The sequence below is a fragment of the Rhododendron vialii genome, chromosome 2a (genome assembly GCF_030253575.1).
Source record: "Rhododendron vialii isolate Sample 1 chromosome 2a, ASM3025357v1".
In the NCBI taxonomy this organism is placed as follows: Eukaryota; Viridiplantae; Streptophyta; class Magnoliopsida; order Ericales; family Ericaceae; genus Rhododendron; species Rhododendron vialii.
Genome location: NC_080558.1, coordinates 30,012,157 through 30,084,245, shown reverse-complemented (window position 1 = coordinate 30,084,245; position 72,089 = coordinate 30,012,157). Strand labels below are relative to the sequence as shown.

The 72,089-nt window shown below is 41.4% G+C and overlaps 3 protein-coding genes and 2 long non-coding RNA genes across 8 annotated transcripts; all 5 read left to right on the top strand.

Moving 5' to 3' along the window:
• The first annotated feature begins 2,641 nt into the window (after positions 1-2,641).
• Positions 2,642-3,187, top strand: LOC131317404 (uncharacterized). Its single transcript, XM_058346960.1, has one exon. It carries the CDS (start codon positions 2,642-2,644, stop codon positions 3,185-3,187), a length of 546 nt encoding a protein of 181 aa, XP_058202943.1.
• A 4,171-nt stretch (positions 3,188-7,358) lies between these two features.
• Positions 7,359-12,794, top strand: LOC131316050 (uncharacterized). The gene is made up of 3 exons (XR_009196985.1): positions 7,359-7,807; positions 9,932-10,077; positions 12,501-12,794. It is a non-coding gene; the product is annotated as an uncharacterized LOC131316050 (long non-coding RNA).
• Positions 12,795-30,323: 17,529 nt separating this feature from the next.
• On the top strand, positions 30,324-34,491 carry LOC131317403 (uncharacterized). The gene is made up of 4 exons (XM_058346959.1): positions 30,324-30,409; positions 30,671-30,746; positions 32,699-34,125; positions 34,203-34,491. Exons 3-4 carry the CDS (start codon positions 33,014-33,016, stop codon positions 34,489-34,491), a joined length of 1,401 nt encoding a protein of 466 aa, XP_058202942.1. The 5' UTR covers positions 30,324-30,409; positions 30,671-30,746; positions 32,699-33,013.
• LOC131316599 (uncharacterized) lies at positions 34,179-36,597 on the top strand. Of its 4 annotated transcripts, none has more exons than XM_058346022.1 (4): positions 34,179-35,092; positions 35,182-35,466; positions 35,545-35,644; positions 35,730-36,597. In XM_058346022.1, exons 2-4 carry the CDS (start codon positions 35,267-35,269, stop codon positions 35,907-35,909), a joined length of 480 nt encoding a protein of 159 aa, XP_058202005.1. In that variant the 5' UTR covers positions 34,179-35,092; positions 35,182-35,266; the 3' UTR covers positions 35,910-36,597. The 4 variants fall into 3 exon arrangements, 2 of the variants coding, with proteins under 2 accessions (XP_058202005.1, XP_058202004.1); XR_009197191.1 differs by having other exon boundaries at positions 35,545-36,597; XM_058346021.1 differs by lacking the exons at positions 35,545-35,644; positions 35,730-36,597 and having other exon boundaries at positions 35,182-35,523.
• Positions 36,598-48,486: 11,889 nt separating this feature from the next.
• LOC131316600 (uncharacterized) lies at positions 48,487-51,051 on the top strand. The gene is made up of 8 exons (XR_009197193.1): positions 48,487-48,642; positions 48,729-48,932; positions 49,026-49,115; positions 49,219-49,320; positions 49,433-49,747; positions 49,851-49,996; positions 50,084-50,152; positions 50,293-51,051. It is a non-coding gene; the product is annotated as an uncharacterized LOC131316600 (long non-coding RNA).
• The last annotated feature ends 21,038 nt before the right edge of the window (positions 51,052-72,089 follow it).

Here is a 72,089-nt window from a genome sequence, read left to right as displayed (position 1 = left end):
ATGATGGGTTCAACCATCGCAAGGACGAGTAGCCATGCTGCAGGAACTTCATTTCATATCAACGGGGTTAACCGCACGGCAGCCAGCCTTTACCCAATTCCACTTCCTCCGCCAGAGCTCCCAGTGAGTATGGCAGAAGAGTTGTTACAGCTAAGGATGCAGGTGCAAGAGCTTCAACCACATCAGGAGGCCCCTCCCGTCTCTAGATCTAGGGAGCGGCGCCGAAGGAGGAATGAGGTCAATCCATCTCAAACAGCCGACACTGCTAGGGCCTCTGCCTTCACAAGGCTCGGTCCACTGTGTCGTCTGGACGCTAGTGGACACATTCATCTGGAGTCCAGACACCGAGCGAATTCTCATAACGAGCTGTTCGGCAATGGCCATGCATGTCGAACACTGCCTCCAGAGACGACCGCCATAGCTTCGAGCGCTCACACGAGATCTCAGGGAGGGCGGACACCGACCATGGTGGCACCTCGGACCAACAACAGGAGGAATGACGCAGGAAACTCCCATGACCATCCTGCTAGGTCTCATGACCGCCGGGATGATCGCTACGTAGCCAGGTCTGGGGACTAACGACATGAGGACTGAGGAAAAGAGCAGCTACCCATTCACAACAACATTCGCTAGGGCATTCCGCACGCTATTCCTAACTGCGTTCACCAAGGCACTCTGCCCATAATTCCCGTCGGCAATCGCCGACGCATTTTGTGGGACCGTCTCAAGTACAAAAGGAAGACAGCCAGGGGCTACTCCCAGAGGAAAGGTGCGAAGTCAGCGGCAGCGGTCGAGCCTTGACTATGGTGAACACCAGAACCGGGGAGAGAATCACCTACCAGGTGTCCTAACAGCAAATGGATTCCCCAAGGCAAGAAAATGTAAAAGCAGTATCGGGATCCAAGAGACGACACTCACTTGAGCCGAGTGTCGACTGTAGGGAGGTATTCCCGAACAGATACATCTAGTTGCCGAACACGTGGTGTATAAGAACACGTGGGAAATTGAACATGATTGATAGCCGGTCAGTGCATTGAACAGCGGTAAGGGCCAATGACATGAGAAGTCATGGGTATAAACTGACTGTTCGGCAGATAGAGACATTCCGATTACTTTGGACCAAGTTACAAGTGAAGTAGCTGGTCCAAGCCGACTGTTCGGTTATGATACAGCCGAACAAATGAAGTAAGAACCAAGTACGTGATATGAGAGATGATGGGTTAAAAGCAATGCAATTAATATCCGAATAAATGGCACGTGGGACCATAGTTTGAATATAGACAGGACAGTCATCGTGCTAGATAATGTTCGACAAAATGGACCAGTGACATGAGAAGTAACTGGTCCAAGCCGTCTGTTCGGCCATGAGACGGCCGAACAAAGAAAGAGCTCCAATTAAAAGTAAGAGCAGAGGGAATACTTTGGAAGATTCCAGAATAGTCATGTCCCGTAAAGGAATAAGATCCCGGGAATATAGGATCTGGTTAAGATACCCAATGAGAATGGGATGTTCGGCCCGTAATGGAAAAGAATCCTAAAAGGTCTATTTTCCATAAACTGATAAAGGAAACGAGAATCCTTGATATCCTGGGTTTCCTATACGAGTTAGGAATCCTATGGCAACAGAGATGCTTGGGCAACAAGCATACGAAAATCTATAAATATGAGGTAAACCTAGAGGCAAAAGGTACGCAATACGTTGCATTATTCGATATTTTCCTATTGATAGTTAGGGTTTCTTTAGTACGAGATACTAACAAAGGCATCGGAGGGCCTTTGCCACGAGAGGCAAAGGTGCACTCACATCTTGTCTATTTTGCAGATCAGGGGTTCCGACGATGAATTAGGGTTCTGGTCAAGTTGCACGAGAAGCTGTTACAATCTAGTGCTAGTCAAAGCACTAATTGAATTTGTCCATCTACATCGACGGTTAGGGACCCCGAATTTTGTTCTTCGACAAGCGTTCAAGGGACGTTGTTTCCCGAGATGTCTGGATCGGTCCTTAGATCTTTCCAAAGAATTGATGCTCCGTCCGCCATGCGACATGTCGGATCTGATGCAAATCATTGCCGGTTATATCAAACTTGAGGAATATATCGAGGGCTCCAGTGTTGCAGAAGTTGTCAACCTAACCAAACCAGTTGCAAAGGAGGTGAAGAAGCAAGTTAACACTATTGCCAAAAGGGAGAGCGCCGGAGTTGGCAAAAATAAGGGAGGCAGCAAGACATGGGACTGACCGCCGAGCGATGGACGGAACCACCTCACCATCACCACCTATTTCAGAGAACCCATCTTCCGTATGCTCCGAGAATGTGGACGGATACTTGGATTCAAATGGCTAACAGGAGTAGCGAAAAAGTTAGGGATCGCTGATGGGAATGAGCCGAATGTATATTATTCACTCCACAATGAATAGGGCCATTATACGACGGCATGCCAGCCGTTTAAACTCTATCTTGAAGAGCTTGTCCAACAGGGTAGGATGGATTGGTGGATCGATTGGACTAAGTCGCCAGACGTAGGGGTTCAGTCGATGGCCCGCGTCCTAGATGGTGTGGTACAATGCATACATGGTCCGATGGATCAAGGCCGGGCCAATGAACGCCACATAGAGCTATATTAGCCTTCTCTTTCCGAGGTCATGATGATACAACCATCTTCGAAGCGTAAGATAGATGCTTGTCATACGTGGGAGATCATGTTCACCGAGCAAGATATGGAGGGGGTCTCTTTTCCCCACAATGATGCTTTGGTCCTCTCAATACCGTTCCAATGGAAGATGGTCCGTCGAGTGTTGATAGATCAAGGTAGTTCGGTAGAGATTCTGTATTACTCGGCGTTCAAGGCCCTTGTCCTCACCCAATATCAATTAACCCCGGTGAATGCCCCCCTAGTTGGCTTTACTGGGATTCCGATCTATCAGATTGGCAAGATCGTACTCCCGGTCTATGTCAGTTCGATGCAGCTGAATGTGGAGTTTATTGTGGTCAACTTGCTGAGCCCTTACAATGCCATTATGGGTCGCAATTGGTTGCACGGCATGAAGGCTATTGCATCAACACTCTACCAATGCGTTCGGTTTATCAGCGAGTCTGGACAACAAGAAACCATTAGGGGCGATCAAATGGCTTCCAAAAAATGTTTTGTTAATTCTGTCAGCGAAAATGGCAAGGCAAAGGAAGTTTAGTGGATTGAAGTCTTTGAGTTGTCATAGGGGAGCAAGCCCAACAAAGCAATGAAGGAAGCACTACAGGGACCAGATGAGATCGGCAGACCGGCTTGTGACAGAGCCATGGAGGATCTGGTTCGAATACCAATTGATGAGGATGGAACTCGGTATTTTTTGGTCAGCTCAGAACTCGATGAAATCGAGCGTGATTAGTTGGTCCAATTCCTCAAGGATAATATAGAAGTCTTTGCCTGGATCCCGTATAAAATGTCAGGCGTGAGCCCTGATATGATTAAGCACTCTTTGAACGTTGATCCAGGAAGGAGGCCTATCGTGCAAAAGCCTCACCGAGCCTTGGCGATGCACGCGGATGCTGTGAATGAGGAGGTTGAACACCACATTGACGCCGGAGCAATTTGTGAGGTTCAGTATCCAACTTGGTTGGCAAATTCGGTGGTAGTCCAAAAGAAAAATGGCAAATGGCGAGTGTGAATCGATTTCACCGACCTAAATGACGCATGCCCCAAGGATTGTTTCCCCTGTCCATGGATTAACCAATTATTAAACGCCACTGCTGGAAACGTGCGATTGAGCTTCATTGATGCATACTGGAGGTATCACCAAATTGCTATGGATGAGGGGGATCAGGAGAAGACAGCCTTCATCACGTCCAACGGCACCTACTGTTACCTGGTGATGCCTTTTGGTCTGAAGAATGTCGGGGCTACGTTTCAGCGTATGATAGCCCTGCTATTCAAAGGCTTACTCAGCCGGGTACTGGAGGCTTATATCGACGATATGGTTGCCAAGTGCAAGGATGCAGCCGACCATCTTCTCCACCTCGGCAAAATTTTCGACGTGCTGAAGAAGTTTGGCTTGAAGCTTAATGCCGAAAAATGTGCATTTGGTGTTGGGTCTAGCACGTTCCTTGGACACTTGGTCATACATCGAGGAATTGAAGCCGACCCAAGTCAGATCAAAGCCATCCAGGAACTTAAGGCCAAGCCACGGTGAAGGAGGTCCAGTATCTCGCTGGCATGGCTGCTGCCCTTAACCATTTCATCAGCAAGTCCTCAGATGTCCGTCGTCCATTTTTTCAATCATTCAAGGGAAAATAGCCGAAGAAGCTTTATTTGGACGGCGGAGTGCGATTACGCTCTGATTAAACTGAAGGTGTGCTTATCCCGAGCCCCCTTGCTTGTTATGCCAAAGGAAGAAGAAGAGCTCTACCTCTACCTCGTCGTATCCGAGCATGCCATGAGTGTAGCGTTGGTTCGGCAAGAAGGCATCGAGCATGGCACCGACCAACAACCAATTTATTACATCAGCAAGATGCTGCTACCCATCGAGACCCGCTATATGTGAATCGAGAAATTGGCTCTTACGTTGGTCACGGCGAAGAGGAAGCTCTTGCCATATTTCCAAAGTTTCACTATTGTGGTTATCACCGAGTACCCGTTGAAGGGTATCCTCCAGAAGGCAGACTTGTCAAACAGGCTCTGCAAATGGTCCCTAGAGTTGGCTAAATTTGATATTCAATATTAGCCCTGAATGGCGATCAAAGGACAGGTGTTGGATAACTTTGTCGCCGAGTTCTCTCCCGGCTTAGTCCTGAATGAAAATGGGGAAGAGTCCGTGCAAATTGATGATTCAGCCATGCTAGCTCCTGAACCACGATCGAGCCACCCAACGCATGCCAAATTTATCACTAAGCGCCCCATCCCTTCTCACCGAGCAAAAATTTTCACTGGCCATGCCTGGCATGTTCACGTCGATGGAGCGTCTAACAATTGAGGGGCCGGCGCCGGGATAGTGTTGGTATCACCGAGGGAAACAATGCATGAGCATGCCCTCAGCATTGGCTTCCATGCTACCAACAATGAGGCTGAGTACGAAGCTTTAATTGCCGAGCTCAGATTGGCATGGCATATGTGCGCCGAAGAAGTTCAGGTTCATAACGACTCTCAGCTCGTCGTAAACCTGCTCAATGATGATTATAAAGCCAAGGATGCATGCATGAACAAGTACATGAGCCAAGTCATTGCCTTGACCGGTTCGTTTAGGAATGTGTTCTTTGATCATGTTGATCGTGATCTCAACTTGTACGCCGATGCCCTAGCTGGCCTCGGAGCTTTCTGTGCCACGCATGACGGCAGTTGAACAATAGTCCTTGGCGAAATCCCTTCGCCGAGCATCGAGCCAAATCTACGAAAGGTCATGGACATTCATCTGGCACCTAGTTGGATGGACCCCCTTGTCTCCTATTTGAAGCATGCCAGCCTTCCCACCGATCGCAAGGTGGCACATAAGATTTGTTGCCAATCCGCCTCATATTTTCTCAACCCTCTGGTATTCTATATCGCCGATCTTACACTGGTCCTGATCTCTGTGTGGTTCACGAGCAAGAGGTACCAGACATCCTCAAAGAACTCCATGGAGGGAGTGCTGGCTGCCATACTGGCGGCCGATCCTTGGCCGACCATGCTCGTTCCCAAGGTTACTGGTGGAAGAAGATGGTGCACTCAGCTACCGAGTTTGCCAAGCAATGCGAGCTGGGCCAAAAGCACTCTCCGCTTCTCCACCAGCTGACCCTGCCCCTAAACCTAGTTTCCAGCCCTTGGCCTTCCGCCCAATGGGGGGTTGACATTATCGGAAAGCTGCCTAAAGCCCCCGGCGGTTTCACGCACATCATTACTGCCATAGACTATTATACCAAGTGGGTGGAGGCCAAGGTGCTCATAACCATCAAGACCGCCGATGTAGAGTGTTTCCTCTGGAAGCAAATCTTTACTCGGTTCGGTGTGCCATATGCCATTGTGTCTGACAATAGCACCCAATTTGTGGCCGACGCTATCAAGTCCCTGTACAAACAATGCAATATCCAGATGAAAACGGCCTCCGTATCTTATCCTCAGGGGAATGGGCAAGCTGAAGCTGCCAACAAGGCTATTTCCACCGGACTAAAGCGCCGACTCTCCAATTAGCGCAGCAAATGGACAGCCGAGTTGCCCGATGTGTTGTGGGACTGTCGCACCACTCCATGGCATGGCATCGGTCGGACCCCTTATTGTATGGCGTTCGGCATTGAAGCAGTGCTCCCGGTGGTGGTCACTCGCCCTACAGCTCGAACTGCTACTTTCGACGTCCCGGCGAATAATGCCATGTTGGCCGCTGAAGCCGATCATATTGACGAGCTCCGAGATAACAACCACATTAAGTATGCAGCTTATCAGCAGCAGTTGGCCCGGAGCTATAAACAAGAACATACGAACCCGGTCTTTCAATGTTGACGACCTTGTCCTTCGGCAAGTGGTCCAGAAGCTTGAGTTGAAGAAATTCATGCCCAATTGGGAGGACCCATTTCGGGTTGTTAAAAAGGTGGGCTACGGTTCTTATGAGCTCTCCAAGATGGATGGCATGGCTATACCGAACCATTGGAATGCACAGCTGCTTAGGAAGTTTTATGCTCAAGTCTTTAAACCTTTTTTTTTCTTTTTTTTAAATGGTTGGCTATTTGTGTAAAGCCTTCAGCAAATTTTTTTTTTTTTTTCAAATAAAGTTCTTGTTTTGCAATTCTTTGTTTAACAATTGGCTTGTTACCCTTGATGGGATTCTTGTGCTCACTCAAGTCCTCGTTAAGACCTGAAGGGTACCAAGGCATGCTCTTTCAGTTCCTGAAGAGGGCATGCCCAGCTTTTGCCTATTCTTTGCTCCGGTAGAACCCTACCCAGCTGTAGGTTACTGCCGAAGCAGGGGCTAGATACGGCACAAGCTGGGCTAGAACAATATCAAACCATGTGCATGAAGTGCAATACATGGGCCAACATGCATGAAGTGTAAAACTATGAAATTGAATGGAAATTGAACTTTCATTTAAAAACTCCTACAAACATAGGGGCTCGACAGTGGGAAACTATTTTATGTTGGTCCCAAATACAAAAAAGAGAAATACAAAAAGGCGATCTAAGCATCGACGGAAGGCCGGCTGTTGAGGAGGAAGCATGTTGCCTGGCAACTTCATTAGGGGTACCACCGGAGGTTCCTTTCGGTGATCAACCTGGCACTACAACAAACATGAGTTTTAATAGCTTAATATTATAGCGTTCTTTAAAAAATGTTGTAAGTAGAGTTGCATTTAGAGGTAAGATAGCGTTCAAGGTACTGTAGCGAAGCGGAAGGACTTTCACAGCGTTCCGGTAAACTCAATTATAGCGTTCTCCATTATTTTGTGGGAAATATAAAAGATGCCAAAATCAGTTTGGGCCGAAATCCCTTCTCTCTCTTCCTGATTTCAATTTCAAACCCTAACTCTCTCGCTCTCTCTTTCTCTGAACTTAGCTTCTATAATTTCAACTGCAACACGCATGGCGTAGCAAAAGACGGACTACTAATCGATCTATCTATACAAGCAGATGGACAACCGCTGAAGTTCCAATCGATTTGGGAAGAAATGGTGCCCTGAGCTTATCCTCAAACAACCTCACAAATCAATCCCTTCCGATGTCACAACCACTACCGCCTCCTCCCTCTCCACCTCCACGGTGCCGTTGCCGGAAAATCTACACCGTTTTCTCGGAGAGCCGTTTTCTTTGGGGTTGAAGAGGCGATAACCCACTTTGTATTGAGTTCCATCCAAAGGTTTGGTCATTCTCATCTATTTTTCCAAAAATCTAATCTAAATGGGTTTGTTCTTCTCTCTCTCTCCTTCAATGTCGATTTGCCATCAAACATCAGATTGAACCATGCCATCAAACAGCAGATTGAACCATTGCACGAACTCAGTCACAAACCTAGTTTTAGAGTGAGAAGCTTTCGAATATGCACAAACCCAGCCACTTCGACCGCAAATATCTTAAATATTTGCCTGACATATATGTACGGTTAAGCAATTTTAGGGTTGGATTTTGGGGGTTTGTGATTCTGCATTGTGCATTAGAAATTAGGGGTTTTTTTGGTCTATGTGATTTCGGGGGTTTGTGATTTTGGGATTTGGGGCTTTTGTGTTGATTCATTCCAACCTACTCACTATTTGTCTCAAAATTCACTATTCGGAGTTGGTAGTATATTTTGTTCTCTTCACTGAATTTATTCGATTTAGCATATGGGTTGGCCTTGTTTAGATTCTGGTGATCTACTCACTACAAGAAAAATCAAAATTGGTGACGAAAAAGTGGCGACGAAATTTAATTTTGTCACTAAATGAGTATACTTGGCGACGAAAAAATAAATTCGTCACCGTTTTGACATCTTCCGTGACGAAATAATTTTGTCATCAATTATACCTGTTTAGCGACGAAAAAAATATTTTCGTCCCCAAAAGTACCCATTTGGCGAAGAAATACATTTTTCGTCACCAAAAGCTTAAAAAAGGTGACGAAATTATTTTTTGTCGCCAAAGATAATCATTTGGTGACAAAAAATATATTTCGTTGCTAAATGAGACCAATTTAGTAACGAAATATTTTTTTCGTCACCAAATGCTTAACTTTGGTGACGAAAAATAATTTCGTCACCATTTTAACGCTTTCAGGGACGAAAAATATATTTCGTCATCAAATGGGTACCTTTCGTGACGAAATTTATAAATTGCGCTTCGTCACTAAATGTATTTCGGACATAACTCTTTACTAAAAACTCCGATTGAGATAATTCAAATTGTGTTTGAACAATAACTCAATTGCCTACAACTTTCATGTTTATCAAAATTACTAATTTTAATGTTTAAAGGTTCAAAATTGCATTCAAAATATATTTTAATGTAAAACATATATGTTATATATTAGATATTTCAAATATTTACTGAAAAGTGTGTGTGGTGCATTTGGTTAGAGCTTGCGCGAAAAACTCAAGAGACTCGGGTTCGAAACCTAGCAGGAGCAAGAAAGAAGGATTTTTTTCCCATATGAAAACGTCTTTTGCAACGAAAATTTTTGTCACCGATGAAACTCATTAGTGACGAATTTTTTCGTCGCCAAAAGGAATAATTTATGACAAAAAATTTCGTCATCAAAAAGCACAATAAGCGAGGAAAAAAATTTCGTCACAAATTATTCACTTTTTGATGACGAAATATTTTGTCATCAAAAGACACTATAGGTGACGAAAAATAGATTTCGTCACCAGGTAGGAATCCTCGACAACCTTTAGTCGACAAATTTTTTTTCGTCACCTATATTATTTGTGACGAAAAACAAGCAATTTGTGACGATTTTCATTCGTCACCCAATGTAATTTTTCTTGTAGTGACTATTCTCTCAATGATATTGATGCTATTTGTAATCTAGAGCTCTATAAAGAATTTTGGGAGCTAATTTCTAGGGTTGTTCATTGGCATCTTTAGTGGTTATTGTTCCATTACTTGATAAGGAAAGTGATTATGTCCTTGATAGCATATTTAGCTAAACCGCATGCTCAGTGTGTTTGAACCAGGGATTTGTCCCTAAAGTGATTTGTCTTTGATCAGTTTAAACATGCGACCTACTTTGAATTTGTGGCTACTTATTCCTATTTGTTCTCTATATATTTTCAGTTTTAATCAGGTGATAGAGGCACCAATATTGCCTCTAGAATTTAGCATTCCCTAGTCTTTCAACTTTTGCAACGAGTTAGAGGAAAGTGAACTAATATTCTCACGCTTGTCATTGTAGTTCCCTTTGGCCATTCTCAACGACTATAACAATTCATACTGTGTGGTTTTGTCCTCTATGTAACTCATCATATCCGTAGCCTAATACCAGTATATTATTGCTGTGGTTTTGTTAGCTTTTGTTAGCCAAATCTCCAAAGCTACAAAGCATGAGAATTAAGCTGAAGTCAATGGACGTTGCTGAAGAATCGAGGATTCTAAAAAAGTTGATAGGATATCGACGTGCATCAGTTTGTGCAGTAATCACTTTCCCAAAATAAAGGTATATGAACATCAAGTTCATCATCTTACCTTACCTCCTGGAGTTACTTTTGTTTTGGCTGTCTTTTATGGACTCTTATTTTTAGCTGGATGTTCCTTTGTCTTGGTGTTCAAACTCGTTCAAACTCTGGGTATTGGTACTTTTTGGAACCATGGCTTCTCATGAAAACTATTAGCGTAATGTAATGTCGGTCTTTCCCGAGGTTTAATTATATGCCTGTAGGGTTTATTGCAGATTCTACTTTTCAATTGGGAAAAACTTTTCTTAGGTGGTCAAACTTGGAATGAAAAAAGAATGATAGGGCTTATTTCCTTTATATATTAGAGATTGGAACATTAGAATAGATAGATGGGAGTTTGGATATTTTATTTTCGTAAAGGATTAATTGCACAACCACATTCTGTCTCAACACAATCAAAATTTCTAAATTTCTCTAGCCTGCTCAAGATGAAAGTAAGTTGAGAATGCGCTTGCAAGACGTAAGAGGTATGGCAAAATTCTTGTTTTGATATTGGTTGCATTGTTACCTAAATCGATTGATTTCAACCGCTTAGGGCTACGCTACTCTTATTAAAATTTCCATTGCACAAATTCTATTTCACACATATTACTGCATACATTTATGAGCCAACCAGTGTTTGGAGATGGACCTAAGGACATGTGTTTGCTGCATATTTCATCTTAACTCCCATGTCTAGGGCATATGGGAGACACGGGAAAATGTGCGTATTTCTTAATTTATCTATATTACTTTCTCCGATTGTCTGAATGCTAGGTTTGTGGAAAAATTCGAATTTACTATGGTGTTTTCCTAATCTCCACCTGGGCCCCTAGGTGTAGCAACTGAGGAACTTTAGAACCAACACAGGTAGAGTTCTGGTCAAGGAAAAGGCTGAGACATGGAGCTGGATCAGTCAGCAAAATCTGTGATCAGTGGTATCTTCTTTTCAAGTAGCACATGTGTTTTTATACTTGTTTGATACTGGTGCTTCTCAGTCTTTTATAACTGCTTCCTTTTCGTTTTATCAATTTAGGAAAGGAAGTTAGATACTTTAGAGGTGCCACCTAGTATCGAGTCACCTTTGGGTAGTAGAACCTTCGGAGATTGGATATGCCCCTCTTGCTCTTGGAGCTGTGTGGTCTTCGACTGGTACTTGACCAAATTAAGGATCATGGTTGCGTTCTAGGCTCACTTTCTAGCTAAGTTCGTGGAATTTTGGTGGGTTAGCCCATTGTTTAGCTACACTAGCCGAGGAAGTAGTAGTATTTGCACTTGGGAAGCTAGGTTTGCATTGCCCTTATCCCCTCTAGTTCTATCAGACTCAAGCCCTGGCCATTCAGAATCAACAAGGCATCTCTGACTTCTAATTTGTCACTCAAGGCCTCCACTCTCATCATTTTCATTATGCTAAACAAGACCCAGCACATACTTTATCGAGTCCTACTCTCAACTTTTTCGTCTGTTAGTAGGCTATATTCTAAATCAACAAGTACACGTTACTTTGCCTAAAATCCTATATGCCAATTTTTTGTGTAGAAGGAGCTTGGAACTCTAAATTTCAATAAAACCACCCACAGTGATAAGTGGATCATTTATAACAAAACAATAGAACAATTGTACTAGGTTGCATGTGAACAAAGAGGGATCGGTAGTACTCTGTTTGAAGTCACGGTTCTGAAGGAGATCGTTGTAGGCTCTACAAAGCCTCTTTCAGCTTGCAAGCCAAACGTTCGACTCATTGTTGTGGATACTATGGGGAGTTGAATTTTTATGTAAACTTTCTTGGGTGGTGTGCCAAAAAGGAATTATTCATATCAGTTTGAAATAGACGTCAACTTCAGTAGAGACCAAACCCCAAAGCCTAAACATCTCGCAACAGTTACAAAACTCTCCTTGTAAGTGTGAATCCCTTATTTATATATGTATTACCACTGCAACAACTATCACTTTTTATAGCTCAAGTTTATAGCGTCTTTTGGGAAGGCTATAAAGGGTAGCAATTATAGCGTTTTTCTATGTTCAAGCAAAGGAACCACACAGAAGGATTATATACAAGCGGAATTGGAAGCAAATAGTATGGATACAAGCGGCGGGCTCCAATGGGAGTTCTAAGTTAATTCACTTCAATAAGTGTCCTTGTAGTGATTAGGGAAGATGTTACTTGACATTACAATCATAGTATTGCTTGATCATAAGAAGTACAACTAAACATTAAACTGGTGCACTATGGCTCATAGTAGAAGGTATCGTGTGGCTTGGTAGTCTTCTTAGGATGGCTAACCATTGAATAAATGTCCATCTAGGAACTTGTTTCTGGTGCCCTTGTTTGCTCAGTATATATTTATTTTGTTCATTCAATACATACAAGTTTTCAGCTAAAATTGCAATTTGATGAAGAATGGCTGAGAGAGTGTTTTTGCAGAAAATGGATGAACTTTGGAGAGCCTTAAAATTATAATAAAAGACGCTTCAAATGAGGAAGAAAGGCTAAAGCTGCAGGCAGCCTGATACCATCAAGTCATTGCATTAGAAAGATTTTGTGAAGGAAAAGAAAAATTCAAGGTACGTACGTGCATTTTGGTGTTAGTAACTTGCTGATGATGAATTGCTGCTGCTGTGTCTATATTAATTCTTCTACCATTGGGGGTATCAACTAAGATGTCTGTGGGTGGGTGTGATTCTGGAATGGTTTTGCTGTGTACTATCAAGTATACTACGAATTTTGTTGATGTTGTTTCCATAATTCAGAATGGTTTTGGTTCTAAGTGTGCCTCCGTCCACTACAACAAATCTCACTTTTCATAGCTTAAGTTTATAGCGTTTTTTTGCGAATGCTATAGAAGGTTGGCAATTATAGCGTTTTCCTTAAGTTCAAACAAAGGAACCACACAGAAGGATATTATATAGCGTTTCATTTATCCATCTATAGCATTCTGCCCAAATATAAGAGGTGCAAAAATAGCTTCGCGCCCCATATCGCACACCGTTTCAAAATTTTCACTCGATTTCGTAGTGGCGCCCAAATCCAGATCTCCCAATCGTAGAAATCGATTGGCGCCCAAATCCAGATCTCCCAATCGTACTCCACGAACTCGTGCAAGATTTCTTGAGCTGTTTGAGATTTCTCAAGCTGGTGTTGGCTGCTATTCTAGGGTTTTAATCTTGAGTTACAGGTTAGTTCCTTGTTCTTCAGTTCTCCTAATATGTGATGATTAACCTCTCGTTTCGTTCTCATCTTCGACTTCATTGTATTTTTTGCTCTCTCGTCTGTAGTTGGAGAAGAATCAAAGATATTATTTTTTTGATCGGCGAGAATCGAAGACATATTCAACAAACAAATCCTAGAATCATTTGTTGATTTTGTCAAGTACTAGTATGTGCTAAAGTATGAATCCTTTTCATCTGAAGTTTGACTCAGCCAATAAACGTATCCTAGAATAGTAGTTTCATTTAGTCAATATTACAGTAAAGTACGTTGTGTAATGGGTTCCTGAGTGTAAAATTTAAGCTGATCAAATACTAAAGGAAGAAGTAGCCGGAGGAGAATGAGATTAACAAGTCAGTAATCGTGGTTATTTTTACTAACATTGTTTGGTATGGTATGTGCTTAGTTGTTGAATCCTTACTCTGCTAATTTTTTGATCTTCATAAATGGTTGAATATATGACAGCAATTTTGCAGAAACTCAGAGTTTTAATATAGCTATTGGGTTGCTTTCTTCGGCCAATTGTGTTTTTTCATGTTTCCTTCATCTGATTAATATTTATGCCGCATAATATAATTTGTTTTCCTTTTTTGAACTTTCTAAGTTTAGAATTCGGCAACAATTGATGGAACACCAACTACACCCATTGTTTCTCTCTCGGTAAAAAGTTGTTTACATAAGCATTTGCAAAAAAACCATTACTATTTTACATTGTTGCATCCAATTATGAGGTGTAATCTCTGAGAATTGAAATTTTGAAGTGCTTTGAAACGGTGAAGTTCCGTGAATTGAATCTTTTTATTCCTTTGTCACATTTTTTAACTGTGATCTCTTATGCACTCATTATAAAAGTATCGCATGTACGGGTGAATTGGTTTCTACAGTTTTGTTAAAGTAGTATCCACAATCTGCTCTTTTTTCCAATCTATTGATATGCCTTGCATGCACGTATCATTTATGCTAGTAATATGCTTGATTGCTGATATAAATTTGTACATAGTTTTCTCACATAAATAGTTAGGTTCCACAATCACGCACGGAATGGTATGTCTTTCGCCAATTGGTCATGGTATGGCTGCTTCTGAGATTGTTCTTGGTTCTGTATCTTCTACTTATTTCCTGATTGGCATGCATAGCGGGGTCCTAGATCATATGCTTTGACAACTTTAATCATTGTTTTGTTCTAGGCTTGGTTCTGTTCGTTTCTATTTTCAGGTTTGCCTATTTTTGAGGTGGCCTCATTATCATCTGAATAGTTCTATACTTACAGGTATGTGTTCGCCGTTGGGAGCAAAAGAGCAAAGAAGTAAGCTTCAAATAAAAAACATCTCCGCAAGTGAAAAATTGGGGTACTTGAATGAGATGGCTGCCTAATTTCGGATTACATTTTCTGGAAAGGGAGATTACATTAGTATTTTTTTTATGCGTATATGATTAGTCTGACTCTTAAATGTAATTTGTGTTGGAAAATTATTCTCCAACCTATTGTAATGAATCTTCATCCATTGGTTGAATTATTTATATTAAATTGAAATCGTATTGCGTTTGGATGTATTTGGTGTTGAATGGAATACAACGTTTATGTTTCTTGACATAAAATTTCAATGATCTTGTTTGAATGCTAGTATATTGGTATTTGTAGTATTTTAAAAAAATTTGCTAAAATTGTCTAAGATAGCGTTCACTAAATGCTATTGTTTACCTTCAATAGCATTCATTGCATGCTGTAAAAAGTAATAGGATAGCAAGCAAAAAATGCTATGAAAAGTACACAATACAACAACGGGAAAAAAACGGGCAAAGAACGCTATAAAAAGTTTTTAACATTAATAACGGGCAAAGAACGCTATAGAAAGTTTTCAACAGCGGGCAAAGAACGCTATAGAAAGTTAAGACTTTTAATAACATGGGCTAATACAGCGTTCTTCGGAACGCTGTCTATTACCTACTATAGCGTTTTTCAAACGCTATGAAAAGCCTTTTTTGTTGTAGTGTGGGGGACCTCGGCATAGTCAAGACCAACCGGTACCCAAGCAGGAAGGAGCTGATATGGGTCTCCTCAATTCCCTTCATCTTCCTTTCTTTGAAGGCCTTTTTAACCAAGCCTTCCACCTGCTGCTGATAATACTCACTGGCCTCATTGTAACCAGCGTCGATGGCCTCCTCCAGCAGCTTCGACAGCTCCTCCTCCGAACACTTTTTTTCTTCCAGCAACCGATCTCGCTCGGCCTTGAGGTCCTTGACCTCGGTCAACAGCCGGTCCCTTCCTCCAGCACGACGGCCGCGTCGGCAAATTTTGCCTCCAATTTCTCAATTTCCTCGGCGGCCATCTTTGCCTCTTTTCTCTTGATCCTTAGCTATGTTGCTGAAGGCACAGCTAACACACTGCCCAACCTACAATAAAAGGGGGGTTAATGTCTGTAAAAGAAATTCTAAAGGAAACTCAGTAACGGAGTGAGATGTACCTTGACGATGAAGAGACAGAACTCGGCCATGTTGTTGGCCTTCCCCTCCTGCAAGTTTTCCATGTCGTTGGGGAGTGCCACCCCTTTTAGTAGGATCATGGCCAAAAGAGGGTTTTTCTGCCAAACTGTCGTGGGTGGTTATCACATGCCCATTCGGGGCACTAGAAGTCCGGCACGAAGAGGTCTAGAGACTCATCTAGTCTGGAGGTGTTGACCTCGGCATGGCTTCCCCCAATGAACTCCAAATCATCCTCAGCAACTTTGGTCTTTTTCTCGGCCCTTAGATCCTCCTCCTCACCGGCCAAGTGGCTCGGCCTTCGGCGGCTGGAGCAAAGTGGCTCGGTGGTGATAGTTGCAAGGGGCTGTTCTTGCTGTTCCAGCTGCTCAACCGGGATCTGCTCCGGCTGCTCCTGTTGGATAGGCATATTGGAGGTGGAGAGATCTTGGGCCAGGTATTGCATCTGAAGCGCTTCCTCGGCGATGGTGGCCAGATCCAGTGTTTTCCTCACCATCTTGCTTTTGTCCTTGAGTTGAGCGAAGCCGGAGTAGGTGGGTTTGTAGCCAAGCAGGGTCGGTGAGTCCCAGTCGGCACACGGAAGGAGGGCGATCAAGTTCGGCCACCTATCGGTGAGGAGGAATCCCTTGGTTGGTTCGAAGCAATCTACATATGAAGGAAAAGTCAGTATGGCGCATATGGAAGAAAACACTAGTTCAGTGTAATGTTGGGTAAAAGCATGAAATACCAGGTTTATAGCCATAGCCAAGGTACCCTTGCACTCGAGGGATCCTGTAGGGCCTCTCTACCTCCGTGCCCATCCTGGTTAGGAAGGGATGATCAAGAAGACATATTGGAGGTGGAGAGATCTTGGGCCAGGTATTGCATCTGAAGCGCTTCCTCGGCGATGGTGGCCAGATCCACTATTTTCCTCACCATCTTGCTTTTGTCCTTGAGTTGAGCGAAGCCGGAGTAGGTGGGTTTGTAGCCAAGCAGGGTCGGTGCGTCCCAGTCGGCACACCGAAGGAGGGCGATCAAGTTCGGTCACTTACCGGTGAGGAGGAGTCCCTTGGTTGGTTCGAAGCAATCTACATATGAAGGAAAAGTCAGTATGGTGCATATGGAAGAAAACACTAGTTCGGTGTAATGTTGGGTAAAAGCATGAAATACCAGGTTTATAGCCATAGCCAAGGTAGCCTTGCACTCGAGGGATTCTGTAGGGCCTCTCTACCTCCGTGCCCGTCCTGGTTAGGAAGGGATGATCAAGAAGAGGGTTTAGAGGGCCCCATTCAAAATTCCCAGACACCCTCACCAAGACGTTTTTCCACTTCTCGGTGTCGTAAAGGCTGTCCACAAGATGGTCGAAGTGCTACCGAGTGGTCTGATAATATTTGTCGTATGTTGGGTTCCTTGACACTATGTACATCAGCATCAAGTCACCCAAATTGAAAGGCAGTTGGTTCAACTCGGCTAACCTCATTGCCGAGCATAGGATGCGCCAGGTGTTTATTGAGACCAGGATCGGTGCAAGGTTGTACAAATGCAGGAAGTAACGGAGGAAGGGGCTCATTGGGAATCTTACCCCTCCCTCGGTGATGGCGTATAGGAGAAGTATGATGAAGTCTTCACCGAAGGTGATCTTGTCGCTAGTCACCCTCTCCATTAGTACGTCCTCCGGGATCTCGTACTTAACCCAAAACTTGATGGTGAAGCCCCCTAGTGCATTGCCGTAAAGGTGATTGTATGGCATTGGCCCAAGGCCAGTCGGTGACGGGGGAATGAGGTTGATATCCCTTTGCAGTTTCGGCTGGGTTCATGCCCCTCCTACATTTGTCGCGTTCGGCGATCCCCCTGCCAATGTAGATGTGTTGGCTTTGGCCCCAGTTGCCGCGTGCTCGTCATGACCCTCTTCCTGTTAAGAGTCTTCCTCGGTGGCTGCATTGGGAAAATTACCCGGACCGTAGAGGATGTCCCTGGAAGCCCTGTCATCCACTTGAAGGGGAATATGATGCCGAGGATGACAGGAAGCCCGGTGGGGTTGGGGAAGTTGCTGGAGCCTTCGTCGATGCCCATGTTGCTCATCCTGTAACCCCTGTTGAAGCTCTGGATGGTTTCATAAAGACTTGGGTATGCATCAGTGTAACATCCTTTTTAATTGAGGTGCTTAAACATTATATTTAATAACTTAAAGGACTAAAGTGCATTTTTTTAAAAAAATTGTGCATGAGTGCCGTGTGTGTGCTGATGTGTTGTGTGTGTGTGTGTTTCTTTAAAACAAAGAAAAAAAAAAAAAGAACAAACCCATCAGGAGGTTTTCAACGTTAGAGAGAGAGAGAGAGAGAGCAACGGTGGAGGGAGAAGAAGTAGAAGAAGGAAGGAAAAGGGAATTAGGATTAGAACTTGAATTGGAGACCTTATTTGGTAATTCATGCTTTCCTATACTTAAATCTATGATTTTATTGTTCAATTTCATACTTGGCATATTGCTAGCTCTGAATTGAAGCCATGAGAGAGGGTTTTTGAGGTTGGAATTGGGTTTAATTTCAGAAAATTCGTGGTATATTATGAATATGCATAACTGTGTTGAACCAAGTTGAAACTGTCCTGTTTTTGACGAATTTATTCAAGGTACCTAAAAATCTTCTAAATTCTTGAAAACAATCCTGAAGGTTCATCTTTGAGTCTATTGCATCGTGTTAAATTGTCAGAAAATAACTCGAAGTGTTTTGGCCTACAAAAATCGTGAACCGAACTGGTGTCTGATTCGTGTCTGTGCAGACAGCACATACACGTGTTGGAAAAACGGGTATAACTTCTTGCTCGGGTATCGGTTTTACGCACCGTTTCTTTGATTCCGAAACTAGACTCGTATATCTTTCTGAATATGTATGGCTTGTGCCGTGACTCTTTCTAGATTATAGCAGTTTTTGAATTAAAGTTCAAGTTTTGGTACTTCTGAAATTCTGGACAGCTTTTGGCTTGTGTTCTTCATAAAATTCCTCAAGTTTAAGCATGCTGTGTGGACATGGGTTCTCACGAGTCTTAAACATTGATCAATTGGTGATGTTTTGGTGTTGGAATTATTGGAAAAGATTGAGTATGTGATTTTTAATGAGCATTAGATCGCAGACTGTTCTGCTGGAACTGTGATTTCTGTTTTAGATGTGCAATTTCAATTGAGCATATCTTAGTCATTCGGAGTCCAATTTGGGCAAATTTTATATCTAGATTGATGTGCTAGAAGTCTTCTTGCTAGTGGTAGTGGTCTTGTAGTATTCTTTGAAACCTATAGAGAAGTATGGCCAAAATACGGTAGACTATCTGGCTGAATTTTGGTATTTCCAACACAAAATTAGTAGCTTGAATTACTATGTTTATAATTGCAGAAAATAAGAGTTGGACACCGTGTTTGACTAAATTAGATGTTATATTGTTGATCTGAGGCAGGATATTTGCTAATATATTTGCTAAGCCTTTCAAGTATTATACACTAAAATGTTTGGCTTGTGGATAGGTGACGAGTCGGTGAATCAAGGAGCACCGAAACCATAGTTGTACTTTCTTTTGGAGTACAAGGTGAGTGTTTGATTCATAGATGTTGTTCTACATTGAATTAAACTTGAATGTTGGCTTAGTGCCCGGTGATTGGCTTTATGCCAAAAGGCTTTTATGCCTTAAATTATTGGCTGTGTGCCCGGTGATTGGCTTTATGCCATATGGCTTTATGCCTTAAACTATTGGCTGTATGCCCGGTGATTGGCTTAATGCCAAAAGGCTTTATGCCTTAAATTATTGGATGTGTGCCCGGTGTTGCTTTTAATTGCTTGGTTCACTGTTTGACTGGTTGAGATATATCTTTTAGCTGTACCTTTAATATGGAATTGCATCCATGTCTCATAAACACTCCTGGATTCCATTTTGGAATCCAGTTTTGCAGGCGTTGTAGATATCCACTGCTGATCGTCGTGGGGTTGTACACTCGCTTAGGGTAGCATGTCGGGAAGGCTGGACTAGTTTGGCGAAATTTTGTAGATAGGGATGTAGTGCAGCCTATGTTTATATTTGGTTTATTGTATAGTTTAATGCTTTCTTAAGACTTCCGCTGTGTTTGTAAGAACGTTAAGTTTTGCGTAATCAATAAAATGGCTGTTGGTTAATTTAATTGCTAGAATTTGAGTTATAGGAATGGGCTGGTGGTTGATGTTGCACCTTCACGTCGGGTTGGGCTCATTTGAGTGCTAGCCCGGGGTGGGGTGTGACAGCTTGGTATCAGAGCCTAGGCTTATCTAGATTCTGAGAGTCGTTGAGCGAGTGGCGATCTAGCAGTGGATTTAGGAGTCGATCATATTTTGTCGAGTAGTTTAGTGTTGGTTTATCTAACATGATAAAATAGTATATGTTGTTGTTGTTGTCAAATTGAATTGCAACAGGTACGGAAAATGGAAGAAGAAGCCTCTTCCCATCCTGAGCAAGCAGATCCGACTGCTAGGGCTGCACCGGTAGGAGTTCAGGTAGGGGCTAGGGATATAGATATACTATTGGTGGGTTTAGCACAGTATGCTGAACGACAAGCTGCACCTCTGGTTAATCCCCCGGTTAATCAGGATGTTGGATTACTAGAGAAATTCAAGAAGCTGTATCCAACGAAGTTTGAGGGTACTTTTAAACCTCAAGAGGCGGAGGATTGGTTGAAATCGGTTGAGAGGGTTCTAACAGCTATGGGAGTAACTGATGAACATAAGGTGACTTTAGTGACCTTCACCTTGAAAGGGCAAGCTTTAATATGGTGGGAGGGAAGTCAGAGGTTGCTGTCAGCCCCATTACCAGGCATTCAGCCACTAGTGCCACAAGTCATTACATGGGCGAGGTTTGTGAAGGCCTTTAATGATCGTTACTGTCCTGAGATGTATCGTTTCCAGCAGGAAGCAGATTTTATTAATCTTAAACAGGGGAGTATGTCGGTGGCCGAATATGAAGCCAAGTTTAATGCTCTTTCAGCCTATGCTACGGATATGGTGGATACTGAAGAAAAGAAGGGTAGACGGTTCAGAGGTGGGTTGGAGAAAAATGTTCGAACCAGAATGACGACTTATAAAGAAAAAGACTATGCGGATTTGATTGAAACAACGAAGAAGATTGGCAAGGATGTTGAAGAAATGTTTAGCAAACGAGAACAATCAAAGAAGAGTAAATTCGAGGCGAGGCAGGTGAGTCTGGGGGGTAAATCAAGCGGTTTTTATAGAGGTGGAGGAGGATTTCAAAATTTGAAAGGTCAGAGTGAGGTTAAACAACAAGGTAGTCAAACCAGAATGACGACTTATAAAGAAAAAGACTATGCGGATTTGATTGAAACAACGAAGAAGATTGGCAAGGATGTTGAAGAAATGTTTAGCAAACGAGAACAATCAAAGAAGAGTAAATTCGAGGCGAGGCAGGTGAGTCTGGGGGGTAAATCAAGCGGTTTTTATAGAGGTGGAGGAGGATTTCAACATTTGAAAGGTCAGAGTGAGGTTAAACAACAAGGTAGTCAAAGCTATGAGGCAAGTAAGCCAAGTTTTGGCAGGGGGAGTAGTTCAAGTGGATGTGGGACTCCTTTTCAGTGTTATCGGTGTGGGTCGCCCGATCATCGCATGAGAGATTGTCCAGAATCGGGAAAAGGGTTTAAATGTTTTAGATGTGGAAAAATGGGGCATATTGCAACTCATTGCACGAAACCACAAGCTTCAGGTGCATCTTCTAGTGGCAGTGTTCCGGTTGGACGTGGAACGAATGTTGGTAGGCCTGTTGGTCGGGGTGGTGGAGCGGGTGGAACTATAGCACCAGGGAGAGTGTTCGCCATGACACGACAAAATGTCCAGGCAACTCCGAATGTGGTGACAGGTACTTTAATGATTTGTGGTGTTAATGCATAAATTTTAATTGATCCTGGTTTTACTCATTCTTTTGTGTCAAACTTGTTTAGTGTGCATTTGAATAAGCAATATGTGTTATTAGACACTGCTTTAGCGATATCTACTCCCGTTGGAGAAGTGGTGATAGTTGGGGTATCTTTTCCCAAGTGTGTGGTGAATATGTGTGATAGAAATCTAGAAGTTGATTTGATTCCTCTAGTAATGTCTGATTTTGATGTTATTCTAGGAATGGATTTTTTATCCACACATCATGCATCTTTAGATTGCTTTAATAAAGAAGTTGTCTTTAAAATACCGGGTGAGCCGAAAATTAAATTCTGTGGTGATAGACAAACTTCTGTAACTAGTATGTTATCTGCTCTTAAAGCTGTTAGTATGTTGAGGAAAGGATGCCAGGGGTATTTGGCCTATGTTGTTGACACGGAGAAGAAACCGTTAGAGTTATCGGATATACCGATTATGAGGGAGTTTCCGGATGTCTTTCCAGATGAATTACCGAGAATTGTGCTTGATAGGGAGGTAGAATTTACTATTGACGTGATACCGGGAACGAATCCTATTTCTATTCCACTGTATCGAATGGCACCGGCTGAGTTGCTAGAATTAAAAATTCAATTGAAAGATTTACTTGACAAAGGGTTTATTCGATCAAGTATCTCACCATGGGGTGCACCAGTTTTATTTGTGAAGAAGAAAGATGTTGCTATGCGTATGTGCATTGATTTCAAGCAGTTGAATAAGGTGACAATACGGAATAAGTATCCGTTGCCAAGAATTGATGATTTGTTTGATCAGTTGCAAGGAGCGACCGTCTTTTCAAAAATTTATTTGAGATCGGGATACCATCAAGTTAAGGTGAAGGACAGTGATGTCTCCAAAACGGCTTTTCGAACGAGGTATGGCCATTATGAGTTTCTGGTTATGCCTTTCGGAGTGACTAATGCTCCAGCGGTATTTATGGATCTTATGAATAGGGTGTTTGAGCCGTATCTGGATTTGTTCGTCATTGTGTTTATTGACGATATTTTGATCTATTCTCGAACTAAGGAAGATCATGAGCAACATTTGAGAATTGTATTGCAGACTTTACGAGATAAGCAATTGTATGGTAAATTGAGCAAATGCGAATTTTGGCTTGAAAGTGTTGCATTTCTGGGTCATATGATCTCTCGGGATGGCATTTGTGTGGATCCGAAGAAGGTGGAGGCAGTAGTGAATTGGGAAAGGCCGACTAATGTTTCTGAAATTCGAAGTTTCCTTGGTTTAGCAGGATATTATCGGAGATTTATTCAGGGCTTTTCTTCTATTGCCTTGCCTATGACCAAATTGACTAGAAAAGATGTAAGTTTGTGTGGTCTAATGAATGTGAAGACAGTTTTCAGGAATTAAAGAATCGGTTGGTGTCTGCGCCGGTATTGACTATTCCGATGGGTACAGAGGACATGGTGATTTACACTGATGCTTCTCATCAAGGTTTGGGTTGTGTTCTTATGCAACAAGATAAGGTTATTGCTTTTGCTTCGAGGCAGTTGAAAAATCATGAACATAATTACCCTACGCACGATTTGGAGCTAGCGGCTGTCGTTTTTGCACTTAAGTTGTGGAGGCATTACTTGTATGGCGTGACTTGTGAAATCTATTCCGATCATCAAAGTCTTATGTATTTGTTTATGCAGAAGGAGTTGAATTTGAGGCACAGAAGGTGGATGGAACTAATTAAAGATTATGATTTCTCTATTCACTACCATCCAGGGAAAGCGAATGTGGTTGCTGATGCTTTGAGTCGGAAAACAGCTGCGAGAATGGCTTGTATCCAATGTTCGAGGGTTGTAAATTTTACTGAGCTGAAGCAAATGGGTATGGAGTTCTTTTTCAATAGCAATGATGTTTTGTTGGCACAATTCAGTGTTCGGCCCTTATTTGTGGACCGTATTCGGGATGGACAATATGACGATCCATATATGGAGGAAATCAGAAAGAAGGTAGTAAAAGGTAAGAGTTTTGGATTCAATATTCGAGAGGATGGTATGCTTTTGTATGGACATAGAATGTGTGTTCCAGATGATGCAGCTCTAAAAAGAGAAATTTTGGAGCAGGCGCACAGTTTAGCTTATGCTATGCATCCAGGAAGTAAGAAGTTGTATTGTGACTTGAGAGAGTTTTATTGGTGGGTTGGCATGAAGAGGGAGATTGCAGAATTTGTGGCTAGTTGCTTGACATATCAGCGAGTGAAAGTTGAGCATCAAAGACTGGCGGGTCTGTTGCAGAATCTTCCTATACCGGAGTGGAAATGGGAACATGTAACAATGGATTTTGTGACAGGGCTACCGCGTTCTAAGGAAGGTTATGATTCGATTTGGGTTATTGTGGATCGATTGACAAAGACGGCTCATTTCCTACCTGTCAAGACCACATACTCTACAGATAAGTACGCTCAAATTTACGTCAATAGGATTGTTAGATTGCATGGAGCGCCTTTATCTATTGTTAGTGACAGGGATTCGAAGTTTACTTCTAGATTTTGGGTGAGTTTGCAACGAGCTATGGGTACTTCACTGAAATTTAGTACAGCTTTTCATCCTCAAACTGATGGGCAGTCTGAACGGACTATTCAAACTTTGGAAGATATGCTGAGGGCATGTGTTCTTGATTTTAAGGGCAGCTGGGATGAATATTTGCCGTTGATTGAGTTTGCCTACAATAATAGTTATCACAGCAGCATTGGCATGCCACCGTATGAGGCTTTATATGGTAGGAGGTGCAGAACACCAATTTGTTGGAACGATGTTGGTGAGAGACAGATGTTGGCTCAGCAAATGGAGCAATTAGGCGAGGATCGGAGGCTAGGTCCTGAAATGGTTAAACAAACCGTTGATGGAGTTCAAATTATAAGGGAGCGTTTAAAAATTGCCCAAGATCGTCAAAAGAGCTATGCTGACAAACGAAGAAGAGATTTGGAATTTGAGGTGGGTGATCGTGTATTCATTCGTGTATCGCCTTGGAAATGGGTGGTTTGATTTAAAGGAAAGAAGAAATTGGTGCCGAGGTACATTGGGCCGTATGAGATTACCGGAAGGGTAGGGGCAACAGCTTATCGGTTGGCTTTGCCGATGGAATTGGCACGGTTGCATGATGTATTCCATGTTTCGATGTTGAGGAAGTATGTGCCAGATTCGACACACCTGCTGAATGATACGGAACCAATGGAACTAAAGGAGAACTTGACCTATGTGGAGGAATCGATTCTGATTTTGGAGCGAGGGGAACATGTCCTTCGTTCAAAAGTAATACCGTAGGTGAAAGTTCAATGGCGTAATCATTCAGAGCGGGAAGCTACGTGGGAGACGGAGGAGTCTATGCGAAAGAGCTATCCGCATTTGTTTGAACTTGGTAAGTAATTTCGGGGACGAAATTTCCTAAGAGGGGGAGGGTGTAACATCCTTTTTAATTGAGGTGCTTAAATATTATATTTAATAACTTAAAGGACTAAAGTGCATTTTTTTTTAAAAATTGTGCATGAGTGCCGTGTGTGTGCTGATGTGTTGTGTGTGTGTTTCTTTAAAACAAAGAAAAAATAAAAAAAATAAAAAAGAACAAACCCATCAAGAGGTTTTCAACGTTAGAGAGAGAGAGAGAGAGAGAGAGAGAGAGAGAGAGCAACGGTGAAGGGAGAAGAAGGAGAAGAAGGAAGGAAAAGGGAATTAGGATTAGAACTTGAATTGAAGACCTTATTTGGTAATTCATGCTTTCCTATACTTAAATCTATGATTTTATTGTTCAATTTCATACTTGGCATATTGCTAGCTTTGAATTGAAGCCATGAGAGAGGGTTTTTGAGGTTGGAATTGGGTTTAATTTCAGAAAATTCGTGGTATATTATGAATATGCATAACTGTGTTGAACCAAGTTGAAACTGTTCTGTTTTTGACGAATTTATTTAAGGTACCTAAAAATCTTTTAAATTCTTGAAAACAATCCTGAAGGTTCATCTGTGAGTCTATTGCATCGTGTTAAATTTTCAGAAAATAACTCGAAGTGTTTTGGCCTACAAAAATCGTGAACCGAACTGGTGTCTGATTCGCGTCTGCGCAGACAGCACAGACACGTGTTGGGAAAATGGGTATAACTTCTTGCTCGGGTATCGGTTTTACGCACCGTTTCTTGATTCCGAAACTAGACTCGTATATCTTTCTGAATATGTACGGCTTGTGCCGTGACTCTTTCTAGATTATAGAAGTTTTTGAATTAAAGTTCAAGTTTTGGTACTTCTGAAATTCTGGACAGCTTTTGGCTTGTGTTCTTCATAAAATTCCTCAAGTTTAAGCATGCTGGGTGGACATGGGTTCTCACGAGTCTTAAACATTGATCAATTGGTGATGTTTTGGTGTTGGAATTATTGGAAAAGATTGAGTATGTGATTTTTAATGAGCATTCGATCGCAGACTGTTCTGCTGGAACTGTGATTTCTGTTTTAGATGTGCAATTTCAATTGGGCATATCTTAGTCATTCGGAGTCCAATTTGGGCAAATTTTATATCTAGATTGATGTGCTAGAAGTCTTCTTGCTAGTGGTAGTGGTCTTGTAGTATTCTTTGAAACCTATAGAGAAGTATGGCCAAAATACGGTAGACTATCTGGCTGAATTTTGGTATTTCCAACACAGAATTAGTAGCTAGAATTGCTGTGTTTATAATTGCAGAAAATAAGAGTTGGACACCGTGTTTGACTAAATTAGATGTTATATTGTTGATCTGAGGCTGGATATTTGTTAAGCCTTTCAAGTATTATACACTAAAATGTTTGGCTTGTGGATAGGTGACGAGTCGGTGAATCAATGAGCACCGAAACCATAGTTGTACTTTCTTTTGGAGTACAAGGTGAGTATTTGATTCATAAATATTGTTCTATATTGAATTAAACTTGAATGTTGGCTTAGTGCCGGGTGATTGGCTTTATGCCAAAAGGCTTTTATGCCTTAAATTATTGGCTGTGTGCCCGGTGATTGGCTTTATGCCTTAAACTATTGGCCGTGTGCCCGGTGATTGGCTTAATGCCAAAAGGCTTTATGCCTTAAATTATTGGCTGTGTTCCCGGTGTTGCTTTTAATTGCTTGGTTCACTGTTTGACTGGTTGAGATATATCTTTTAGCTGTACCTTTAATATGGAATTGCATCCATGTCTCATAAACACTCCTGGATTCCATTTTGGAATCCAGTTTTGCAAGTGTTGTAGATATCCACTGCTGATCGTCGTGGGGTTGTACGCTTGCTTAGGGTAGCATGTCGGGAAGGCTGGACTAGTTTGGCAAAATTTTGTAGATAGGGATGTAGCGCATCCTATGTTTATATTTGGTTTATTGTATAGTTTAATGCTTTCTTAAGACTTCCGCTGTGTTTGTAAGAACGTTAAATTTTGCGTAATCAATAAAATGGCTGTTGGTTAATTTAATTGCTAGAATTTGAGTTATAGGAATGAGCTGGTGGTTGATGTTGCACCCTCACGTCGGTTTGGGCTCATTTGAGTGCTTGCCCGGGGTGGGGTGTGACAATCAGGATCTACCTTCGGCGAGCTGGTGCTTGAGTCCACCATGCTGAAGACCTAAACAAAATGAAGAATGAAGTCAAAATTCCTTCTTCAACACAGTTGATCATGTGACCTGGCCTCCGCTGGGGGATATCCAGTAAGATCTTCCTTGGCGGAGGGTAAGGGGCCTCATCAAGGAGGGTTTTCTAAGTTTGAAATCGAGGATCTACTGGCGGTCCACGGAGGACTGCCATTGCCGGCAATCCAGAAGGTGGACCATGGCCAAAGACGGCCGCGGGGACTCAAGTGGTACTGTTCAATTCTAAGGTCTCTGTGCAGAAGAAGAGCTAAAGGGCATGGTGTGCATCAAGGCAAGTAAAAAACTAAATAGCTGGGAGAACGGAGTTACCTGAATACTAGAGTTGATCGACGGTGAATGGCGGAGCGACGGAGGTGAGAGCTATGGAGGCAGCAGTTGCAGAGCAAGAGAGCAAGAGAGAGCAAAAGTATTTTTTTGCCCCATCCCCCTCCCTTATATAATGGACGAAGTGGGGGGGGGGGACCCTAAGGGTCGCGCACCAAAACTGAAGCGACACAACCCCGTCCACTCTCGGACCGCCACATGGAAAGCCTTTGTTGATCCGTACTCGTAGCGCTCCCCCTTCTACCATGTGGCACTTTACACCGCTTCAGATTCAAACCTGACCATTCGATCTCTGAGCCAAACAATCCCATCAACCCCCTCTGCAGCGAATGCCATCATTACTCCGGATTCAAAACGCCTCTATGTTCCTCATAGGCCCGACGAATACCTGTCTGCGTGTCCACCATGAGTGTTACCTTCTGGAAAGACTGGTTCGTCTAAGATATTACCGAGATGGTCTGAAGGAAACACTGATCAACTCTTCCCATCCGTCCAAAGGAGGAAAAAGTTGAGGGGCTATTGTGGTGGGCATGGCACGGCGGTGTGAACCAGATGGCCATGTCACAATGACTAAGACCTGTGGACTCAAGGGTTGTAAGGACCGGTCATGCACGGTGCTCTATGCGTTTGCTGGACCAACACTGCCAAACCAGGACCGTACGATGGAGGATCCATGGATCTGGGTACAGGTTGGTTATGACTTCCTGTTTGGCGGCACCCTGCCGGATCAGATGGTAATTCTACCAAAGTCCGAGTACAACCGGGCTGATCTAATCAGCAGAACCATCAACTGCCGAGCCACTCCTGCTCCCTGACTTGAAGAGGAAGTCAGGAAGAGACGGGTAGGCATGCGGGTGGCGTGGCACCGATTCCGCTATTGCAGGAACGGATCATGGAGATTGAAGCAAATCTTAGATTGCAAAGCCTGATTTAGCGCCACGATTGACGAGCCAACCATTGAGCGAGTGATGTGTGCACGTGGGCCGGTCTCCACATTTTTTCTTTGCCTATAAAAGGAGTAATCGATTTACAGAGGAAGGTAATCAATTCTTCTCCTCTAAAACCCTAAACTTAAAACTAATAAGCTTCTCTTCTCTCTCGCTGACTTAACCGTCGGAGTGCCTATCTCGGACTCCCCACGATCCGGGTTTGGGCACTAACACAGGTGCTATATGTGCAGATCATCATCACACCCAAGACACTCTAATCTAGCCATTATTCCATCCAAGGTTCGGCTGGAGAAAGCACCCCACCACAGAAAAACTTGAAGAAAAACTCTTGAAATAACATACCAAAATGAAATTATAAAGATTCAACCTTTTATTTTTCATTCAGTTAGTCCCTTGTGTTTTTTTTCTCTTAAGAATGCACTGCCAATTATGACAATTCCTACTCAAAAAATCTATCCTGCGCAGGGATAGCTCCAAAGACCCATTCACATAAGCACATGTTGGGACAGAATGTTAAGATGATGAGATTCAAAGACTTTGCAGCGTATCTAAAGACACTATCTTTAGAATGTAATTTGCCCCCACTTGGTAGATTTTACTGTTGGGTTCAGGCAAAACTATCCCTAGAATTCAACAAAGCCTTAGGTTGAAGAACTGCAACCAACTACAACCAGCAACGTTGAAGGACTTCCAAAAAATCCACCTTATAACAGAACTATTATGAGAGAGAGAGAGAGAGAATGAATTTGTGGAGTAGTTTGGAACGTTGGGTACAAGAGCTTTATATATAAACATAAGTGCCCTTTGGGAAACACTACAACTCTTGGAAGAGTAATCACACCTTTCATTTAAGCAACACACCCCTAGAACAATTAGTTTCTTTCACGCCCTTTGTTTGAAAAACACACCCTTTGAACATTTAGTTCTCTTTACACCCATTTGTTTAAAAGACATCCATTTGTTCAATTAAAATCGAACCATTAATCAGGCGCTCCAACTCCAACAGTTTTAGACTATTGATTTTTTAAAGAACCAGAACCACGCGGTATGTGCGAAGTGCATAATCAAACATGAGAAGAAATGTCTCAACAGTACATGATAGCTCTCAAAAGCTCCCCATCCAAATTTGGTTCATAAAACACAATTCAAAATTTGTGGAACAACTGTCACCGCAAGCTTTTTACCACATTGAGGACCTTTGCTTTCCACATTTCTCCATCTACCTAACAGATTGCATCCTAGTTTCTGAATAGTCAACTTTCAATGAAAAATAATAAACAAAAAAATAAAACAATTGCAGAAGTTACCCTTAATGAAAATTGTTCTCAAGGCAGTATAGAGCTTATTGTTATCACTTGAGCATTTAGTTATTCGTAGCATTTACGTATTAGCACCCAAAAATCAATAGCAAATTTCATTCTCATATCCCAACCAAGTACTGAGAGAGAGAGAGAGAGAGAGAGTGAGTGAGTGAGTAGGGGAGGAATGGAAGACATCTCATTTTTTTTTTTTGGGAATAGAATCTATTTGATTTTTGGAATGATCTCATCCTTAAGATCGACATGGTATTGATCCTAGCACACTACAAGAAATATAAGCTTTCCCGCCACTCAAATCCCGGCATTTGCAAAAAACCCTGGGAATGATTAAAAACACACGCCAGCAGCCGGAGAAATCAACGGGCAAAGTGGGTCCCCCAATTTCATCCGCGGCTCACACATGAAACGGCTGTCGTTTTGACAAAAGCCCTAGCCCAATTTCATCCCCCGCTCAAAATTCCCTCCCCCAAAATTTCGGCAAAAGCCCTAGCTGCTCCCTCCTCCAGTCCTCCTCGACTCTCTCGTTGCTCCCTATCAGGTAAATGTTCTCTCTCTCTCTCTCTCTCTCTCTCTCTCTCTCTCTCTCTCTCTCTCTCTCTCTCCATCTATTCCAATCAATTTCCTACTCTTTCTCTGCGACTACGCGCCAGCGTCGGAGTCAGCGAACGATTTCTCACGCCTCTCTCGCTGCTCTATCCTGTACACTCTCTCTCCCTTTCTCTTTCTCTCTTTCTCTCTCTCTCTCTCTCTCTCCATCTATTTTGATCGATTACCTCTCACTCTTTCTCTGCGAATGCAGGACGTGCACCGACGTCGGAGTCGGAGACGGCGATAAGAGGCTTATTAAATTGATTTTGTTTCATCAATTAGTTCTGGTACTCTCTCTCTCTCTCTCTCTCTCTCTCCTGTTGTTTGCATATATGCGTGTATGTATATGTAGATTTCCGATACTGAAATCCAAATTTGTTGATTAGTTTATCAAATTTGTTACTTTTGATGCCGCCACAATAAGATTGTTTAGTATTTCTCTATTCTGAAACTTGTGCCCGTTTGGCTTATGCCGTAGTTTTTTTAATGGAGTTAACTTTATATTTTTTTATAGTTTTATCTCCTTTATGAAACTAGAGAGATTAACCTCACCAATAGAAAGGAAGAACAGATACACTGAACAGATACACATTGGGGACCATCATTTAAGTAGTTGGAAAGATGAATAGAAGTGGAATGAGTGCTCCCAAAGTTGTATCAAATAACTAAATGGTTAGGACTAGATAGAGCAACAGAGAAAGATCAATTTGCTGAATTAGTTACGATGAAAAGGCACGTTGTGTTTGTGTGTGTCGTGCTGTGGCTTCTTGTTGGTTCTGTGATATTTCTCTTTAGAAGTTGTGGGGGACGGAGTTCCTTCGGTGAACCTCTACCGACATGAATCCCTCAAATGGTAAGACTTTTTTGTCTCGGCTTCAAATCATTTTGTCCTCTTATAAAATTCCGGTACACTACTTGTAATGGGATTTCACTCAACAAGTTAGCCTCTATATTGTAAAATTTATAGTTTTTTTGGTGATTAGATACACATATAGTACCCCAATGCAATTGATTCTGTTGGTTTGAACACTGTGAATATGGTAAGGAAAATATTTTGCTCTATGAATATCTGAATATTTGCTTTTCATTTTTTGTCATTCTAAAAACAAGTACTTATTTGAAAAATAAGATAACTATTCAAGCAGCAAATCAACAACGATTTCAATCCCATGGTTACTTGGCCGTAATATAGAGACACATACAAGGCATACGAAAAATATTTAGGGTGTCCAAAAAACAAGTTTATGGTCAACTCTATTTGATGTCCGCAAATTATGCAATTCATTTCTTTACTAAGAAAGTAGCTCATCTAACATCTAAATTGAGATCAATCACCTTAACCTGTCTTTTTCTCTCCTAGCATAAAAAAATGCTTCAAGTTTATTGACTTTAATTTTGTGGGAAGCTTCAGAGTCTCAGAGTTTGTACTTTGTAATAATGATTACTAAACCAACACTTGGTTCCACAGGCTCAGCTTGATCAGCCCTTTCCTCATTGTTACACCTGCTCCATTGAGCATGACTTCCTTGTAATGAATCTTCTCCCTCGCACCAGTAATGAGTCGTAACTCTGCTTTAAACTACAAGTTTGTTTCATTTTGTCTATTGGTTATGCTATTAAGCTACAGGCATATGTGAGTAATCTTGCTAACATGAAGTGAAAATTTTGATTAACACAAAATGTTATCTGCCAGAAATCATATGGGATGTTGCAATACAATGTTCTGACTCCCACAAGTGACAGAAGCTGGGTACGATTAGTCTAGCATAGAGCACATTATTTCTTGCCTATCAAGAAATGATTACGTGAATAGGACGTGGGGATGAAGTTAGAAGCCTAATAAGTGACTAGTTGAACATTGAGCACTAACACCATATATTTATTGAACCAGGAGGTTATCCTAGCCCTGCCATTATAAACCCCTTTGCCTTGACCATGAGTTGGAGTTGATCATTAAACTGAGGCAAGTTTAATGGCCTCATAAAGGATGTAACTACAATAAGGTGGCTTAGATCGTTAAAACTCTTTTGAAGGTCTAGCAGGGGGCTGAACTAAAGCCCTGATTTCCTAAGAGAACTGTTGAGCTCCTTGGCATCACTAAAAAGTGTTTTATACTCCTTCAGCAATGGTATAGTTTTGGTGGTGATTATAATGGTCTCTAATCTCTATTATTGCCTTCTTTGTCAAAGTTTGTATCTAATATGGTATTTCATGCATTTGCTTTATTTGTTTTTTCCAGAATTGTGTAAATGGAAACAAATATGGATAAGAGTTGGATAAATTTGCCTAGGCTCGATCCAAGATACCTACAAGGGGTTATAGATTTCACGGAATTTGCTTGTAAGAACATTCTTGATCGGCAAACAAAAATTGCATGTCCGTGTAAGAACTGTCATAATTTGGCTAGAAAAAACATAGATTTAGTAAAGGAACATCTTGTCATGAATGGATTACTCCAAGTTATACCGTTTGGATTTTCCATGGGGAAAAATCACACCCTACAAATTGTGGTGTTGAAAATAGTGGATGTGGCAATTTTAATGGGCAAGATGAGATGCAAGAAATGGTGCATGATGCATTTGGAATTCCGCCAATTCAAGCCCATGATATTGATCTTGATGCACCTCTGGGTGATGGACATAATCTTGATCCACCTTTGGGTGATGGACATACTCTTGATGAAGAAACTACCAAGTTTTTTAAGCTTTTGAAGGAAGCTGAGAGAGAGTTATACCCAGGGTGTCAAAAGTTCGCATTGCTCTCATTCATTGTTGCATTGATGCACATTAAGTGCCTATGTGGTCGGAGTAACAAGTCTTTTACCATGTTGCTTAAGCTGTTGAAGAAAGCCTTGCCTGAAGGTGAAATATTGCCTAATTCTTTTACTGCGCACAGACAACTGTTGGGTGGTTTGGGCCTTGAGTATCATAAAGTTCACGCATGCCCTAGAGATTGCATGTTGTATTGGGGTGAAGATGCAAAGCGAGTTGATTGTAAAGTCTGCAATGTTCCTGGATATAAGCCAGAGGAGCAAACAGATGGATCAAAAAAACGAGGCAAAATTCCGCAAAAGATTGTTAGGTACTTTCCATTGATACCTAAGCTAAAAAGATTTTACTCGTCCAAAAAGACGGCTGGCTTAATGAGATGGCATGCAGAGAACCCAGCTCCTATTGGCATTTCGAGGCATCCCGTTGACTCCGATATATGGAAACTCTATGATAACCTCCATCCGGATTTTGCTCAAGATCCTCGCAATGTCAGGCTTGGGTTAGCATCTGATGGCTTTAACCCATATCGTACAATGACTACCACTTATAGCATTTGGCCCGTGGTGATGATGACATACAATTTACCACCTTGGTTGTGCATGAAACAACCTTATATGATGTTGACACTGCTTATTGATGGACCAAAGTCACCTGGAAATAATATTGATGTATATTTAAGGCTTATAGTAGACGAGATGAAGAAGTTGTGGGATGTAGGTGTTAACACTTATGATGCATTTGGCAATGAGATGTTCAAAATGCGTGCATTAATGTTGTGGACAATTAATGATTTGCCTACATTAGCTATGTTGTCAGGCTGGAGTACAAAGGGTTATCTTGCTTGTCCAGTTTGTCTTGATGAAACTTGTTCACGTTGGTTAGTTCACGGGAGAAGGTATGTTATTTGGGGCATCATAGATGGTTGGAGTTGGTTAGTTCACAGGAGAAGGTATGTTATTTGGGGCATCGTAGATGGTTGGAAAAGGACCATAAATTTCGATATGAGCGCATGTCTTTTGATGGGACCGTTGAATTTCGTCCTTGTCCAACTCGTTTATCTGGTCGTGAAGTCTTAGCAATGTTTCCCGCTAACTATGTGAATAAATTTGGAATGGAGGGGGATGAGGATTTACCTGTTACAAAAAAAAGAAAGACACGCGATGGAGAAGATGAAGATGATTTACAAGGTAATTGGAAGAAAAAGAACATTTTGATCTATCGACTTGGGAGGAAAATCCGCTTCGACACAATCTTGATGTGATGCATATTCAGAAAAAATTGTGTGAAAGCTTGGTCGGGACAGTAATGGATCTTGATGGCAAAGGGAAGGACAACTTAAATATGCGTCGTGACCTTCAACTAATGGAGATTCGAAAGGCGATGCATCCCCAAATTCTAGATGGTGGCAAAGTGTATCTGCCTCATGCATGCTTTGCAATGAACAATAAGGAGAAAACTATGTTCTGCAATTTGTTGAAGAATGTGAAAGTTCCAGATGGCTATGCTTCTAACATTTCACACTGTGTCAATGTAAAAAAGCGAACCATATCTGGACTAAAGAGTCACGACTACCATATATTGATGGAGCAATTTCTTCCAATTGCAGTAACCAGAACACTTCCAAAGAAAGTGAGTAAGCCAGTGATAGAGCTATGCAATTTCTTTAGGCAATTGTGTTCGAAAGTTGTAAAGGTTGATGACTTGGATAACCTTAAATCTCGAATAGTGCTCACTTTATGTCAGCTCGAAAAAATATTTCCTCCATCCTTTTTTGACATAATGGAGCACTTGATTGTTCATTTAGTTGAGGAGGTAAAGTTGGGTGGTCCCGTGCGGTTCCGATGGATGTATTACGTCGAAAGGTATGGATTCTAGTATGCTTCATTTACTGTCCATTTAATAATATGTTTTAACACTTAAACAATTCTCACATAAACTAATTTGATTCTAGGTATCTTATGACACTTAAGAGATATGTGCGTAATCCAGCTCGTCCGTAGGGCTCTATTGCAGAGGGGTACTTCGTTAAAGAATGCATGACATTGTATTCTGGGTACTTGGGTGATGTTGAATCCAAGTTAAATCGACCCGTGAGGAATGATGATGGAGGTGATGCGGGTCAAGTAGGGGGCCGTCCTTTAGGAAAGCAAGAAAAGTTTTCTCTTAATCTCCTACAAAAGACACAGGCTCATCGATATATCCTATTTAACACTGAATCCATCACTCCGTATCGAGAGTAAGATATTCCAAGTCTATCTATCAACTAAATTTATTCAAGCTTATTCTCTCTAAACAAGTTGGATGAATATTGTAGGAAGCACTATGAATTTCTTAAACAACGTAATCGTCGAATTCGAGATCGTGAACTTGAACGCCTTCACCATGAAACGTTTCCCATTTGGTTTCGCACCCACGTAAGTCATGTATTTTAGTACTACTATAGAAATCAAATCCTTAATGACAATTTTGAGTATTCATTTTATATAATTTCTCTTATAGGTCCACAAGTTACAACTTGAGGGGTCCGAAGAAGTATCAGATGAGGCTGCAATTCAGGCGTTGGGTCCTCGTGACACAACAATTAGATTTAGTGGCTATATCATCAATGGGGTTAGATATCACACCAAAGAGCGTGAGCTTAAAAGGAAAACACAAAACAGTGTAGTTATGTTGAACTAGTAGTTATTTGAGCGCCAGAGATATGAATCCTCAAGAAGGAGATGTCACATATTACGGAAGGATCACAGACATGGTGGAGTTGTATTATACACACGACCACAAACATGTGCTATTCAACTGTGACTGGATAGATAACAATCGGGGTTTAGTACCGAATGATGAATTTGACTTCACACTTGTCAATTTCAATTGTTTGCTCTATACAACAGAACATGCCTCCAACGAACCATTTATACTAGCATCTCAAGCTCAACAAGTTTTTTATGTGCAAGATCTGGCCAAAGAAGATTGGAGCATTGTAATCAAAATGAAACCTAGAGAGTCGTTTGAAATTTGTGAAGTTGGGGATGGTCACATAGCAGACATTGAAGTAGATGGAATCTATCAGCAACAAGAAGATGATACAACATTGCATGATGAGGATAACGTGTGGATTAGGGATGATTTACCTGGCCTAACACTAAATGATGATGTCAATACGTAGTAATTCAGGAAGTGTTTGGTTGCAAGTATGAGAGAAATTTTAGTTAATATCTTTATGTTAATATCAGAAACTTGTCTCTTTTCTAGTAGTTCGAATATATCTATTGACGTTAATATCTGATACTTGTCTATTTTATTTTAGCAATTCCAATCAAAATGTACGATTACGGTTACTTTTGTCATGTCTATTTCCTTTTAGCAGCAATTTAATTTGTATCAGTAAATGTTTTTTTTTTGGAGATTGCAATGTCACGTAGACATGCTGCTACACTAGAGGATCCTGTTTGTAGGGGGATGAAAACAATTGATGCTTCGGATCAGCTGGATTGCAACGGCTTATTCGTGCCTCTTCACCGGAACCCTAGCTCGACGTCTGAACCCTAATCTGCAAAATAGATAGGGGGTGAGTGCACCTTTGCCTCTCGTGGCAAAGGCCCTCCGATGCCTTTGTTAGTATCACGTACTAGAAAACTCAACCCTAATTATCAGTAGGAAAGCAATAATAATGCAACATATTGCGTACCTTTTACCTCTAGGTTTACCTCATATTTATAGATTTATGGATGCTTGCTGTCCAAGCATCCATGTTACCATAGGATTCCTAACTCGTATAGGAAACCCAGGATATCAAGGAGTCTCGTTTCCTTTATCAGTTTATGGAAAAGATTCCTTTTAGGATTCTTTTCCTTTAAGAGCCGAACATCCCATATTCGTTGGGTATCTTTCTCAGATCCTATATTCTTGGGGATCTTTATCCCTTTATGGGACATGACTACTCTGGAATCTTCCAGAGTATTCCCTCTGCTCCTACTCTCGATTAGAGCTCCTTCCTTGTTCGGCTGTCTCATAGCCGAACAGACTACCTGGACCAGGGACTTCACATGTAACTTGGTTCAAATGTAAACAGAATATCTCCTATTTGCCGAACAGATAGTTTACTCCAGTGACTTGTCGTGTCATTGACCGTTATTCAGCCGAACAGATTGCATGGACCAAGGACTTCACATGTCTTTGTTCCATATCGCTGTTCTTAATACTGCCCGGCGATAAGTCCAGTCGTATTTACCACGTATTCCCAAACATCACGTGTTCGGTAACTAAATGTATCTGCTCGGGAATACCTCCCTACAATTGCTCCCCAGCTTCATGTATTTACCACTGTTCGGGGGCAATATATGATGCTTAGAAACAGAATTCTATCTAGACCAAACCCTTTTGATCCCGTGCAGTCATAATTTCAATATCTCATTGATGCCTTTTGGCGCCTCTGTCATTATACCATCTCGAGGTAATGACTCTACGTGGCACGTTTCGTATGCCAAGCATTAATTTCGAACTGACATTCTATGAAACGGCATCAGAACGGTTTCTTCTTTCCGTTACTTTTACCTGTAACGGCGTGAGAGGAGACGTTTCGTCTCCGTCTCTTACCCTTAAACCCCTGAAAGGGCTCTTTTTGGGTTTTTACCAAAAACTTAAACGCGCTCCTTCTCTCTCTAGAAACCAGGCGAAAGCATCCCGCTATCCGCCATCGCCGCCACCTGCAAATTCAATTGCATTCCAGGGAATCGTCACATTATTCTTGTAAGATTCTCGTTCTTACTCCATTTCGTCTACTTAGGCTTCCCTCTGAGATCTCACTCTCAGATTCGTGGGTCGTTTTTCTAGGGTTTCAGTTGCACCCTTTTTCAGTCTTTCTTCTTTCCTGAGTATACCCATGGCTGACGATGCTGAGAATCCCTTGAGACCCAGTAAATTTAGGAAATTATGTGAAACCCCTACTGCCATGGCGGCATTTAGGAGGGAATATAACGTTCCAGAGAACGTTGGTCTCGAACTCGCCCCCCTGGGCGCAGATAGAGACGGAGGTTCCTGGGATCGAATGTGTATCCCCATTGTTGCTATCGTCGAAGGCGGAGTTCGATTTCCCCTTCACCCATTACTCCGCCAGATCCTAAACTGGTATCGTCTTACCCCCATGCAAATATCAACAAACGTTTTTAGGTTGATAATGGGTGTAATAGCTTTGAATAGGATTCTGGGGACCCAGTTAGGAATTTGGGATATTCAGTGGTGGTACAGCATTGTACTAAACCCTGAATACAACACCTATTACTTCAAAGTTAGAAGGGCCGACAAGCGTCTCGTGCTAAACCTGCCAGACTCTGCTCGGGATCATGAAATCGATTTCCTTTACGTCACTGGAGCCTTTGAGCCACTAGGAGAGGATGGTCAGGTGGTGGGTCTCCACTGCCCCCATATATGGGGATACCCACGTATGCTTCTTATTTTTCATCTTTGCTATTTGTTTGTTTGCTGCTTTCTCATAGCTTTCTATTGTGTCTAATTTGTGATTTAATAACTCCGATTGTGCAGTTGAAAACGTCAACAAACGTCCAAGACGAGAGCCTAGTTACGTCCGAACAGAGGACATCAACAAAATCCTTAAATATAAAGGCGAACCTGGTACCCGAACAGCTGGTCGGGGTCGAGACGCTGATATACTGCTGGGATACGACCATTCGTACAGAGGGGTCATTGACAGAAGACTCGCCCACCCCAGCACTAGTGCCGCGTCTACATCCACTGCTCCCCAACCACACAGTTCAAGGCTTCAAGCTGGTGTCACTCTTGCCGGTCAATCAGGCGATATTGTTATTCCTGACGGTATACCTCAAACACGTGTGGTACTCAGGAGATCAAGCCGCAGGCAACTCATTGCCGAACAACAACCCGTTCCTCATCAAATTACCAGTCAGTCGTCCTCATCCGGATATTCTCGATCACCTCCAACCTTAGGTACGATGACGCACCAACCCATTAACCTCAGCTCTTTGCTCACTGTCTCCTCACGAGGACGAGGTGCTACCAATAGGGTAGCATCAACTGGCGCCCCTCCCCCGCGTTCACGTCGCAATAGGGGGGGATCTGCAAGATCATCATCTTCTCCCCGGGAAGATAGTCCTGTTGAGGCTACCGATGCTCATCGGGACAAACGTCCCAGGAGCGAAGAGACTGGAGAACCTCTCAACCAAACTGTAGTCCAACAACCCCCTTCTTCGAGTACTCCAGTGCTTCCCGAAAGCTGGACCCCTAATCTCATTAGGGGTGATCGGTCTGTTCACATTGGGGACAGTGCCAGCTCTTCGGAGACAGCACTCGCCCTTGCCCAAGGTCTACTGCTCCCTGTAGATATGCAGAAGGAGTCTGAAGCTACTCCTGATCGGCTTGTCGCCACTGGACTTGTCAGTGGTATTAAGGTAATGTGACTTAACTTTTTCCATATAAGTCTTTGTGCACATTTCGTGTACCACGGATATTCTCATTATCTACTATTCGGTGTTTTGTCAGTTCATTCAAAAGATGGTCACATTGGGCCAAAAGTTTGAAGATGCTGATAATGAGAGGATCACATTGCTGAACAACAATACCAGACTGCTTCGTACGATCACTAGACTTGAAAGGGAAAGAGACAAAGCCAAAGCAGACTTCGTCGAGGCCAAAAACAAGCTTGGAGCTGCTGAGGAGGGCCTCAATCAGGCACTGTTGGAGATTGATAACACTAAAAAAGCCTCCTACGAAGAAGGGTACCAGAAGGGTTTTGACACCACAACATCTAGCTACATCGAACAGATGCCAGCTATTCAGGACCAGATCTGGATTGCCAGCTGGGAAACCTGTCTGACAAAACTAGGGGTTGCTGATGATTCACCCTTCTGGGTTGACAACGAGCTGCCTAGCATCCGTGTTCAGAACATCGAAGACATTCCAGAGCCAGCAGGACATCCAGAGGAAGACTTTGAACGGCAAATTGAAGAATTTGCCAATGCTGAGGAAGATATCCCCACGGATGTGGACCCTACTGAAGCTCCTGCTCGGGATGTACCTATTGAGCCTATTAATTTGGAAGAGAATGTAGTCGAGGGTGGTGCTAACGCTGAGATCAACACTGATACCTCAGAGGTCCAGATTGTGGATTGATTTGGTAAGTACATGAACTGTTTTGGTTGCTGGTCCTGCGTGACCATAAGCATATTTTGGCCCTGTGAGGCACCAGTACAGTTAAATACTTTGTTAACACAGATATTCGGCCCTTCGTGGCATAACCTTAATGTTTTGCTCGGCTTCCCTGTTTGCTGCATCTGTTCGGATGCAATTAAGTATTTCGTACTGTTAACCATCATTCGTTTGCATAAGTATTTCGTACTTACACATGATTTCCTGTTCTGAAGTTTAAGTTTCACGTACTTTAAAAACATTTGTTTCCCAGTATCTCGTACTGTTTTTTAGTACATACAAGTGTATTCATACTTGTATTCGTTATGTTTCACGTACTCACACAAAAACCTCTAAGTATCACGTACTTAGAACTACTCGTGTGTTCGTACTTTAAAAATCCATACAAGTGTTTCATACTTGTTAAGTATCACGTACTCACACAAGAACCTCTAAGTATCACGTACTTAGAACTACTCGTGTGTTCGTACTTTAAAAATCCATACAAGTGTTTCATACTTGTTAAGTATCACGTACTCACACAAGTGTTTGTGTTTAAATTTCACGTACTTAAAGCTTTGAAAATCTTACAAGTTTACAAGTGTTTCATACTTGTGCTCAAATGTATACCCAAGTTTCACATACTTGAAATTCTATACAAGTGTTTCGTACTTGTATTCGTTAAGTGTCACGTACTTACACAAAAACGCCTAAGTATCACGTACTTAAAGCTTTGAAAATCTTACAAGTGTTTCATACTTGTAAAATCTTACAAGTTTACAAGTGTTTCATACTTGTGCTTCAGTTTCACGTACTGAACTGTATAACTGTATACCCTGCTCCCCAATACGAATGAGGGAAACTAAACTTGCAGTTCGTATTAAAAACAAATACCACAACAGTTATACTAAGAAGCGATTGTATTCATAATCTGCAAAACTCAAGAGGGTATTATTCGTACCCCTTGCAACTAAAATAGTCAAAACTAGAACAAGGGAATTATATTCGTAATTCCCACACAATCACGTAATGCAAATCTAAGACAGATTTTAATACTTCTAAACAAAGAACTTTCGTAGATTATGAACATTCCAAGGCCTTGGAATTGGATCACCATCCAAATCTGCCAATCGATAGGCTCCTATGCCTACAATCTCAGTTACTCTATATGGGCCCTCCCAGTTGGCCCCCAGCTTGCCTTCGTTGGCCACCTTGGTGTTGCCGAGCACTTTTCGTAGCACGAGGTCCCCAACACCAAATTCTCGAGGATGAACATGCTTGTTGTAGCTTTTCATCAGCTGTTCTTGGTAAGAAGCAAGATGAACCAAGGCTTTTTCTCTCCTCTCCTCGGCGAGGTCAAGCTCGATTTCAAGAGCCCTGTCATTGCCTCCACTTTTAACCAAAACTGTCCTGTTGGTCGGCAGGCCTACTTCCAGAGGTATGACAGCCTCTGTTCCATAGGCCAATGAATAGGGGGTCTCTCCCGTAGACCTCCTAGGCGTTGTTCGATGAGCCCACAGGACCAATGACAACTCGTCTGGCCATTTTCCCTTAGCTTTGTCAAGTCTTTTCTTGATTCCATTAAGGATAGTTTTATTAGACGCCTCTGCTTGCCCATTACTCTGAGGGTAGGCTGGGGTGGAATAAAAATTTCTTATTCCATATTGGGCACAAAAAGCCTTAAATTTCTTCTGGAATTGGGATCCATTGTCTGTGATCAATGAATAAGGGACCCCAAAACGAGTGATGATGCTTTTCCACACGAACCTTTCTATCATAGGCTCAGTGATTTTGGCCAATGGTTCTGCCTCAATCCACTTCGTAAAATAATCAGTTGCTACAAGCAGGAATTTTCGATTCCCAGTTGCTTTATGCAATGGGCCCACGATATCCATTCCCCATTGGGCAAAAGGCCAGGGACTCGTCAAAGGTACCAGATCCTCGGCAGGCGTTCGAATCATTGGTGAGAATTTTTGGCACTTCTCACAAATCTTTACATAAACCTTTGCATCTTCTTGCATGTGTGGCCACCAATAGCCTTGAGTAATTGCTCGGTGGGCAATGGATCTCCCTCCAGCATGGCTCCCACATGTTCCCTCGTGGATCTCATGAAGGATCTTCTGTACCATCTCAGGATGTACGCATAGCAAATAGGGACCTGTAAAGGATTTCCTATACAACTTACCCTCTGGGAGAGCCAAAACCTAGCAGATTTGACTCTTATCTTGTGGGCCTCCTTTTTATCAGAAGGGAGTATCTCATCTCGTAAGAACTCCATTATTGGATCCATCCAACTTGGTCCTTGGTTCACGTCCAAGACCAAATCTACACTCTTCCCAATGCTAGGCTCATTTAGGTATTCTACTGCCACCCTTCTCTTGAACTCTGTTGGTACTGCTGCAGCCAACCAAGCTAAAGAATCTGCATGAGCATTCTGTCCAGAACTTATTTGCTCAATATATACCCTCTCGAAGGTATCAAGCAAGTCTTTTGCTGCCTGCACGTAGGCTACCATCTTTTCATTCCGAGTCTCGTACTCGCCGGACAGTTGATTCACAACAAGCTGGGAATCACAATACACCCTGACCCGTTCTGCTTTAAGGGTCTTCGCACTTCTTAACCCAGCCAAGAGTGCTTCATATTCAGCCACATTATTCGACGCACTGAATCCAAGCCGAACAGAGAGTTCAATCAGAACTCCTTGAGGAGGAAAGAGGACAATTCCAATTCCAGAACCAGTATTACACGCTGATCCATCAACGAATAACTTCCATTCCTTGGGATCCTGTTCGGCTACAGGTTGATCCTTCAAGGATGATGTCCTAGCTGCCTGTTCCTTTCTCGTAGGGGGCAAGGGGGCAACAGTGGGGGAAAATTCTGCCACAAAATCAGCCAACACCTGGCCTTTAATTGCTGTGCGTGGCTGATACTCGAGATCATACTGACTTAACTCCACGGACCACGTCGAGATCCTTCCCGAAAAATCTGCCTTTCGAAGCAGCGATTTTAATGGATATTCAGTATAAACCACAACCTTATGGCTTTGGAAGTAGTGTGGCAATTTCCTGGTTGCTGTCCTAAGTGCCAGGACAAGTTTTTCTAAAGGCAGATATCTCGTCTCTGCATCCAACAATGTCTTGCTAACATAATAAATGGGGATTTGCTCGATCCCCAAATCCCTCAATAAGACGGCACTTACTGCGTGCTCGGAAACAGCTAAGTACAGAATTAAAGACTCACCTGGCTGGGGAGTTGACAATAGTGGGGGTTCGGCCAGGTATTTCTTCAAATCCTGGAAAGCTTGCTCACATTCTGCTCCCCATTCAAATCCCTCCCTCTTTTTCAGTAGCTGAAAAAAGGGTCTGCATTTGTCACTTGACCTGCTGATGAATCTGTTAAGTGCTGCTGCCATTCCAGTCAGCCTCTGGACTTCCTTGGTAGTTTTGGGACTCTGTAGTCTCTGTAAGGCATCAATCTGATCGGGATTTGCCTCTATCCCTCTCAAAGTTACCAAGTGGCCCAGGAATTTTCCTGAACCAACTCCAAACGCACACTTCGAGGCGTTGAGTTTTAGTTTATACTTCCTCAGGATTTCGAATACTTCCTTTAGATCAGAAATATGCCCTCCCTTTTCTCGACTCTTTACCACCATATCATCTATGTAAACTTCCAAAGTCTTCCCGATGAGCTTCTTGAACATAATGGTTGCAAGTCTTTGGTATGTAGCCCCATCATTCCTTAGTCCAAAGGGCATGACACTGTAACAGTATAACCCTCGTGGTGTGATGAACGAAGTCTTCTCTTGATCAGGTTCAAACATAGCAATCTGATGATATCCTCGATATGCATCGAGAAAACTCATTCGCTCGTAACCAGAGGTTGCATCAACCAATTGGTCAATCCTAGGCAAAGGAAAACTGTCCTTAGGACATGCTTTGTTCAGGTCTGTGAAGTCCACGCAGACACGCCACTTTCCATTCTTCTTCTTTACCACAACAGTGTTGGATAACCACTCTGGGTAATAGACTTCACGTATTGCCTTGGCCTCCAATAAACGATCGACCTCTTCAATCACAGCATCTACATGCTGTACGGCTGCCCTTCGTTTCTTCTGAATGATCGGCTTATGCAGAGGATCAATGTTTAAATGGTGACAGATCACATCTGCATCCACCCCAGGCATTTCCTCAAGCACCCATGCAAAAACATCCATATAATCTTTTAGGAACTTTACTGATTCGGCCTTTTCATCTGCTGGCAGTGATTCTCCAATTAAAAAATATCTTTCAGGATCAATCTCGTTGATCTGAATCTTTTCCAAGCCCTCAACCACTTTTTCAGCCGGGCTTCTTCCAACATCCTTGATGGTTGGTTGATCTGGTACTTCTAATGTGTGAACATGGTGGACCTTCGGGGCTGTTTTGATGATGGAAATCAAGCACTGCTGTGCCACCTTCTGGTTTCCTTTAAGGACTTCGATCCCGTTTGATCCTGGGAATTTCACCATCTGGTGATAAGTCGAGGAGACTGCTCTCATTTTGTGCAACCACGTCCTCCCTATAATCGCGTTATAGGAAGATGGGACATCGACCACCAAAAAATCTATTCTCAACACCACTGATCCGGCCCGAACAGGTAACGTTACCTTTCCAAGGGGCCAGACTGCTCCTGCACCGAACCCAATTAGAGGTGTTGTTGATTGTTCTAAGTCTGATTGGGCCAGGCCCAGCTTTTTGAATGCATCATAGTACAATACCTCTGTACAACTCCCCGAGTCCACCAGAATTCTTTCGATGTCGTATTCCCCAACTCGTAGGGTTACGACCAATGCATCATTGTGGGGTATTTGGACCTCCGCCAAATCATCATCACTGAATGCCATGCTCTCATTGCATACATTAGTCTCTCGCCCTCTCTTGTTTCCCAATCGCATCACGTGCTGATCATGTTTGATCTGTCTTTGCAACAGCCTTACCTCACTCCTCGTATAAGGTGCAGCCAACCCATGTATCATATGGATCACGCCTTTAGGGTGTTGCTCGTAACCCAACTCCATAACCTTCCCTTTCTCTTTAGGGTCCTCCTGGATAAACTCCTTGAGATAGCCCCGAGAGACCAAATCATCAAGGTGCCTCTTGTATACCTCACAATCCTCGGTCATATGGCCCCAATCTTTGTGATAACTGCAGTGCTGATTCGTAGCACGTTTTGCATCTTTGTCTCCTCCTAGACTTGGGGGCCATTTAAAATATGGCTGATTCTTTATTCGATAAAGAATCCTGTATATTGGCTCCTTCCAAACCGTAGTGATAGAAAAGAAGGACTTAGGGTCAGGAGCTTGCTTGTCCTTGTATGGCTCTTTCTTAGCCTGCCCGTACTCCCTTCTGTCTTTGTAAGACTTGGGTTCTGGCTTATCCACTTTTTTGGCAGGTGCCTTCGGCTGTTCGGCAACCGCCCTGCCATCCTCACGGAGTATGTCATCCTCCATTCTGGCGTGTTGCTCTATCCGTTCCATCAATTTAGCCAAGGTGGCTACTGGATGTTTATTCAATGAACGGCGCAGCTCTCCCCGAACAGGCAAACCAGTTTTGAACGTAGCAATTGCGTACTCCTCACTGCAACTTTCAATCTCGTTGAAAGTTTCCCAGTACTTCTTTGCATAATCTCTAATTTGCTCGTTCTCCTCCTGCTTCATGGTGGAAAGACTCTCAAAAGTCTTTGGGGCCTTTCTGCTCGTTAAGAACCGAGCAGTAAATTCCTCTGCTAGCTGCCTCCATCCTCGTATGGATCGTGGGGCCAACTTATGAAACCAGGATAAAGCTACCTTGCCAAGACTGGAGGGAAACATCGTGCACAAGATGGAATCATCCCCCTCATGCATAAACATGGCCTGTTGATAATGTTGTATGTGAGCTACGGGATCCGTATTTGTCTCGTAAAGTACGAATGCACCGTGCTTCACTCTGCTCGGAAACCTTGCTTCTTGTAGCCTCTTTGTAAAGGGGGAGGCTGCAATATTACTTAGGGCCTTGCGTGGTGCTTCTCGTGCAGTCACTGTCCCATCCTCTTGCTCCTTTGACTTGTGGGCCGAAGCCTTGACCCAGTCAGCATCAGGCCTCTCGTACCTGTCTCGATGATGCTTTCTCGTATCCTCTTCCTCGGGGGTAAAACTTCGGTCTCTGCTCCTCCTTTTTCGTGAAGAAGTCCTTCTCTCTGGTGTTCGGCTTCTACTTTTTCTTCCCCTTTTTCGTAGAGAAGCCTCATGATGCCCTATAACAGGACTTCTGCTCTTGCTTCTGCTCCTTCTTCCTCGTGAAGGAGCTTTTCTGTATTGTACCACAGCATACCTACTGCCTCTAGAATTTCTTCGAGACAGTCCAGAATCCTCCGGATGCTCCCTAATTCTTTCCAATTCTCTGATCTCATGCTCTCGTTTTTTAATCAGACGAGCATACTCCTCGACTTCTTGCCTCTTCCTATCAAGAACGTCGTCACTATGGTGCACACTCCTGGAGTGCGCGATCGATTCATCCCTGTGATGGGATTTACTCCTTCTCGTGGATCTCGAAGCCGTCTCTCCATCTCCTCTATTTTTGGAGTTATGATGCACGGTAAGGGGGCGGTCCTTACTCGTGTTCCTCCTGTGCCCACCCTGGGGCTTTCTCGGAGCCCCAGGTGGAGATTTGTCCCTTCCCTCATCTAACACATATTTTGGTTCATGCGGTGTTGCTGGAGTTACTTCCACCATGGTCGTATTTTAAAAGGGAATTCTTTCGTTTCCCACAGACAGCGCCAATTGTAGGGGGATGAAAACAATTGATGCTTCGGATCAGCTGGATTGCAACGGCTTATTCGTGCCTCTTCACCGGAACCCTAGCTCGACGTCTGAACCCTAATCTGCAAAATAGATAGGGGGTGAGTGCACCTTTGCCTCTCGTGGCAAAGGCCCTCCGATGCCTTTGTTAGTATCACGTACTAGAAAACTCAACCCTAATTATCAGTAGGAAAGCAATAATAATGCAACATATTGCGTACCTTTTACCTCTAGGTTTACCTCATATTTATAGATTTATGGATGCTTGCTGTCCAAGCATCCATGTTACCATAGGATTCCTAACTCGTATAGGAAACCCAGGATATCAAGGAGTCTCGTTTCCTTTATCAGTTTATGGAAAAGATTCCTTTTAGGATTCTTTTCCTTTAAGAGCCGAACATCCCATATTCGTTGGGTATCTTTCTCAGATCCTATATTCTTGGGATCTTTATCCCTTTATGGGACATGACTACTCTGGAATCTTCCAGAGTATTCCCTCTGCTCCTACTCTCGATTAGAGCTCCTTCCTTGTTCGGCTGTCTCATAGCCGAACAGACTACCTGGACCAGGGACTTCACATGTAACTTGGTTCAAATGTAAACAGAATATCTCCTATCTGCCGAACAGATAGTTTACTCCAGTGACTTGTCGTGTCATTGACCTTTATTCAGCCGAACAGATTGCATGGACCAAGGACTTCACATGTCTTTGTTCCATATCGATGTTCTTAATACTGCCCGGCGATAAGTCCAGTCGTATTTACCACGTATTCCCAAACATCACGTGTTCGGTAACTAAATGTATCTGCTCGGGAATACCTCCCTACACTGTTGAGCATGGGAGGATGCGTGAGCCACCACGTACATGGTATCCGATTGGCAGCAACCTCAACTTGTCTTCCCAAGGTGAGACTAGATCACTTTCAGATGGCTCACCATCGGAAGTTGGTAATGCAATTATTCATGATATCCATTCTTCTGTACTTGTCGATTAATGGTGATGCTAGGACTGTTTTGTAGTTATAATGTTGAGTTTCAGTTTGTGGTGGTTGTATCCTTGCTTTTTAAAGGATTTCAAGTTCAGTTTGGTATGGTGTTAGGCTGGTTTTTGCAACGGTTCCTGCTGTTGTTATAGATCTGTTGTTTTTTGAGATTGTTGACATAGTATCCTACCAAGTAGTGTCATTGTCACCACCTGTTTGTTATCTGATATTTTTATCTTGTTTCTGTAATGTTTTGTATATTCTCATTTAGGTAACTCTTCCATAACCCAATAAAGATTGTACTAAATGATAGGGGACAACCTGTAATGCCTGAAGCATCTTCTCTTGCCACTAATTTAGGGGTGTTGGCGAGGGATGGTTCCATTTTACCATTGCACTATAAGGATTGGCGATATGTCCTTGCGCACTATAAGAAGAGAGTATGGGAAGAAATCAAGGTAAACTTGGGGTGGTTTATGTATACATATTGGGCTGTCTTATTCAACAATTATTAATTATTTATAAGTATCTTTTTGTATTGTAGGCTCATACAGATGCAAATGATTCTATGGAGAGGTGGTTCATGCAATCTCTTGGAAGGAAATGGCAAGGATGGAAATGTGAAGCAAAAAAACAAGGATACACGCCATATAATAATGATGCAGACAGAATAGCTCATAGGCCTAGTAGAGTTACGGAGGAGCAGTGGCGGTGTCTGGTCTATTATTAGAATGATAGAAATGTACAGGTATGCGAAACAGATTAATATAAGAGTTATGGTATTATAATTTCCGTATTGTTGTCAAAGATAAGAGAAAATTAAAATTATTGATTTTGATAGGAGAAGAGTACAAACAACAAGGATTATAGGTCCCAACAAAAATTACTACACACAAGCGGGCGGACACCACATTATTTGGTTGAGCAGAAGGTTTGATAGATAAAAATTATTTATTTTATTTTATCGTACTTCAAAGCATTTTTTTTGACATGATCAAGATTTTACTTTTCATATGCATTAATGGTGATGGTAGGACAAGGATGACGGAAAAAACCCTACGCGTATTGATACATTTATCAAAACACATACACGAAAAGGTGGTGTAGCAGTTAATGAAGAAACTTCTGCTATCGTTGTAAGTTGATTTGTGATTTTCATGTTCTTTGGTTATTTTTAGTGTTGATCTTGTTACGTAATAAGATTGTATCTTTAAAAATTTTCCCTAACACTTGAGAGACTTCTTATAGAACAAATTGAAAGCGTTGCGATGCCCAGATGGGTCTAGTTCACATCCCATGTCAGAGGGTGCGATTTTCAGTCAAGCTATAGGACCTGAGCGACCCGAGCATACTCGAGGGCTAGGCTTAGAAGCAACTAAGAGTAAGCTGCTTGGTGCGAAGAATAATGATCAAGCACTGTCCCAATCCTCCACCGAACATGATCGAGAGTTTATGAAGATGAAATCCAAAGTGCAAAAGATGAAAAGGTTCTTAGAAGCTATGGGTTACACAGATGATACAGATGACGATTTAGATGAGTTCAATGAGTCACCCAACGAGAATGTACCATATTCATTTTCATGAATTAATATACTGAATATTGCATTTGTTCCTTATGGCATTTTCTTTGCTAAACTTGACTTTATATGCACTTAATTATTAACAGCATCTAGATGCCTCTAGCGCGCACCGCAAAATGACAGTTGGCAATAACCAAGTCCAGAAGAGATAAATCTAGCACACCGGTCGCAGCCAGAACCAACTCCATTTCCACGGCCGAATCAACAGGCTGATTCTCATCATCAGTGCGAGGTAAGTTGCACAATTTCTTCATCTCATTTTCTCTTTTTTTTCCCCATACATTAATATAGTCTTTGTGATCTAATTGGGATATCCCAGCCGGGATCTACGGCTGCTGCTGACCTTGCCATGTGGAAGCAAGCTAAGGCAAGTCAAGATGCTCGCAAGGTGGGTTGCACCATCCTCTTATAAGCTCAAAATCTATTGTAGTCATCTTTCTTTTAGGCTGAGAATAGTTTTCTTGTTGATAATTGGAATCATGAGCTGAAGCTTTGTTTCTGACAATGTGCTTGTGTTGTATATGTTAGACTACAAGAGTCACAAACAAGAAGAGAAGAACATCGCAAAATGGTTCAAATTGAGTTTCTTTGGGGCATCTTTGTGTCTGTTTTTGCTGCTTTCACTATGAGTTGTTGCTTCCACTTTCTTGCACTCTATCTCCCCATCATATTTGTGCTTGGACTAGTATACTACTACTATAAGTAGCCTTAGCAAGAATTTAATGAGTAGTATTGGCGCATAGTTTTTGTGAATCTGATTGTGGTTGTTTGTTGCACTCTGTTTGTGACTGGTTTTTGCACTTTGTTTGTGACTGATTTTGTGAAGATGCACTTTATTTTGTCACTAGTTTTTGCTCTCTGAACTTGTAAAAATGCAGCTCTTTGAGCTTAGGAATTGTAGGTCTCCAAGGGAATAAATGGACCAATAGATTAGATGGATCAATGGAATAGATGGATCAGATCACACACACCCAACACACACACACACACACACACACACACGGACCAATAGAATAGATGGATCATATCACAACTTTCTTGATCCCCTCGAGGCATCTCTTAAAATCCTCCACAAATCCTTAATGTTATACTTTCCTTTGATTTACAGTGCCATTCTTGATCGCATGGAGCTACATGAGCTGTTTCCAAAATTGCAGTAACTTGAACATTAAGAATTGAAATCCGTAAGCCGGGTTGATCCCATGGAAAACAATGAGTTATTCTTAATTGCAGTTAAATTGAATACTATTAAGAACCGGACTCGAAGAGCTTTCACTAGCTTCAACAAGCAACTTATAAGATTTTGAAAAGACTACATGTACTTTTAGTCAAATATTATAATGAAAAGCTTATTGTCCAATGGATAAAAATTACCCTAACCATTATGGACCAATGGATAAAGGTTCAAAAGGTTCATCTAGTAACTAGGTGAGTTGGTTGCTCGGTTCCTCCAAGTAGTCCGTTGGAATCTAATTCGATTGGCCCCGAAGGTCTAGAATCTAAATACGACGGAATAATGGAAGTAAAAATAAGTAATTCAAATAAAATTCAAATATTGAACGAAATTTTTATTGACCAAAATTCAGGGCTGTTACAATCTATCCCCCTTAAAACAATTTCGTCCCCGAAATTGGCACGCGACTACAGATTAGACTAGGTCGCTAAACCGATCTCGGGATCATCGACTATCCCCCTTAAAAATTGGAGTAGGTCACCATCAATCGAATTAAGGCTCATCACTTGCATAACGAGATGGGGTTGAAGTTGCCTCTGCCGTCGAACAGCTTGCCTCGTCGTACGCCTTTGGTAAGGTCTCCACCGTAAATACCGATGCAAAATCTCTACCAAATCATCATGCAGACTCATATCCTACAGAAGTTTCCTTAGCACGTCTTTGTCGAATCAGCTTACTTCCTCACCTAACGATATTAAACCCGTTTCCAAAAGTTCCTTCAATTGGGTCTCGAGCTCTATTAGTTCAGCAGGGGCCATTTGGTACAGCGCCATAGCGATTGGTGCGATTCCCGGTTAAAGTTCTATAGAGAAGTCTATTTCTCCTTAAGGCGATAAGCCAGGAAGTTCTTTAGGGAAAACATCGGCATACTCGTACACGATGTGTGGAAATCCCACTTCCATTCTATTGGCTTCCTCCAATTGAAGACTAGCGAGCCATCCAAATAGTTGGTCCTTCCATCTTGATCTCCTCGTCGCCGAACTCGCTGTCTGTCTATCCCCCTTAAAAGGAATCGAGTCCCTTCTAGGGTATAAGCTATCATCATCCCTTGATGGCAGTCTATGATCGCTCGACGTGCAGATCGCCAGTCCATCCCCAGGATTACGTCGATATCCGCCATGTCGATCACTCTGAGATCGCAAGTCAGACGCAGGTTGGCTACTTCTATCTCGCACCCTCTACACACTAAATTAACAGTTATACTCTCTCCCCAACGGCGACATGCATTTAAGGGTCCTGTTTCCAGTGCTAGAGCAGTCACGCAGGCAGTAAATACAACGGAATGTGGTGCTAAAGCTTGTACGTAGGTGCTACCATAGCGTACCTTGGATCACAGAGGGATCCTGCTCTCGTTCCTCAGTCTGAAGCGCGAAGATACGCCCTCCAGTGCCTTGCTGGAATCCCATGGGCTGCTGTTCCTTGCTCTGTCCATTTTGCTGCTGCGATAGGCCCTCAGAGTTTTGCTTCACAAAACCGGCTTGTCCAGCTTGCTGAGCTTTCTGATTCCCAAAGCTTCCATTCCCTCCTCTTTGAAGTTAGGGGCAGTCACACTTATAGTGACCCATAGCCTGGCAGTTGAAACACTGAACTGTCGCTATGTCTCTACCACCTCTCTTTGGTTTGCCACCTCCAGGGTTAGCAGTTCTCTAGGGTCGATTGTTCTGAGACGGGGTAAAGGGTTTGGTGGAGTAGGGTCCATGGTTATCGCTGAGGGTTTGGGTTCGGATTGGTCCACCGGCGTTGCCCGTTGCCTTCCTCCATCGAGTTTTGAAGTCAGCCTCATCGCTTTCCAAGCGGAGAGCACACTAAACCACACCATTATAGGTGGTAAAGGCTTGTGCCACTACGGCCCTTCGAGCGGTAGTCAGCCCCCACTCAAATCTTCTTGCCTTCTTGTCTTCGGTTGCTACAGCGGTTGGGGCGTAACGGGATAGCTCTTCAAATTTGGCCGCGTACTGAGTGACGGTCAATGTTCCTTGCTTGAGATTCAGGAACTCTTGTTCCTTGGTTAGGCGAAGGGGCGTGGGAAAATACTTGTCGAGAAATAGGGTCTCGAACTCGGCGAATGTCATGGTGGTAATGTCATGAGTTGCCTCCATCAGGTCCCACCAGTAGCGGGCTTCTCCCTTCAGCTGGTAGGTGGCGAGGGCCACACGATCTTCGTTCCGGGTGATCTCCAAGGTGTCCAGGATCACCTTGGTTTCTTTTAGCCAGGCTTCAGCTATGGTAGGGTTAGGATCTCCGTTGAAGGTCGGGGGTCGACGCTTGCAAAATTCATTCATTGCCCGGGTTCGGGTCATAGGTTCATCGTCATGGTTTTGGTTTTGGCGATTGGCATTCAAGGCAGTTACAAGCGCTTGCACGATTTGTGCTAGGTCGGGGTTGGAATTAGGGTTAGAGGAGTCACCGGTCTCATATCCTATTCCGCTCCGTTGGTTCACCATCTACGAGAAATAATCGGAAGGGGAAGGTTTAGTCTACCGAATCGATTTCCCTTTAGTAAAAGGCGCTTCCTACTAAGGGTCAAATAGTATGCAACGGTACTCTTTTAAAAATAAAGCATGTTTTTCATAGATAAGAACATCATACAACATAAGCAAAAATTCTCCATAGATAAGCAGAAAGATACAATCATAGGCATAGAGTTCTACTATAAAACAAGTAGACTGAAAACAAGATTCCTAATACAAGTTGAAAACGATCCTAATCCTTAACATCCTACATCCCGAAGGATTACAACGGTTACTAGATTTATTCCAGGTGTGCCTAAGTAGTATCCTTGGCCTTCACAGATCCTTTAGGGTCTCGTCCTCCTCGAGATTCCCTTTATCCGCAAGGTTTTCTTCCTCAGTCACCTCATTGGCGTCCTTATTACCATTGACTTCTTCCTCCTTAACTCCAACCTCAAAGTTCTTCATCGGGGGTAAAACACCAAAATACTCATGAAAAGCAGACAGGATAGGAAACATATCGGAAAACCAGGGGTCCTTTTCGACGGGAATAGGGGTATTCTGCTGCACTTTTTGGAAATCTCTCTTTTCTGCAAGTACAGCGGCCACAAAGTCGGGATCTTCCAGTTTCTGGGCTGTCAGGGTTTCTATGGTATTTCTGGGTTGATAGGTTTCGGCTAGAATATCGACTAGATGTTTCATCTACAAGAAAAAGTTTCAACTTCAATTAGGAATGTTTTAGGACAGGGTTTTGCTAATACTAAGAAAACTTTCGAGTTTCTATGTTCCACGTTCGACTCTTGATTTAAGTCATCATCCAATTGTTCGGGAATTCCCAGCTCGGTCGTACTGCCAATTTTCGTGCCTTGCTTCAATCCGAAGATTGTTTTGACCGAATTCCACCCAATTTGGGACGGTAAACTTAAACTCAATTCACGTTTGTGCAACGGTTAATCTATCTCATGGTTCTACCCATTCTACCCATGGCTGAGGTTTTGAACCTAAAGCTTTGATACCAAGTTGTAACGCGCCGAATTTTGGGTACGTTAAAAAGACAATTTCATTGAAAACCTCAAAATAGAGTCTGGCTCTTATTATAAACAAACTCCCACAAGAGTTCAATAATTACACAAATGATGGGGATTCTAGGGTTCCTAACTACAGCTCCACTTGCTCCTCCATTCTTGCCAGCTCCTCAGCTCCAAAAGCCTCCAAGGTGACATGCTTACCCTGATCATCTACAAAATCTGACACATTATACCGGCGTCGCCACCCATATAATATGTCAGGGTCACCAAAAGGCAACACCGTGAGCTACAACAGCTCAGCAGGATAATCCCATACCCGCTAACCCATAACTTATAAACCACAGGTTATAATAACACATCGATTTCCACATGATACATATATACGCAGCCAACAATGACACATCCACATTCGTTAATCAACTATCGTTGGTGTCCAAGAGTTTCGTGTTTCTCCTACGCGACTCATCGTAGACCGTGTCAACATTTTCATTTACAAACCAACCTTTCAAAAACCATTTGTTTAACTCACACAATTTGCATTGGCTCCGTACCGCGGATAACCAAGCTACACACCCAACCTCGGTTCCGCCGTTCCGGGTTCCCGAGTATCCTCACAATGGTTCCGCCGTCCCGGGTTACCATTGGCACACAAAACATTTGCATTGGCTCCGTACCGTGGATAACCAAGCCATACCTCACCATGGTTCCGCCGCTCCGGGTTCCCATGGGAAAGCACACAATTCAAAACCCTCGGTGCCGCTACTCCAGGTTCCCGAGTAATCCCACAATGGTTCCGCCGTCCCGGGTTCCCATTGGCACACATTTGCATTGGCTCCGTACCGCGGATAACCAAGCCACAATTCAAAACCCTTGGTTCCGCCGCTCCGGATTCCCAAGTATCCCACAATGGTTCCGCCGCTCCGAGTTCCCATTGGGGTTTTCGAAAAACTAAACCCTCGGTTCCGCCGCTCCGGGTTCTCATTGGGGTTTTCGAAATCTAAAAACCTCGGTTCCGCCGCTCCGGGTTCTCATTGGGGTTTTCGAAATCTAAAAACCTCGGTTCCGCCGCTCCGGGTTCCCGAGTATCCCCACAATGATTCCGCCGCTCCGGGTTCTCATTGGGTTTTTCAACACACACCACACAAAGGGCTACCACGTCCGGCCACATTACGGTTTCCAAAACATTTCAACCTTTTCAAATGTTTCTTTTACACACGCACACAACTCACATAATGCCACCCAAAACCGGTCATTATGTAGTTTCAAAATATTTCCTTCCTCGGAAAATATTTCCTTTCATTAATCACACCCTAGGTGTCATGTTTCTACTTTCTCGATTCTCGTGTCTCGTTACATGCAAAGACTCCGCGGTAGGACAAAAGTAAGCAGGAATCATTCTAACAAGATCATCCAATTCTATATTACTTGTCACGCTCAATCACCACTTATAGCATAACGCCACATGTACGGACGTCTTTGGAGTGTATCACTTATGCTTATACAAAGCACAATGCCACATGTACGAACGTCTTTGGAGTGAAATCACTTATGCTTTATCACATACCACAAGTAATACAAGCAACTCATATACGCATACTCATAACCATCTTAAAGATCAAAATACGAATACTTAAAGTAAATAGGTAAAGATACACTTCATAAAATTCGGAGTAGTAGATAGGGAGAATCTACCATAACAACGTTATACGTGAGTAAGTAAGTAAATAGGAAGTAAGTAAGGATTTCCTTACCGTTCTTCTAGGCGGTAGTAACGGCTTACGAATGGTAATCAGTGGTCGGACGGAGTAACTTCCTGCGGTATGCCTTCGGAAGCTTCGAAAGAGAAAGGTTTCTCTCGAAACTTGACTATGACTAATACTACTACTACTTTTGGATCGAGAGGGTGGTCGAGTGGCGGTTTAGTGGCGGCTTTGGATGAGTTTCTTGAAGAACTCAAGAACAACTCAAGAACATGAAGAACAAAAGAAAGAACAAAGAAATTCTAGAGAGAAGTTGGAGCAATGAGAAGGTGTGTGTTGAAATGCTTGGAATGGGGTCCTATTTATAGGCAAAACCTTGGCCTCCCTCTCTCTCTCTAAGCCCCCCCCCCCCCCCCCCCCCCCCCCCTCCCCCCTCTCTCACCATATCTCAAATTTTGACACTTGTCATGCAATCATGGAAGATCAAAGGCTAAATGGTAGGCTTGCATAGCTAGGTTAGTCCTTGGATTTGATCTTTGGAAGATTTGTTTGGAAAGAAGGAGACAATGGTACAAGATTTGGGTATTAAACAATCCTAGAAGTACAATAGAGGACAATGGAGGGTTAGTTTCTTAGCTAGGAAGGAAGATTTACCCATGGATTTGAAAGGATATGGAAGATCAAGGTAGTACAATCCAATCTCCTTCCTTTCTCTCTCTCCTCTCTCCCTCCTCTCTCTCTCGGCTACTCTCTCCCTCTCTCTCTCTCGAAAATCTCTCTCTCTCTCTCTCTCTCTCGGCCCTCTCTCCTCTCTCTCTCTCTTGCAAAAGTACATACATATATATATATATTACAAGAAAGAATAAGAAAGTACCAAGGTACTAGATTTTCTAAATCCAAAATCCCATTAAAGAAATCCAATTAGGCACATGTCCCTTTTAAATAAATAAACTAGTGTACTAATGTATTCTAGGAAAATCAACTCCCAAATAAATTAATCCAATTGGGTACAAAACCCCAATATAAAATAATAAAAGAGTACTTAGAGAATCTTAGGCCTTAAAGGCTACTAAGTACTTTTATAATAAAATAATGTGTACTTTATCACATGGGTAATTAGGAAAATGACTAGTTTAATAAGCCCATGTACTAGCTTGAAAGATTAAACCTATTACCCAATGGGTAATAATTTTCTTAACTTTTATTGTCCAATGGACAAAAGTTAAAAGGAAACTTTTATATTAAAATAATTAAAGTTCTTTAAAGCATGTGACAAAAACCCTATATTTAAATATAGGTGTGGTACCAAGTACCCCAATTAAATAAAATGCTAGGATTCTCCCCATTAGATTATAATAGAGTACAAATACTAGGAAATCTAGGGTTTAGATATACCCCAATATTTTAATGCATAAAATCTCATGGGGAATCCATACTTGATTATTTAAATAGAACCTTGTACCTTGTTGGAAGATTTGAGCTATTACCCAATGGGTAATAAATTCCCTAGCGGTTAATAACCAATGGATAATAGAAGTACAAGTACTTTTATACTTAAAATAAGATTTTGAAAAGACTACATATACTTTTAGTCAATTATTATAATGAAAAGCTTATTGTCCAATGGATAAAAATTACCCTAACCATTATGGACCAATGGATAAAGAATAAAGGTTCAAAAGGTTCATCTAGTAACTAGGTGAGTTGGTTGCTCGGTTCCTCCAAGTAGTCTGTTGGAATCTAATTCGATTGGCCCCGAAGGTCTAGAATCTAAATACAATGGATTAATGGAAGTAAAAATAAGTAATTCAAATAAAATTCAAATATTGAACGAAATTTTTATTGACCAAAATTTAGGGCTGTTACAATAATTTTTTTTATTTCTCTCGTCGAGACGAACCACCGATTCACAAATGTCTGAGGCAAAACTAACAAAAGCGAAAAAAATTTGAATATGGACAAAACAATTTTTTTTTGATTTCTCTCGTTGAGCTGAACCACCAATTCACAAATGTTTGAGGCAAAACTAACAAAAGCGAAAAAAATTTGAATAAGAACAAAACAAAAAAATGCCCCAAGCGTTTTTTCATAAATTAGGCCTAAATTTTTTTAATTAGCTTAGCTAGTTGAAGATTTTCACCGGACTCTAGGATTTTTGGGGCTGGTTTGGCTGATTTAAGCGCCAAACTATTTTTTATCCTTATTCAAATTTTTTTTTTGTATTTGTTAGTTTTACATCAAATTTTTGTAAATTAATGATTTGTCTCGACAAGAAGAATCTAAAAGGTAAAAAATTTTGAACCCTTATTATCTTCTAAATAAAGATAAAAAGAAAACAAAAAAATATTTGATCATAAGTTTTACTTTTTAGATTTCTCTTTGAGACGAACCAATAATATAAAAAAAAATAATAACTCAAAACTAATAAATATAATTTTTCTTTTGAATAAAAGACAAAATAATCTGATTTTTTTTACCGCAAACAAGCCCTTGGTCGCTTACTCGCTGGAGAAGATTAAAAGAGGAATATATTTTTTCATTCGTTAAACCTAATCTACTTCATCCTTGGGGACTTGGGGAGAGAGATGAGTACTTACGGCAATCGAACCCTGTCTATGTGCATAGGAGTATAAGAGAGGCACCAACTGAACTCCACTCCACTTGCTTAAAAGAGGAATATGAGAGAGGAATAATCGAGGTGAACGTAAACTAGTTCGAAGACTCAGGATGTTGAAGAAAAAATGTTGTAGAAGAGGAATATTTTTTTCATTCGTTAAATCTAATCTACTCTATCATAGGGGACTTAGATGGGTACTTACGGCAATCGAACTCTGTCTATGTGCATGAGAGTATAAGAGAGGCACCTACTGCACGCCACTCTACTTACTTAAAAGATGAATACGAGAGAGGAAAAATCGAAGTGTACGGTAAGCTTATCCGAAGACTCTTGACCGTTAAAGAAAAAAAGTTGTAGAAGAGGAACAGTAATACACGGAACTCATGGCTAAACCATGGTTAGTTTTGCTTGGTCACATGAAGTCATGAAGTATAATGTCCCACTGTTTACAAACCAGCAGTTGAAATGTACTGGAGTAGTATTAGCTGATGTGTTAGCATTTCACTGGTTGGCCGTGTAACCTCTAATACACGGAGGGTCCGTATAAAATACGACCTCTGTCTCTTTTTAAGTATCCCGCTTCGTAATTTTAACTTATTAAGAAAACATCATCATTACACATTTCACATCAACTTTTACCTACACTTTCCTACTTACCCTCTGTGAAGATTTCATCATTATATTTTACTCACTAACTTTTCAAAATAGAATCTACTTTTAGGGGCAAAATAGAAAATGCACCAACTTTTACCCACTAACTTTACAAAATGAACACTTATTAAGGGACAGCCAAAAATAAAATACTGGACTTTAAAAAAAGGACGAAGGGAGTATACACTAAAAAAAATGAGTTTTTAAATATTCATCATCAAACTCCATCTCATGTGAGTATTCATCTGGCATTTTTTGAACAGTTATGATGTCATCTTTATTTTAAAATAATTCAAGCCGCTCAATGTGTTCAGAACGTGATTTTAAGAGTACGCGCGAAAAATCAGCAAAAAAAATGACCAGAAAGGCTTCATCCGAGCAGTTTTTGTTTGTTTTTTATCGAACAGTTCAAATAAAAATTGCTCGGATGAAGCCCTTCTCGGTAATTTTTTTTGCTGATTTTTCGCGGGTACTCTTAAAATCACGTTCTGAACACATTGAGCGGCTCGGATCATCGAAATTCAAAAGGAAAATGAGAGGAATTGAGAGGTTCTTATTTTAACTAAAATAAAGACTTCCTTATTTGAAAATGACTGTATGGAATATCAAATACCGTAATACACGCTTTCCATTCCATGTATATTGATTAAATCCCTAAATTATAGCACTGCCTATTTATCACCATCCCCACCCAATCAAACCATCCTCTCTGGCCTCAACCTCGTTGGCACCCTCGCACGGTCTCACCTTCACCACCCCGCTCTTCATCATCTGCAGTCCCATCCTCGTCCCCGCTGCGCTTACCCTTGCCCTAGCCATCACCGGCTTCCTTCCATCGATGTTTGTTGGACCAATATAATCAACGTCAAGATCGAACGGCAGAGGATGTGGTTACCGCACTAGGAAAGTCTCGCCGGCGATCGAATGGCTCTCCATCGACGTGATTTGCCCAGAACACTCAAATCTCAGCCGTCATGGAAGAACGACGCTCCTGTTAGTAATTTATTTTAATTAACGGGTATCTGTAATCTTAACATGGAGAGATTAATAAGTATTTAATATCATGGAGCTCGTAATATAATTGAGATAAGGACGGGAGTTCAATTATAATTCTGTAGTGGGGTGAATTATAATTAGTGAAATAAGAAATAGAATCCTAGTGGGATTAAGTTTTCTTATTTACACTGGGAGCCCAGACTTATTACTCCTTAGGTCCCTATCGTAGCCCTATATATACACGTTATGCTCTCTAGGCCAGTATCAATGTTTTTCTGAAATTCAGTAAATAGAGGCAGGCTTAGAGAGAGCAAACAGATCACGAAAGAGTCCACACTTGGTTCGTGTTCTAGACGTGCAGGGAATACGATAGAAGATCGTAAGGTACGGTCGAGCAGTATTCGTGGTTTATAGCAAGACGTGCTATAACAAGTTCAACCAGCATTCGTGTCGCAGGGAGTTGAGGTAGAACCCTAATTCTGCTTTATAGGGTTTTACAATTTTTGTTGTCTAATCTGTACGTGTCATTACTGGGTCTTGGGGATTCGGTTTCCCAACAGTGGTATCAGAGCCGGTTGTAATCACGCGTATGGATTAAACAGGCCATGTTGTCCGTAGGTTATAGAGGGTAGAACGTAGAACTGTGCTAACCCTTGTTTTGCAGCGTTCTTACCCAGCTATTATGGTCACATGATTTTTATTGGTTTTATGTGATTGGATCCCACGATAATTTTTTTGTGGTTATTGTTATTTATTGGGTACAACGATTATTTTTCGTGGTTGTAATAATTAACGTAGCATGTGTTATTTATTGGGTGCCACGATTATTTTTCGTGGTTGTAATAATTAATGTAGCATGTGAACTCCAATGGAGGCATAAGATCAATATTTGTATGTTTCTTCGATTGTAATAGTGTTCGACGGTTATTCGGAGATCGAAGATGGTAGATACAAAAGATTCAAGTTATTTGGCTCGCAACAGTTTTTTTCCAGATTCGTAGGGTCTGATTGCAGGGCTATTTCGACCCAGTAAACATTGGAATCAGAAAATCTGTTCTTCACAAAAGTTGTAGATAATTGAATTTCAAATCCAACCCAATTTGAATCACTTCAATTGGAGGTCAGATGAAGAAGATATGGCCAAAATACTGAAGGCTGTGCAGTTTACGCGGGAATATGTTAAATCCGAAATTTCTTGCCTAAGCACGGTTGGATTTTGGTTTTCTTGATTGATTCAAACTATCTAAGTTTTCTACACAAGTATAGCCGAAGGATTTCAAGTTTGGAAGGACTCCTTATTGCTTAAGGATTTCAAGTTTGGAAGGATTCCTTGTTGCTCAAGGCTTGTTGCTCAAGGATTGCATCTTTGACCATAATAGTTGGGATGCATATTTTATTATGTTTCCTAAATTATGTTTATGCATGTTTCTATGATTGTTTGCATATGTGATAGTTTGCCATATTGGGACAACATGGTAATATATGGCTTTTGACCTAGATCACATTTTTTGCAAACTTAAAAATTTTGATAACCCTCACAAATTTTTTTTTAAAAAACTAAGTGGGAGAGGGAGTTTATTTTTATAAATCCCACGGTCTCCATTACTAGTATGTAGATGATGTAATTAATTTTGTGTGATAGTTTTAGAACCTTCCCCCCCATCGGGCAAAATTAATTATGGCCTCATCGGTACAGACTTCCTTAAAGGATAGGTCTATGATGATTGTTGTGTGAATTACTACACCATCTGAGGTAATTCATAACGGAACAATGGGTCATGGGGCTAGGTAATGGTATACACTTAGCTGTAAATAATAGTATCCTCACCATCTAAGTCACTATTATTATTTATAGGACCGAAGTTATTTTGGCTTCTATGTCGAATATATTGCAACATCAGCATCAAGCTATAGAAACTGCTTCTGATATGATGCTGAACCTCAAAGAAATGTTTGGGGATCAGAATCGGGCAGCAAGGCTAGTTGCTATGAAAGAATTGGTGAGCATCACCCATGTTGAAGGGACCCCGATTAGGGATCATGTTCTAAAGATGATAGCTCTTCTTAATGAACTAGAGATCCTTGGAGCTGAAATTGATGGGAAAACCCAGATCGATTTCGTTCTTAACTCACTGCAGTCTGAGAGTTTTAAGCAGTTTCGCCTGACTTATTCTATGAACAAAATGGATTTATCTTTGGCGGAACTTCTTAAGGAACTCCAAGCAGCTGAGGGTCTTTTGGTTGCGAAGAAACCACCATCAGTGCTAATGGCAAAGAAGGCTTCTACTTCTAAGCCGAAAGGCAAGAAGAAGCAGAATAAGTCTAAGAAAAAGGTTGTGGAGGCAGTTCATGCGCCTCAAGGTGGAGTGAAAAAGCCTACGGGCAAGTGTTTTCATTGCAAGCAGAAAGGACACTGGAAGAAGGAATGTCCGGTTTTTCTCAATAAAGTGAACAAACAAGGTAAATCTTTTTCACTAGTTGTTGAATCATGTTTAGCGGTGTTATCTACCAGTACCTGGTGTGTAGATACGGGAGCCACTAATCATGTTTGCAATTCATTGCAGGGGTTCCATGAAACCAGAAGACTCAGTGATGGGAAGATTTATCTACATATGGGAAATGCTACGAGGGTGGCAGCAGTTGCAGTAGAAAATGTTTTTTTAAATTTTAGTAGTAATAGGAGTTTAATTTTGAGAGATTGTCTTTATGTTCCTACTGTTAGAAGAAACTTGGTTTCAGTTTCTAAGTTAATAAAGGATGGATATTTGGTTTATTTTAGTGACTCTGTGGTTATTAAGTTAAATAAACGTTTTATCTATTCTGGTTCATTGGTGGATGATCTCTACATTATAAATCCTATATTTCCTGCAATGCAACTGCATGAATTGAATAACACTAATAATTTACCATGTAAGAGAAAAGAGCCTTCGAAATTGAACCAAACGTATCTTTGGCACTTACGTCTTGGTCATATTAATCTGAATAGGATTTCTAGACTGGTTAGAGATGGACCTTTAGGTTCATTAGAAGTTAAGGAACTTCCAATCTGTGAATCCTGTTTGGAAGGTGAGATGACCAAAAGGCCTTTTTCAGCAAAAGGATATAGAGCCAAAGAGCCGTTAGAATTGGTTCACTCTGATTTGTGTGGGCCTATGAATGTCCAAGCTAGAGGTGGTTTTGAGTACTTTGTCACTTTTATTGACGATTACTCAAGGTATGGATACATTTATTTGATGCGCCGTAAGTCCGAATGCTTTGAGAAATTCAGGGAGTATAGGGCGGAAACGGAAAAGCGTTTGGGTAAATGTCTCAAGACACTACGATCTGATCGTGGTGGTGAATACCTTTTGGCAGAGTTTAGGGACTACTTGTCAGCTGAAGGGATTACATCCCAGTTGTCAGCTCCAGGTATTCCACAACAAAATGGTGTAGCAGAGAGAAGGAATAGGGCTCTTATGGATATGGTAAGATCAATGATGAGTTATTCAGATTTACCAATTTTGTTTTGGGGACATGCACTAGAAACAACAGCATATATTCTTAACTTGGTACCATCTAAGTCAGTACCATCTACACCCACAAAACTATGGATTGGGCGCAAACCTAGTCTCCAGCATGTTCGGGTTTAGGGTAGTCCAGCATATGTGCTGAATGGGAACGCAGATAAATTGGAATCGAGGACAGAAGTTTGCTTGTTTGTGGGGTACCCTAGAGGAACGAGAGGTGGACTATTTTATAGTCCTGCGGATAAGAAGGTCATTGTTAGCACTAATGCCCGGTTCTTAGAAGAGGACTATGTGATAGACCACAAACCCAGAAGTAAAATTGTTCTAGAAGAATTGAGAGGAGAGAGACCGGCACAAACTTCTTTACCACCAATAGTGCAGGAGGAAATGCCACAAGAGATATTTGTAGAGGCACCTATTGACACATCGGTACCTCGTCGTAGTGGGACGGTTACTGTTCCACCCAATCGGTATACGTTGTTGGGAGAGTCTTTTGAAATGATCCCTGATGATCAACATGCTGAACCCTGTAACTTCAATGAGGCACTTCAAGATAAAGATGTGGAACTTTGGCAAAAGGCTATGAAATCAGAGATGGAGTCTATGTACTCTAATCGGGTCTGGGATCTTGTAGAACCACCTGAAGGGATTAAACCCATTGGATGCAAGTGGATCTATAAGAAGAAGAGAGGGGCAGACGGGAAGGTGCATACCTTCAAAGCTAGGCTTGTTGCGAAAGGGTATACTCAGAAAGAAGGGATCGATTATGAGGAAACTTTTTCGCCAGTAGCCATGCTTAAGTCCATTCGGATTCTCTTCTCCATTACGGCTCATCTCGATTACGAGATTTGGCAAATGGATGTAAAGACCGCGTTCCTTAATGGAAATCTGGATGAGTGTATCTATATGGTGCAACCAGATGGATTCATAGCAAAAGGTCAGGAGCACATGTTGTGCAAGCTTAAGAAGTCTATTTATGGGCTTAAGCAGGCATCTAGATCTTGGAACATTCGTTTTGATCAAGCAATCAAGTCTTTTGGTTTTGATCAATGTCCGGATGAGTCATGTGTGTACAAGAAGCGCAACGGAAAAGTTGTAGTGTTTCTAGTACTAGATGTCGATGATATCCTGCTCATCGGAAACGATGTGGGAGTGTTATCTTCAGTGAAAGTGTGGTTATCCGGCCAATTCGAAATGAAGGACTTGGGAGAAGCTGGTCACATCCTAGGGATTAAGCTTATACGAGATCGCAAGAATAGGATGTTGGGCTTATCACAAGCTACTTATATTGATGTCATTCTAGCCCGTTTTAGCATGCAAGATTCCAAGAAAGGGTTCCCCTCCCTTTTAGACATGGAATCAATCTATCCAAGGATCAGTGTCCTAAAACACCTGAAGAGATGGAGAAAATGAAGGCAGTTCCTTATGCCTCGGCAGTAGGAAGCCTTATGTATGCTATGTTGTGTACTAGACCTGATATTTGCTTTGCCGTTGGCATGGTTAGCAGATTTCAGTCTAATCCAGGGCAAGAACATTGGATTGCAGTGAAACATATACTCAAGTATCTGAAAAGAACTAGAGATCATATGTTGGTGTTCCAGTCAGATAGTCTGGTACCTCATGGGTACACAGACTCAGACTTCATGTCAGATAGGGATTCCAAAAAGTCTACCTCAGGATATGTGTTTACCTTGGGAGGTGGAGCCATAAGTTGGAGGAGTATCAAACAATCTTGCATTGCTGATTCTACCATGGAGGCAGAGTATGTGGCAGCTTCTGAAGCAGCCAAGGAGGCTGTTTGGCTTAGAAACTTTTTGTTGGATCTGGAAGTGGTCCCTTCAGTGCAATCAGCCATTACACTCTATTGTGACAATAGCGGTGCAGTTGCTAATTCGAAGGAGCCAAGGACTCACAAGAAGGGCAAACACATTGAGCGTAAGTATCATCTGATTCGAGAGATCGTACAGAGAGGTGATGTTGCTGTGACCAAGATTGCATCAACGAATAACCTGGTAGATCCTTTTACGAAGAGCTTACCAGCTAAGACTTTTGATAGTCACGTAGAGGGAATGGGAGTGAGATGCATGGCAGTATAGTTTTGAGTCTTAGTGGGAGTTTGTTAGGAGATTATGTAAAAGTTATGTTTTTATATGATCGATTAATATTTAATTATTAATTAGTTTTATCCATTTTTGATGAGAATCTTTTATGGGCAATATTTGCATGATATTTTTGTATGTTGTGCATGTGTGTCTTTTATTCTACATAGTAGATAATCCAGTGTGTAGAGTACGGCTTACACACAGAAGATTGGATCATCGGTTCTTGTGGAATATAAGTTATGGTTCACAGTCTTAGATGGAATTTGACACACCATCGGTAGGACTGTAGCACAATATTTTAGTAGGTTTTTCTTGACTACAGGGAATGGTATTAATTCCAACTCATTGTGCTAGTATACTTTGTGTGTATTGAACGGGACCGTATTGAGGTAATTGTCTTTATACTAACTTTATAAGACAATTGGAATCTCATGGTTATTATGAATGCTTATGCTCTTAATCCAAAGATAATTATTAGAAGTATATATTTAATGTTGTTGACTTTGATTCGTTAAAGAGTGAGATCTTTATACGGTCAATAGTCTCGTTGAGTTAGGTAGCAACATTATGTATATGACAACTATTAATTATTAATGGAATCCACGTCCCGATAGGGATTGATGATACCCCTTGAGTAAGCTTATAAGTTTCGATTATGTCAAACCCTGCAGGTGGATATTTGTATCCGACATATCGAATAAGTTAAGCGGATAGTCTCAAGTTAAGATGTTGATTAAGTGGGAGATTGTTAGTAATTTATTTTAATCAACGGGTATCTGTAATCTTAACATGGAGAGATTAATAAGTATTTAATATCATGGAGCTCGTAATATAATTGAGATAAGGACGGGAGTTCAATTATAATTCTGTAGTGGGGTGAATTATAATTAGTGAAATAAGAAATAGAATCCTGGTGGGATTAAGTTTTCTTATTTACACTGGGAGCCCAGACTTATTACTCCTTAGGTCCCTATCGTAGCCCTATATATACACGTTATGCTCTCTAGGTCAGTATCAATGTTTTTCTGAAATTCAGTAAATAGAGGTAGGCTTAGAGAGAGCAAACAGATCACGAAAGAGTCCACACTTGGTTCGTGTTCTAGACGTGCAGGGAATACGATAGAAAATCGTAAGGTACGGTCGAGCAGTATTCGTGGTTTATAGCAAGACGTGCTATAACAAGTTCAACCAGCGTTCGTGTCACAGGGAGTTGAGGTAGAACCCTAATTCCGCTTTATAGGGTTTTACAATTTTTGTTGTCTAATCTGTACGCGTCATTACTGGGTCTTGGGGATTCGGTTTCCCAACAGCTCCGACACCATTGTCGTTCAACTTTGTCTTGCCAAAATCAACGGGTTCAGAACCGATGGCTTTGGGTTTTGTTTCTACGTCTGGACTCTATTGGGCTTCACTGAGGTCTAAAGGCTAATAGATTATGCGTTGCAATTCTATATATTTACTAAAGATTCATCTGATCTGGAGCTCTAATGGTGGTTAACTGAAATTTTGAAGCATATTATTTACTTATGATGCTTTGGTATTGACTGGTGGGTGTGGTTTGCTATGGATGCTAGCTCATGGGACGTTGTTGCGGTGCTAGATTCCTATTTTGCTGTTATGTTTATGTACTTTGCTGATGTGTTTATGTATTTTTATTCATGGTGTTTTTCGTTTCAAACATGGTATAGTCATGTTTTTTCATGTTGTGTTCATGAAAAACATTGCCGATTAATTTATTCATGTTTTTCATGGTTGATTAAAAACATGTTTTTCCATGTTTTTTATTAATTTATTCATGTTTTCATGTTTTTTTAATTAATTTATTCATATGTTTTCATGAATAAAACATGGTGTATTTATATTTTTTAAATAAATTATGATTTTTTTTGAAATTGGTCGAACCATATTCAAGTAAGTTTATAATATAATACGACCAATTAACAAAAATTCATAAAAATTAAGAATTTAAAAATTCACAAAATTAAGGAGAGGGAATGGTTTAGAATATATCCATTAAGGGTTTTAAAAATTGAAAATTGAAAATTTTCCCATTTCTATCCATTAATTAACCAACTAATTTAGGAACAAAATATACACTACATATGAATATCTTATTAAAAGGGTAATATATGTAATTCACCATTTAAAATGATGAAAACATGTCTGTTCAAAAAGTGCTGGATGAAAACTTATAAAGAGTTTAACTCAAGGACTATTCGTTAATGCCTAGTTCGTTTCCCTTTTTGAAAAAAAAAATTCCAACTAAAAAAATATTTATTACCCTTACTTTCAATCAATCATTACTCTCCATTCATTACCCTTATCTCTAATCATTATTTTCATTTCTCTCTATCTCTTTCCACTCATTACCCCTACTTTCAATCATTACTCTCATAAAAAAAATTCTCAAAAACTCATCTAAACACAGCATAAGTCTCTCAAAATTGCTACAGGATATAGCTACATTTATTCGTGGGCGTTGCTCATTCTGTGGATTGGAGCTAGTTAGTACCTACTATAAACTGCTACAGGATCACGCTTGTTGATGCACAGAACCTATTTTGAAGTCTTTTGGCATTCTGCTGTACTTTTGCTACTGTTTTCTTATGATATAGCTGTGTGTACCATACTTGGTTTCTGGGGAGTGTTGTAGAAGATTGGGATTCATGTCCTTTGATACTACATCCTCTCTCTTTTCCTGTTCTTTTCAAGAGCTACTGAATCTGGTTGTTCAAACTGCTAGATAGTTTCTGTTGTTACTGCTGCAACTTACTATTGAATTGTAGCCTTCTATTAGAATGCAGCTTACTATTGCTGATGCCTTTGGCTACTTCAGTGAGATTGCCTATTGTCATTTGGATGCTATGCTGTTTGGAATGATAGTTTCTGCATCTATTACTATGCTGTGTTGTCACATTTTGTTGCTGTGTGGTAATTGAATGCCATCCATCTGTGGAGTACGTGCTCTGCTGGAGTTTATACCCAACAGCTCTATGATATCTTTTCGTATGTTTTCCTTCCCTCTTGTAAGATGGATTGCAAACTGTTTGCACCATATCTGAGATTTTCATATTCCCCATCGATTGAGTGACACGTGGCATAAATGAAAAGGTATTATTGTAAATGAGAGGTAACTTGGTTTGCCTTAATAACATGAATCTAATTTAAATAACTTGGTTAACTATAATAAAACTACAATAAAGTTTTAGGCATTACTCATCTGTCGATTGGCCAATATGTGGCTTGTCTCCTCTGTTGATTAAGTGTTTCTCTATCAATCAAGTTACAGATGTCAAATGGGGAGTATGTTCAATTCTCCCATGATCAAAGAATTAGTTCTCCCATGATTAAAGGAGTAGTTATGTTCACCGTTCGTGGAAGTTATTTACAAAAGGGACGAAAAAATAGAAGTAACTGCTACTTTGGATTGGAGGGAAGATTCAAATTCAAACTTAGAAGGGCCTATTTATACTCGAGATCATGGCAATTTTGAGACACACAACAAACAATGCCAACAGGCCTTTATCTTTTCTTTTATAGGAGTAGTTTTAACTTGTAATTGTTCACTCGACTATCTTAGTCGGCTGTACTTCTATTTTGGAGATTAATAAAGTCTATTTATTATTCTTCTTCCATATTTCATCCACTTCATTGTTTGTTTCCAAAGAAGTCCTGAAAACGGCAAGGAACCAAACTCCACTTTTACACCCCACATTCCAGCAAAATCACGAAACAGTTTCCCGTTGATTGGATAGAAATCAGAAAATTTGGTAACAATTTTAGCGCTAGAAGGAGGGCTCTTACTAATTTGGAAGTGATCGATGGCACCAAAGACTAGAAATCAACTGCCAACATCAATGACAACAACAATGACGCCAATGCTAATGGTGGGAACGATGTGAATGAAATGAATGCAGTGAATCCAAATCAAAGGATTCCAGAGGGAGGCCAGCCAAATGGCTCAGAAATTGAATCATTTGATTTGATTCAACAATTTGCAAGGGTTTTAAATGATCCAGAGAAGGAAACAGCCAAAACATTGATGGTTATGTTTAAGGCTGCCATGGCACGACACAACCAACAATGGAAGTGCCAGTTAACGTAAATGTTAACCCTGGACAAAATAGTGGATATCCAAATCATGCTACTGAAATGCCTTTTTCTCAGGTATTTGATAATCCAACTTTTGAAACTATTTTTATTAGAGTTAATAGAATTCCACTTGGAAATCAAAACTCTGAACAATTTCAAAGTTTCTATCAAAGCATACCAACCACAATTCCTATAGGTGTAGGGGTTGAAAATAATGGAAACAACATCCCAAACATAGGGATTGGGGGGCAAAATCTTAATTCAAATTTTAATAGGAATGATAATAGAAATGTTCCAAATTTGGCTAATGTTGACCCAAATATGTATGGGTATGACCCACCGAATGGAAGAAGGCAGGATTACCCTTATGGGTATGATATGAGGCCTGAAATTCCCAACCAAGAGGAAGAATACAGGAGCCCTATTTAAGGGCTCAACTCATGAATATCATGCAAGATATGTATGGTCCTGGACTAAGAAGGATTGAAAAATCGATGTTTAGGAAACCATATCCAAATTGAGTTGATAATGTGCCTTTTCCTAGGCATTATAGAATCCCAGACTTAGTTCTTTTCAATGGAGAAGAAAATCAGTCAACTGTGGAACATGTGGGAAAGTTTTGCCTACAAATAGGTGAAGCAGATTTGGATGAGGCTTTAAAGTTGAAATTGTTTCCTCATTCTCTTACTAGGATTGCCTTTTCATGGTTTATAAGCTTACCTCCAAATTTTGTTCACTTTTGGAGAGAAATGGAAGAACAATTCCATACTCAATTCTTCAAGCATGCACCAAAAATTTCAGTAGCAGACTTGGCCAAAATCAAATAGAAGCCTGCAGAGTCTGTTGAGCAGTATATGACTAGGTTTAAAAAGATTAGGAATCAATGTCATTTTTATATTCCAGGATCTGAAATAGTTAAAATTGCCCAAGAGGGGCTTGATTATGACTTTAAGAAACATTTCACTGGAACTAAATTTAGAGATTTGCTTGACTTTACATCAAAAGCTATAGGATACGAGGCTATTCTTATGGAGGGTGAATATAGAAAGAACAAATCACTTGGCACCTATTATCAAGATATAGAGGGTGATGTGGAAATTGATGTTACCCAAGTAATTGGCAAAGCTCCAATTGTATGTGATACTCTAACAAAGGCTGAGAAGCCTGTGAATATGCCTTCATCTCATCCAAATAGAAGGAATCAAGCAAATTTTAAGCAACATTCATTTGACTTATCTAAAGCAGACCAATTGTTTGATGAACTAATAAACCAAAAGTTCTTAACTTTGTCACCAGGGCATGTGATTCCTCTAGAAAAAGATAGAAAAGGAAAAGATTACTGTAAATGGTATAATTCCTTTAGGCACAATACTAATAATTGTGTTACATTTCGAAATTGTGTACATGACCTAAATCAAAAAGGACTGTTACAGTATGCTAAAGGAAACAAAGAAGTGATGGGAATTGATATTGATCCATTCCCTTTAGTGGAAGTCAATATGGTGACTGCTAGATTGAAGAAAGGAAAAATGGCATCCCAAGTTAAAAGAAGAATTCATGAAGAAGAGGATATCATGGAGACTGAAAAAGAGTCACATGTGCAACAGAAGTTTGAAAATTATTTCTGTTTGAGGTGTGATAAGGAGATCAAATCAGGAGAAGAAGTTATTGCAGAGAACGAGTATAATGGAACTTATGCTAAAGGTTCCATAAGATTCAATACTATGGGAAGTAATGATTTACAGATTTATGTTGGTCCAAAGTTAATATTTGAAGGTGAAGATCCTGGAATCTTTATACCATCTGAATTACATAAGTGGTACGGGGAAGATGATGGACCATTTCTATTTAAGGGATATCCTGTGCTTCCAGCATTGCCAGGAAAACCAAATACTAGTCTGATTTATCCACCTATGGTCACAAATGAAAGAGGAAGAGGTTTCTACCCA

What these genes read in the sequence shown, in the direction of transcription:
- LOC131316599 (XM_058346021.1), top strand. Translation starts at nt 34,491, where the DNA reads ATGCATATTCAGAAAAAATTGTGTGAAAGCTTGGTCGGGACAGTAATG. An exon ending in TGGATGTATTACGTCGAAAG is followed by an intron (nt 35,093 to 35,181) that starts GTATGGATTCTA and finishes ATTTGATTCTAG; the next exon opens with GTATCTTATGACACTTAAGA.
- LOC131317403 (XM_058346959.1), top strand. Translation starts at nt 33,014, where the DNA reads ATGCAAGAAATGGTGCATGATGCATTTGGAATTCCGCCAATTCAAGCC. An exon ending in TGGTTAGTTCACGGGAGAAG is followed by an intron (nt 34,126 to 34,202) that starts GTATGTTATTTG and finishes GGGGCATCGTAG; the next exon opens with ATGGTTGGAAAAGGACCATA.
- LOC131317404 (XM_058346960.1), top strand. Translation starts at nt 2,642, where the DNA reads ATGATGATACAACCATCTTCGAAGCGTAAGATAGATGCTTGTCATACG.